The sequence below is a fragment of the Caloenas nicobarica genome, chromosome 5 (assembly GCF_036013445.1).
Source record: "Caloenas nicobarica isolate bCalNic1 chromosome 5, bCalNic1.hap1, whole genome shotgun sequence".
NCBI lineage: Eukaryota > Metazoa > Chordata > Aves > Columbiformes > Columbidae > Caloenas > Caloenas nicobarica.
Genome location: NC_088249.1, coordinates 3268781 through 3340167, shown reverse-complemented (window position 1 = coordinate 3340167; position 71387 = coordinate 3268781). Strand labels below are relative to the sequence as shown.

At 43.1% G+C, this 71387-nt stretch overlaps 3 protein-coding genes across 4 annotated transcripts in view; 1 reads left to right on the top strand and 2 right to left on the bottom strand.

Annotated features, from left to right (window-relative positions):
- Window positions 1-19847, bottom strand: part of GCH1 (GTP cyclohydrolase 1) — a 21448-nt gene extending 1601 nt beyond the window's left edge. Inside the window, exons 1-6 of the mRNA XM_065635975.1 lie at window positions 19544-19847; window positions 7377-7486; window positions 5120-5175; window positions 1926-1957; window positions 852-936; window positions 1-768 (exon numbers count right to left, since the gene is read on the bottom strand). The exon at window positions 1-768 is cut by the window's left edge and continues 1601 nt beyond it. Coding sequence (XP_065492047.1) covers window positions 642-768; window positions 852-936; window positions 1926-1957; window positions 5120-5175; window positions 7377-7486; window positions 19544-19847 — 714 coding nt within the window. The 3' untranslated portion in view covers window positions 1-641. The remainder of the gene's footprint in view (window positions 769-851; window positions 937-1925; window positions 1958-5119; window positions 5176-7376; window positions 7487-19543) is intronic.
- Window positions 19848-28968: 9121 nt separating this feature from the next.
- On the bottom strand, window positions 28969-59070 carry WDHD1 (WD repeat and HMG-box DNA binding protein 1). Its single transcript, XM_065635889.1, has 26 exons — window positions 59016-59070; window positions 58233-58321; window positions 56042-56153; window positions 53133-53284; window positions 50859-50970; window positions 50278-50328; window positions 48535-48630; window positions 46915-47007; window positions 45878-45984; window positions 44589-44724; window positions 44230-44425; window positions 43827-44017; window positions 43056-43240; window positions 41675-41916; window positions 41075-41212; window positions 40249-40405; window positions 38451-38565; window positions 36952-37083; window positions 36376-36593; window positions 34503-34624; window positions 33507-33563; window positions 32599-32642; window positions 32302-32460; window positions 31781-31914; window positions 30452-30587; window positions 28969-29868 (listed from the first exon to the last, which is right to left on the bottom strand). Exons 2-26 carry the CDS (start codon window positions 58307-58309, stop codon window positions 29668-29670), a joined length of 3363 nt encoding a protein of 1120 aa, XP_065491961.1. The 5' UTR covers window positions 58310-58321; window positions 59016-59070; the 3' UTR covers window positions 28969-29667.
- Window positions 59071-59152: 82 nt separating this feature from the next.
- Window positions 59153-67080, top strand: SOCS4 (suppressor of cytokine signaling 4). 2 transcript variants are annotated; one of them, XM_065636496.1, is made up of 3 exons: window positions 59153-59445; window positions 62953-63064; window positions 65318-67080. In XM_065636496.1, exon 3 carries the CDS (start codon window positions 65419-65421, stop codon window positions 66727-66729), a length of 1311 nt encoding a protein of 436 aa, XP_065492568.1. In that variant the 5' UTR covers window positions 59153-59445; window positions 62953-63064; window positions 65318-65418; the 3' UTR covers window positions 66730-67080. The 2 variants fall into 2 exon arrangements, with proteins under 2 accessions (XP_065492568.1, XP_065492569.1); XM_065636497.1 differs by lacking the exon at window positions 62953-63064.
- Window positions 67081-71387: the final 4307 nt, after the last annotated feature.

Below are 71387 nucleotides of genomic sequence, written 5' to 3'. Positions count from 1 at the left end.
AAATAATTTAGAAGTTAATTCCCTACATGTTAAGAAGTTAGGAAAAATGGGGTTTTTTTTAACTTCTCAAACAAACAAAAAACAAACACACCAAAGAAAGGAGGGTTAATACTAGCAAATATATAAAACACCACCAGAGGTAACATCTCAAAGAGGTATAACATACATATCCAGATAATGAAACAGCCACCGCAGGACTTGTAATAAAATATTTCAGGGCCATCATTTTCAGCAGAGGTACAGTGTTTGCAGCTTAAGCGGTCCTACAAGGACCCACAATCTTTTAACTGATTCCTGTGCTGCTCTGTATTTATTCTAATAAACATAATTATTTCATAAATATCCGTTTCACTCCCAAGCCCTGCTTTTCTCCTAACAGCAGTATATTCTGCATTGTAGATGGAAAAAACATTTCCAAAACCCCGTTTGTAGTCTGTAATTCTGTGATGTCAGCATCACTGGAAATCCAGGGGGAGCCCACCTCATCATCACATTTTTCATTTGCCATCAGAAGTCTTGAACTGCACAAAGACTATGACAACAACTCACAACGATTTAGTTTAAAAGTGTATGAAACAAGTAAGAACAGACAGTGACACTGGACAGAACAATCTCCAGAGTGCACTTAGAGAATAACAGTTTCAGCTCCTGATGAGCGTCAAGAATTCTTCACGAGTCTTTGGATCTTCCCGGAATACCCCCAGCATCGTGCTGGTTACTGTTTTACTGTTCATTTTCTGTACCCCACGCATTACCATGCACATGTGCCTAGAAGAAATGAGAGGGGAGTCAAACCAGCTGGAATCACACGCAGCCCGCGCGCCACGGCGGAACAACTTGAAATAACTTACGTCGCTTCGATAACCACTCCAACTCCGGCGGGCTGTAAGGCTTCTGTGATGGCTATTGCGATTTGTTTGGTAAGGCGCTCCTGGACTGAAAGAACAAGGAGGAGTTGGGAAAAAAAGGAAGGAGCAGCAGCAACGTTAACTCTGACCAGCACCCATGTATCGCTGCTACCTGCACGCCAGATACAACTGACAGAAACGTCGCATCCTCACCACCACACACACACTGCTCTTCCTAAATAAATTTTATTAGCACCCAATCTATGTTTTGTGTCCTGGAATGGATCTTTTATTTGCTTTTTTTATATTGAGAGTCATTTTGCGTTACATGTTTGCAGGAATTGCATAAGCTTTATTTGTTACAACAGCTCTTGCCTTTCCTATTATGCAGGTAGGTTTTTCTTGCTCCTCTATTTTCTTTCTGTATTTATGTATTTATTCATTGGCTTTACTGCTGCACTATTCATTCTCTATACACAATTTCTCTTTTTAAGGCAAGGAAGATAAAAAAAAATGAGCAAATTAAGAGTCTATTGCCCCACAAAGCTTTGTGCCCTGCAGCTCGAGCACCCTCTTGTTCACCACCCTGACACCCAATGGTCACTAAGACTTTTGCCACCAAGAATGTGTCAAATTTAACAGTGGGACAAGGAGAACACGCTGAGCCCAACCCAAGGCTTCGGATCCTGCAGATTCCTCCACTCTCAGACCAGCAGCCCATACCACAGCAGCTCTCGCTCCATCTCTTCAGACAAGAATTCTTGAAGGCACCTCTCAGATTATCTGCAGGAGGGTTTATCTCCAGCAGCACCCAACTAGTTTAGTTATTCCTGGCAGCTCTGTCTTGTACCACATTCATCCTCTGAATCAGTTGCTGCCTACATCTATTTTCACAGGCACATTTTACCCCTCACTGGAAACACAGGGGCTAAGATGACAGATGACAAACATCTGTTCCAGAACACAGTGTTTTTCTTCACACTAAAATTTGCACAGCTATAGTCCACTTACAACCACCAGTACCCTGAACTGGCCGGCAAAGGAGTGCACACAAAAATAAAAAATTCAGCTGTTTACCTTGTAATCTTCTACTGTATATTTCCACAATCCTGAAGGAGAAAGGAAAAAAATGTTAAACTTATTCCTACCCGGCTGTTATCTGATCATCACAATTAACTTGACACTGTAAAACAAGGCAGCTGCACCGATCTGTGTCCTTCCTGGATATCCATGCAACATCATGCTGGCGTTGCTCATGGACTTCCCTTGGCACATTGCTGTCTTTGGGGACAGGTTCCCCCTTATTTTGGGGCAAATCTGTCACTTCACCTTCAAGCTTCTCCTGTTGGCTGTTACTTTTGAATCACTTGTCCCACCACCCACCTGCATCACACAGTTGCAAGGGAACCCAAGTCCAAAGGCCGCCCAAAAGCTAATCCTCGAACTGAGGTCAGATCACCTCCTTTTGCTTCAATCTAACCCAAACGCTGGTTTGAGGACAATTCAGATATTGGGATTCCCAGAGGGCTACTGAAGTCAAACAAGACATGTTTTGGATTCTTGCATTTAGCCACAGATTTAACTAAGAACAATAAGACAGCCTTGTTTTTATTTAAAACAGATCCTCTCCACCCATATATCACACATTTCGGTGCAGGGATCAGTGCCTGTGTCAGACACGACTTCAAATTTAAGCCATTTGTGGGACAAAGAAAGTGCTACTACCATCATTTACAACTGTAGTACTATAACCCCCACATTTAAGAAATTCTTAACAACCTGGAAGTTGTAACTCTAACTCAATGGGTTATTCGTGCCAACCTCAAATGCTCAATTACACATCAAGTGGCCACCTAAAGAAGTTGCTATAGAAAGCTTCGATACTCATCTGGTGGGACTAGGACAAAAACCAGACACCAGCTGGCAGCCCGAGGCATCAGTTGCAAGAAACACTTCTGACAATGAGACTTGCCTGCTGTTTTGGAGAGAGAATTATATGCAGAATCTCCCCTCTAGAAATGAGGTGGTTGTGTTATAGCTACTCTAAACAAAGCAACATAATGTTTAGATTAAATCTATGGATAGGGAACAAGCTGACACTCAGATATTTTTACACTGGTGTTACACATAAGTCCTATAAGCACATTTATGTAAAAGCAGTTATTTTTTTTCAAGCCTGAACTTAAAATCCAAAGAAAGATATTTGTTTACTGCATACAGGTCATCCATAACTACAGAAACTCACCGCATTAGACTAATCCTATTACAAAAGATTAGGCCCACAGCACCAACAGCCTCATAAATCTTTGTTTGAACACTGGTTGCGTTATACAGGGCACGAAAGGGAAGCACGATTTGGCCCACCCATCTCTTCATGGCGAGAGCTCACAAACGAGGACTGAGAACATTTTGTTCTACAAGAACCTAATCTTTTCATTATTGCAGTACATGGGAGTTTAACTTGAAAAAGAGGCAAGATTTAACCTTTCGAGCACAGCGCAGGAATCACAGAATCACAGAATGCCAGGGATTGGAAGGGACCTCAAAAGCTCATCCAGTGCAATCCCCCTGCCAGGGCAGGAACACCCAGATGAGGTTACACAGGAAGGTGTCCAGGTGGGTTGGAATGTCTGCAGAGAAGGAGACTCCACAACCTCCCTGGGCAGCCTGGTCCAGTGTTCTGTTACCCTCACTGAGAAGAAGTTTTTTCTCAAATTTAAGTGGAACCTCTTGTGTTCCAGCTTGAACCCATTACCCCTTGTCCTATCTCTGAGAACAAATAGCAGGAAAATTGTACACTTCTAGCACCACGTTGCCACTTACATTAAAAAAAATCAAAGACTGTTTTGAGCTCCTTTTTACCTCTGCTATTCAGAGGTAACTACAGACCAGAACAAGCACAAATCAACCGATGCATATTTCAAATGTGCTCCTTCATCGTGCATCCAAGCCCTGCAGAAGTGAAACCAACTGCTGAAGACAGGTCTCTTCAGGAAGGATGTTTGCCTTTGGAAATCTAACTCAAAGAAAATAAAAAACAAAGCCTCACAATTTAAAAAAGATCCAGCCGCACAAGTGCCAGCCAACACACAAGCCCTGAAGTGCCACACAGACATCAGTTCAGAACCTCATCCTACAATCTCGGCACTGAGGAACAGCCACAGAAAACACGTACAAAAAAATTTAAATGTTGAACTGCCTTCTTTCAGCCTTTTAATCAGAGCAAAGTCCATTCCTACAAGCACTGTTAGAAAGACAGGGATACCTGTAATACACAGCTACATTAATAAAGACGTGACCTCCAAGGGCCCTTCCACTTCCAAAGCAAACTCACTGTTGTGTGAGCAGAGCACAGAACTGACTTTAAAGCATTTTAGTACCATATCCTACACATTTCTTACCCGCTAAGAAACTCCAGCAGGCACGCAGATTTACAAGGCTAATTCTCATCAGCATTACTGGAACAGCAAGATTAACAGATGTATCAGGGAACGCACAAGCAAAACCTACATGGTCTTTCTGAACTACGGTCAATTTTTCCAATCCGTTTCTCAAAAGAGACCTTTCCACTCCAGTCCCCAGTAATCACCTTATTGAAGGGATCGACCATCCTTCTCCTCACCAGAACTAGAAAGTGTCACTTTATAAGAAAAGTCAGTGCAACAACTGATCCAAGGGCACTTGCTGAGGAAAAAGCTATTTTACATAACGAATGTATTTCTCGAGTGTATCATAATTGCTTTGTTTCTTAAGCTGAATCTAATCCATGAAATCCAACCCACGGCTCTCTCAGCAGGTCTGGAGTGAAAGAAAGAAATGCCAGATTTATCTGAAGAGTCAGCTAACAGATGCAGGCTTTACATTCAGTTTCTATCCAGAGAATGTGTTCATTTACAGTTCGGGATTTTTGTTCTTATCAGTCAATATACACGAGTAGTAAATAGTTAGAGATCCCCGCTAGTTTGGGTGGCTGCCTCAGAATGTGACCAAATTCTCTGTTTTCTTCCTTCTGTGCTCCCTGCAGACACCAATGCTTTGGATGAACGTACAAAAGCATCACAGCTCTACTACTGATGTGAATTAACACAGAGCTCTAAGACTTATCTGCCCTCTCCACAGAAACGTAATGCTGAGGGTTGGTCTAAATCCAAATCCAGGACACAAAGTGGGCTGAGCTTTAGAGGGGGGCCAGATTAGAAAGATTAGCACAGTTAGCACAGCGTGGAATCCTTTTCACAAATTAGCATCACTTTCATTACATTAACACTTACCTAGCAAGCTTGCTGAGGCCAAGTACTTGCTTGTTAGGAAGGTAGCCAATATGTACCTAGGCAGAGGAGAACAAACCATTAATAGAATCAAAACCACGCTTCCAAATGCACGTGAAACTCATGCATCGAGGATGAGATGCGCGTTTGCCCCAGGACTAACTCTGGAACAGTCCAGAGGTCTTAGCATGTGGGAGGAACATGCCATGAGGCAAGCCTGAAAAAATGTGGAGCTAATGGAGACTGTAAGTGCCTGGTGAGCTCAGTGTCCTGGTGAAGAAGAGGTAAGTTTTCTGAAGGGGAGAAAACACACAATTCTTCAAGAGCCAAGGCTTATGTTCCAAGTCTCAGGAATGCTACACATTACCATTACATTTGTCTATTACTCAGCACAGCACTGTTCATCTAAAATAAATGCGCTTTTTGTTCAAGACCCAAAACGGATTTAGGGAGCAGGAGGGAAAGTGACTGTGATTTACTTCCAGGAAAAGGTCAGATGGCAAGAAGTACTTAGCCACCAAAATCAGGCTGCACTTACTGATTTTTTTTTTCCTGCTATTAGGAGTACCACAGATCACTGTATGATTAAGTAAAGTTCTATCCTTCTTGAACATGGAATTGCTGAACATTCATATTGAACACATGGTTGCACTAAATTGGAAAAAGTTCTCAAGAAGTGCTCAGATACAAAGGTAGGGGAAAAGCCATTTGGCAGCAGCCTAGGCTGCTGAATTCCAGTGGGTTTACAGTTACAACAGATAAACCAGCATTTGTGCCACTGTACCAGAGACTTGAAAAATCAGCCAAGATACAGCAGGGGAGTGTCAGGGCAGGATTCTGTCTTTGTGCTTTGCCTAGAGGCCCCATCATCTCAGAACCCTGTATTGCTGTACCTGCAGTTAGAGGCACCACAGTGCACCTAATTACCTGGCTAACTTGCTCATTCCTATCACTTCTGTTGGGTAATCAACCCACTGACACCTGAAAAGACACGAAATATTTCAGATAAAGAGACAACTTAGAAAACAGCATTGAATCCTGTACCACACAGAGTATTTTTGTGAATTTCTTAACTTCATTTAAGATAGAACTGCGAATACAAGACCTACTGGCCAGTATTTGCAGCCTGTTTGATGTACCCAACAGGAGAATGGTTGGTGTGAGAATATTTGGAGGCATACCAAGTTATTTAGCAGACCATTATACAAGCAGGATCGATTTGGTGTTTGCAAGGAGATTTCTCCAAACCACACAGCTAAACAGCTAGATGTAAAAAGAATACATATATTGCCACAGGAGTAACAAAGAACATACACAGTTTGTTTAACCAAAAACAGGTGAAATAGAAAGCTTGCACAGATAAAGAATTTACCTTGTTCTCCAGTATAAAATACTAACAGTAAGAAAAGAAAACAGATGAAATTGAGTTGACTCAACTAAGCAAACATCTGGTTTCTGTTTGGGTATTTTATTTTTGAGGGACAGTTTACTTGGAACATATGTGGTACTGACTGAATTTTAAGGAAAACAAAAGCACTTGCTACTCTATAGCTTCATGATAAAACTGACGCATCAGAATAAGCTCCATCCTTCTGTGCTGATATGGGAGCGAACGGGCTGAGATGTGCAGAAGGGACTACCCACTCTGAACTCCTTATCATGTTTACAGTGCTTAACTCGAATTATTTTCTTATTGAAGTTGCTGGCATCATAATTTCAACACCTTCTGAAACACCAGCCCCTTCCATGAGAGCCCCAACATAAGAAGCCTCCCGCTAGTCCATTTTGGCCACCCAGGCCCTGACTGGGCTTGCTTGTTTAAGACAGGGTTGCAAACCAGAAGTTGGCTCCATTCACAGCGGGGTCCCAAGACAGATGCGCACTCAGATAGCTCCGAGCCAGAAGCTCAATCCGTGACAGAGCCAGCGTGCAGGGTGAGTCGGTTTAATATCAAGATGTCTGCCCTCCAGGCTTGCTGCTGCTTCACGAAGAAGAGCTTTGATATGAAATGTCAGAGACCATTAGATTACTTTGACTAGAAAAGGTTGCGCATTATATTTTAGGAGCTTAAATCCAAATAAAACTCACATTAAGGAGGTCTTCCTTATTTGTATTCTGAACACTGACTTCTAGAATCATAGCCGTAAGCAATGAATACTTACAGCTTTAAAAGCTTTGTAGTTACAGCGACAAAGTCTTTTACATGTACTTTAGGTCTTTTATCATGTATTCCCACATTTGCTCCGTGAGGAAGAGTTACCTTTCCAACAAATGGAACGAGGTGATGCTCACACAATGAGAACATGTCTATGTCCTTCACAATTACCATTTCATCGTGATCTTCATCAAAGATGGCATCATTCAGAACATCTGAAATTAAACATTTGTATTAAAGAAATAAGACAAAGCAATAAATGCACATGCATGGAAGGTTCTCCCAGCCAGTATATGAGAAAGCTTGTAGCAAGAGCATAGCTCTCCCAGAATTACAGATTTTAGGGTCAAGATATGGGAGGCAAGTAAAGAGTAACACCAAAAGCACATTGGATTGCTTACAACTACACGACTGCCACAGTACTAGCTGGGTAAGTTTATAGTGTGTTATTTAAATAATAGCTTGAGCCCAGGTTAGAACAAGTCCAGTCTTCGCAGAATTACTGGCACCTTTGGAGCAATTAAGACTCCAGGCGATACCATCAGTGCTGAGGAGGCGAGCACATCTCAAAGTGCTCCCACACACTACAAAGCTGAGCCTGGGGTTTGAGAAAAGCTCAACTGTCACAGCAGTTTCTCCAAACGCTTCAACACCAGCATCACTACCTTCAAGGAGGCTTTGCCCCCAAACAAGCTGCTCTTTCTTTTCACCCTGAAGCACAGCAGCCAGCAGCTGTTAAACATACACAGAAGCCAAAGAGACAGCTCTGTATCTACAGACTGGGGAGAGATTTGCTGTCCTGAACCGAAAGCAGGGAGTGTATGTGTACTCCAGGTTAATTCTGCACCTCAGAGCTAACAGAGTTAAGGTGGAGAAACCCATAAAGACAGAAGGAAGAAGAGACGGCTCGGTACGAAAAGGAATGTACAGCATGACACGTTGCTAGTCTCAGAGCTCAGGAGATCCTCAGCTGAATTTCTGGCTACAGCAGTCCCCAGGCAACTCTGACACAGGCTGCAGCAGATCACTACAGTCCCCACAAAGATCGCAGGCAGCTGGACCGTGCTCTGAGAGGGGAAAAGTAGAACATCAAGTTAAGAGACTGAGCTTTTTGAAACACAAGAGATAAAAGCTATACAGCAGAGAGAACTAGCCGTACAGAAGGGCTGAAAATCAGAACAAGGAACACTACAAACAAGTTATCTTGAAGCTCCAGCGACTACTTGGAGTTACTTCCACCAGAGTCCCATAGCCCATGGCCAGAAGGAGCAGGTGGGTGCTCAGGGCCTGCCCTGCTTCACCCACAGCGGAGCTCAGCTCCTGCAGCAGCGATTACGCAGATCTAATGGTTGTGTCTGCTCTACTTGCCTTTCTGCCTCCCCCTGACACGCACATACGCCTGATGGCCACCATCTGTTGTCAATAACGTATCATCATCACGGAGCATTTTAATTTCCTGCTTGCTACACAGGTAACCCTGGAAACTGGGCGCGAGATGTTCTGCCTGCGACGCACGTTCTCTCCCGAGAAGGGCTGGCAACCTGCAAGACGGCGAGGCTGAAGCCCAGAAGGTTTCTGATCGGGTCAGGGAGCAGGAGTAGGGGCACAAAAGGGGCCAGGAAACATCTCTAAAGGCAAATGATTTGGCTTTTCAAATTTCAGAGTCTAGTTTACACCAAACACTGCTGGAGAGGATTTTGATTACCTGGGGAGCAACCATGCAGTTGTATAATTATGAATTCAGCCAGGAATAGCCAGAATCCACAACAGAGCAGGCTCAGAGGAGAGGGAAGGGGAGACAGAGCAGCCGTCTGGGTTATTTGCTCCTTCCCGCAGCAGATGTGCCATTTCTACAGCAGAAAGGCAAACAGTGGCTTCACAAAACCTGCTACTATGCCCAGCATTATTAAAACAAAACCCAAACAGATCCTCAAAGCATCTCCAGAGTGACTGCTATTGTTATTAGAGCACCAGCTTGGCTCGTACCAGCCCTGCCAGGAGCGCATCGGAGCCCGATGTTAGATATGGATTTACGTCAGCACACTTGCACAGCAGACTGTTCAGAACAATCGAAAACAGCCACTTTCTCATTAAAAGTCATTGTAATTTCAGGCCAGACATGAGGAAGAAATTGTTGCCCCTGAGAGTGGTGAGAGCCTGGCCCAGGTTGGCCAGAGAGGTGGTGGCTGAACCATCCCTGGAGACATCCCAGGCCAGGCTGGACGGGGCTCTGAGCAACCTGAGCTGGTGCAGATGTCCCTGCTCATGGCAGGGGGGGCACTGGGGGAGCTGGGAAGGTCCCTTCCAACCCAAACTATTCTGTGATAATGTGTAACACAGTGTAAGGCCAAAGCTACAATAGAAGCTACTTCAGCCATGAAGCCCCATATATATGTACATACACACTATGTGTAAAATATATATCTTAATAGATCCTTACAAACTGTATCTTAGGAACGTAACTATTACCAGAATTCTGAAGAGCCACACTGTATCATAGAGACAGATATTTTAAAGCTGGGGGTAAAAAGAGGTTAAGTGACTTGTGACATACCAGACAGGTAAATTCAGGAACAAAATGCATCCTTCCTGTGGCTAAAACAAGCAAACAGGAACACAAACATCATCCATCTGTCTGGCAAATCCCCTCTTAAGCTACAGCCCAGAGTTACACAGTTTGGGAAATGCCCCCTCACAGGCAAGGGAGTTTCAGAGGTGTGTAAGCAAACAGATCTGTGTATCAAGAATACAATCACAGAGCTGTGGGATACTTCTCATTGATACAGGTCTTGCCATTATTGCACCTTGGATTTCTTTAATATTAAACAGCAAGCTGCAGCCAGGTCACAGATGATACCTGCTCAGCTGCATAAAATCTGCAGCTGTGCCTGCAGCAAGGTGCACTGATTTAATTCAGCACCAGTTACTCCTTGAGAAGGGCCAGAGCCCATAAAGGGAGAAACCACCTTAGTGTCAGCCCCTCCAATAGCCCCTTCGCAACTGCCAGATGATACAGGGAGGCAAAGATAAAACAAAATGTGAGACCAAAGACCACTACCTGAGGAAGCGTCCGGTCTTGAGAGCCTCAGTCACCCCATCCTGCTCCAGTCCCTCCTGCTCACTCTTCGCAAGTCTGTTCTCCTGAAAATAAGCACGGTTTGAAGCCTGTCCATCCCTATGCCTCCCTCTGAAATCCCAGCTTTGTGGTGACAGCAGAGAGTTAGGGAAGATTAGCGGCAACAAGATGCTGTGCTGTGTCCCACCGCAGCACTTGCTTTCAGTAATTACACAGGAGAGACTTGTTTGGCAGAGACTCAAACGCTTTGTGCGGAGAAGCAATACCATTTTACCTCACTTTGTCTGCCCCCCCCCCCTTTTTTTATTTTTTCTTTCTCTCTCTAATCATTCAGTTTGCAACAGCATCAAAAGGGTCCCTGACAAGCTCAGCCTGCAGCACATGTTCTGGAGAACCTAACGGAGCTGAAAGGACAGAAAGGGAAACGGGGCCTCAGATTAACCAGGTCAGAACAAAGATGGGGACAAACTTGTGCCTCTTCTCCTGTTCTTTCATTCTACCTACTAGAGCACACTGCCTAACCTGATCTGGGTGAAAATGTCCCTGCTCATGGCAGGGGGTTGGACCAGATGAGCTTTGAAGGTCTCTTCCAACCCAAACTATCCTATGACTTCAGTTTCCTAATCTGGAGACCCCAAAACATTTACTCTTGCCACTCCTGGCAAGATCTAAAAGTCACATTGTCCCTCTCCAGGCCTGTCCCAGTTCACGCCGAGCAATGTGTGTGTTATACTGGCTGTACCTCTCAGCTCTAAATGATGATACTCACCTGTCCTTCTAACACAAGTGCATCTTTTCCATCCCTTTCTCCTGCGGCACTAGAATCTTCAAAGCAAAATTGCAGAAGTCAGCACAGCTTTTAGAGGGAAGAAGGGCTAGAAGTAAACATTTCTGGCTTGGCTTCCTGAGAAAGCAAGGCACCTACAGCTCAGGTGGGCTCCTCCTCAACTGGCTACTTCTCAATACAAGAAGGACATTTTTCCTCCCAAATGCATCAACACTTTTACTCCCTCCAAGTACTACCTACATAATCCTCCCCATCAGTAGGACAGGACTAGTGCCCCCTCTGCTCACAAGGAGACGGGCATGTTCACACATCATCCCTTGGTCTCAGTCCCACCTCCCCTCACTCTTCTATTCACCACAGCTGTGCTCAGGTGCTGCCACCAAGCTCTGTCTACAAGCTAAAAGAGACTGCAAATAACACCATTTTCATTCTCCATCACCCCAGAAAAAGCTAAGGGAATTTACTGGTTAAGTCCTTAAGCCTAGACACATCATGTTAGTGAAAAGCTAAGATCCGAATTAAAATACATGGTTGGGAAGATGGGAACAAGAACATTCTATGTACAGTTGGGGCACTCTTTAGATTATTCCAGCTGATTTTTCCTTCAGCCCAGAGTTCAAGTCCTGTTGTAGAAGCTTCAGTGGACTGTTAAAACTGAACAGCTGCCTCTGGCAGAAGTTAACTCCCGAAACAGAGCAGAATTTTCTGCTCTATGTTCAAAAAAGACTTGATAAAAGAAAAAAAAAATCAGAACTGGATGAAGACAGAATGAGAAAGACCTTTCAGGATCTTGCGTCAGAGCTAAGCAAAAGAGACCTGTTGCTATAGAAACTATTTGCATGGCTTTAATGTGACACAGGAAAGCAAAAGCACCTCTGGCAACCAAGGAAGCCAGAGCCCACCCAGCAGCTGGCTCAGTAGGTGCAGGGAATGAAGGGTGGCAGCGCTGCAGCAGTTTCACAGCCCATCAGATGTCCCATTTTTACTGTGCCTGGGAGACAGGCGACTGAAGTGATGTAGGTTGTTCTCACCAGGAGATAAAGCACTTACTCGTGATGTTAAGTTGCTCCACTTCAGAGGAGTCAGACTGAGGATCGTTCAGTGCCAAGAGGATGAAGGCAGCCTCAGAGACTCCCCGATAGTGTTCCTTGAGCTCATCCATCCCAGCAGAGACATAAGGCACACAGTTCTCCTGATACCCAGCACACAGCTCCAGACTGTCCTCACCAACAGCCCCCACACCCTCCATGGTGACCCATGAGTCACCAGCTGAGGCCATCAGAGGGTTGGGTTGAGTCCAGTGGATCAGAGGTCCTATGAGGACAGTGGGGCAAGTGACACCATGCCAATTGCCATCAAACTGAAGTGCATGCTGAGGTCAAGCACCTTCTGCTCTCCTGGGAACACAGACTGAGTTACACCAAAACCAGTGGCGGGGAACCTTGCACAAACTGGGAGCAGGTTGTGGTTTGGAGGATACTCCAGAACAGCAGTGCCATGAGCCAGAGACTAAGCATTCACTAAGGTAAAAATCAGCTGAGGTATATTGGCAGATACCTTTTGAGGGTCCTTCTCAGGAAGAAGTTCGTTTTCCAACCTTGTATTCTATGATTCATCCAACAACAGATGTAATAGTTCATGGCTCCTGCTCTGTCAAACAGCTGCCCATGTGGAAGGGAAACCGACTACAGGGTCAGAATAAAATCTGGAAGGAAATTGCTACAAAAAAAAAAGCGCCCCTTTCAGTTGCTGCTGGGTAAGCAGTAAAATGTAAAAATCAAAGCTTGACTTTATTCATGTGATGACACTACAGGATAACTGTAGTTACAGAATATATTCCAGGGAAGAAACAAGAAAATTATTGCAGCCTTTCAGTATTAAAAAGGTACCAGGAATTTATTATGCATGCAGATAAGAGTATCAGGCTACAAAAACGCTCATTCATATAAAGAGTTTGCACTGCTGCAGAAAGTTAATGACTCCAGGTTGCTATGAAAGGGAGTGGTCTGGGCTGCCAGTTGCTTCAAGACATCTTGAAGAGCTCTAGAAAGACAGTCCAAGGTGCCACATTATTATTTAAACAAGCCCCAGAGTTCAAAAGCTGCAGAGAAAATTAAATGGGCACTATGCAGTTTCCTTGCCATAACATATCTTCCTAACAGGAACCAAGAGAGGCCTCAGACACAAAAGAATTTACAAGCTTATGACTAATATTTCACAGATTTCATCACTGCTACACCAAGGGACTAGAAACAGATATTCAACTTCAGACGGGAAGCTTTGCTTCTGAAATTTAATTCCTCATTCACCAGAAGGGTGGTGAACCAGATGTGTAGTTTAAGGCACATTTCATAGAAGCAAAGATGGAGGAAAAGCATCATTGCCATTCAACTAATTCTGGCCATCATTTGTAGATATTTATTTTCCTATAATACACTTGCCATGTTGCAGTGAGAGACTGAAGTCTATTCATAAGGATCAGTTATTGCAGACTCTCATACAAAGCTAAGATTAGGTACTAGAAGTTGTCCTCTGCCAGGACGTTTATTAATATGAGGGAAAGCAGAGTTCCAGAGATGCTCATTGAACTGTATTGGGATTTCAATAACCTTTTCAATGTCTCATGTCACAGAAAGTGCTGAAAGTCCCCCCTCCATCCACACTTCTTTCTGAAAGTGAAACAAAGGTAATATCAGAGAAGACAAAACAACACTTTGGAAAAACGACACAGATCAGAAGCCTTTACTAGTTAAGATCCAAGAGGACTCAATAAATCCCAACAAAACCCCAGACAAGCTTTGTGTTCCTTAAGCATTAATGAGCAGGGGAGATCATCCTGGAAAGCCCTGCAGTCCTGGTTCCCAGCAGAAGTTACACTGTGTTGAGTACTTGTTTCAGCATCACAGGTTTTATTCATGTGCGGGTAGAGGTTAAGGATAAAACCCCAAGAACCTTACTGTGAACAATCCCATCTCTCCCACCCTCTGGTTTATTACACAAGAAACTAGTCACATCCACACCACAATAGTGCTCATGTTTAAGTTATTAATAGGTTAGACCATGGCATTCTCTACAACTACCTGAAAGGAGGTTGGAGCATGGAGGGGGTTGTTGGTCTCTTCTCACAAGTAAAAAGTGACAGGACAAGAGGAAACGGCCTCAAGTTGCACTGGGGAGGTTTAGATTGGATAAGAAAAAAATTCTGCCCAGAAAGGGCTGTCAGGCATTGGAACAGGCTGCCCAGGGCAGTGGTGGAGTCACCATCCCTGGAGGGGTTGAACAGATGGAGATGAGGTTCTCAGGGACATGGGGTAGTGCCAGGGTTGAGTTAATGGTTGGACTCGATCACCTTGAGGGTCTCTTCCAACCAAAATGATTCTATGAGAAGCAATAGAACTAGCAGTACCTCGTTTCCAGGAAAGAATGAAGCAACTCACCAGCTCTTAGCAAAGGGCAGCGCTGCTGATCAAACAGCCTTGTTTGTTTAAGGCACTGCCTGTCTATTTTTACGTAGCGATGCCTAACACCCCTCATCTGCAGCAAACCGAGCGGGCTTGGAAAAATTCGAGCTTACACCACTGTTGTCTTCTGTCAAAATAGCAAATCCACACAGACAAGAAGATGAAGGAAAGAGTATTAAGGTTGCTTTTTCTTTTTTTTTTTTTACCCTTCACCATAGGAAAAGCACACAAACTATTGAGAGGGCAAAAGCAACATATATATAGTTCAACAGGCACATAGAGCATGAAAGCAGCCTTTCAAACCACAGAGGTTCAGAACAAAGTTATCCTCTCCCAATATTTCTGATCTTTATTTCCCTGTTAAAACTCACTGAAAGGACAGCTGAACCTGCCAACATGCTTGAAAGCTAACACACCTACCAGAAGAGTCTTCCAGCTTTTATTTGTGTAACAATTATCACCATTACCAGCACCTATACTGTTTAATGAACATGCCATTTTGCTTAGAGTGCTTACAGATGATGAAAACAAGTTAAATTTTGTGCTGCAGACACAGGCAGCCTGTTCAGCCCTGTGCCTGATGTTTCCTACAGGATTACACAATTGGAACCAACCCCTTTATGATTTTGCTTTTGAAACTACCATCCACACTCACCTTTCCTGTAACTTACCAGTTAACTCTGCTTAGCAAGATTGATTCTGAAGTCCTCAGCTTTAATTACAAGTTCATACCATCTGCAATCTTTTATTTCCATGTATTCACTTGTTTGCACACACCTGTGCTTTGTAGCATTTATATAGTCTCACAGCCAGCATCAGTGTGACATTAAACCTTTACTAAAGGAGGGAGAGATCTCTCAAGGTTTAACCTTTGGTTGGCAGGCAATCACCTGAACCAACCATAAGAAAGTTAGAGGCAACCAGCTATTAACAGCCCAGTTTGCCTTTGTTAACCAAGAGAACAGGTTACTATTTTGCAATACGATTTGCACCCAGAAATATGAAGGTGATAGACCTGACTCTGGAAAAGAAACCATGTTCTTGGATGCTTGTGCAGAAGCGCTGCATTAAATTGAAAATTAAAACTGCTGGAATCCCACCTGCTCTGTCATCCTTCCCAACACATGAAGTGGTTTCTGGTGTAGTGGCTGTTAGTCTACACAATGCTCTAGTGTAAACTGCTACAGATCTTATTTGAAATAGCTGGAGGTATTCTTGCTCCTTCAGTGAAATCTTGTTGACTGGTACTACAGAAGTGAGATCAATGCATTTGAATACATTGTCTTTTCTCTTATTAATCCTGGCTTTACTAAAGGCCTCAACCTCTTTCTTTGACAATCTAGAAAGAATAGAAGGAGCCAGATTTGGACATTTAGCAAGTAAACTCTACTAATGACTCAAATACAATACTGAGCAGCTGCAGAACACAGATAGCAAAGATGAATACGGGGTAAAGCAGGAACACTCTGCACTATCAAAACCAAGCTAGGAAATACACACATAGTGGAAGCTGGAAAGCAGAATCAGCTTTGCTGCTACCCACCGAAACCTAAATGGAGACAAGAGCCAGCATTTAGATAAAATCTTCCATACAACACTACAAATTTAAGCTGTGAGGAGTGTGAAAATACAAACACAATCAGGCATCATGGAAGCAAAGTGACAACACCAAGGAAGGGAGATCAGATGTCCAGCATGTTCAAACATGCCCTGATGTATTAGTGTTCTCAGACACAGTAACCAAGATTAAAAAAAAAGTTTGTTCTTAAAGCGTGAATTATCAAGACTCAAAACCAATACCCATTTGCTGATTCTGTTGAAACCACACGTCAGCTCAGCAGCTTCCAAAAGTGTTCCTTAAAACCAAAGCCACCAGGGTTCCTGAAGCCAAACTCCCCACTCATACCACCTGGTCTTCTCCTCCAAGGCCACCAGAGGAGCAGCTGCTGCAGGGCAGGCAGGGCCAACATCCCTCTCCATACCCAAAAGCTTTCAGCAACCTGACTGCACTCAAAAAGTGTTCAGTGACAAAAGTCACTAACCTCAGAGCACAGGGCAGCAGTCAGGTAGCTCAGTTTTGTGAGCAACCACGTAAGCCCCCTGTTCGCACAACAAGCGAGGCTTGAATCAAGCACAAACACCGAGGACCTCCTGCAGTGTACTTGCAACTTCATACTCTCCAGCCTTCGCTATATTTCATCATTTGTGAGTATATCTATTACATCACTTTTGTGTTCCTCTATGGAAAATTAAAATGCCATCAGAAATGAGTTTTCTCCTGCCCACCCAAGGCAGCTGCTCAAGCAAAGCTCGGAAAGTCGATTTTAAAGCCTGTAGCTGTACTAACATTCACCATCTTGGTTTGTCTTCGTCCCTCTTTCCTCACTGCACGGTCCAGCAACGTTTCCACATGCTGGCAAGGGCTGCAAGCTCAGCTGGGGCCAGCTGAAGGCAGGTGCCTATTGCAATGCACCTTGCTTCTAGCTCTGTTTGTACAGTCACCACCTACTATGAAAAGATGGTACTTACGGCTGTTGTAACTGACTGTTTTCTTCTGCCTGCTGGGGGGTAAACCTGAACACACTCCTCACCACACATCCCACAAATCACCGCTTTAACCTCCGCCTATCCAGACAGTTCCACACAAGGAGCTGAACAAGCTGCAAAATAAACCTGAGAAAACAAGAGGTCAGGGCTGCTTTTCGTTGGGGTTTGGTGGGGTTTTTTTGTTTTGTTTTTTAACTCTTCCAAGCCAGTTCCTGGTCCAGTTCACAGCCTGGCTAGGCAGGCAGTTGTACCAGTATAACCAAGTGACCAGCACATGAGGATGCTGCAGCAGAGACAAACCACAGGAGCTGCAGACCCACAGCAAGCCCTGCTCCCAAAGGCTTCGTAGTTGTTGGCTCCAAGGTTTCACAACACATTTAAAACCCTCCCAAGGGGAAGTTACTCCCAAATAAACTCTCCCAGCCAACTCATCCACCGGTCACTTTTCTAGCTGCTGTGGACTTGTCCTTCAGCTACAGCTCTTCCTTCTGTTCGGCGAGTAGGAGTGTGAAGACTGGGAGTTGGGCATTGTGCAAGAAGAGGCAAGTAGCTGGGAAGTAAAAGAACTCCCTACCTGACACAGGAAGGAATGTTAAGATCGCAGCTTCATTTTATTTCCTGGAAAGAAAAAAAAAAAGCAGTCCAAGAGTACAGCACTTAGCAGTGACGCTTTCTACTCTTGGATGTAATACAGCTCTCTCCCAAGTATGGATGTTCAGGGGAGGAGACTATCCAGAACTACTCTGCTTAATGAAATGTACATGAGAGATTAGGACAGAGTATTTGGGTCCCAGAGAATCCACATTGGAGCAGAAAAAAACACACTATTTAAAAAAAGACTTAAGAAAACATGTAGCTCTGCACACAAAAGTGGCAGCAAGAGGATTTAAGATGAGTAGCAACCTCATCCAGGTTCAGTACAGAAATTCATGCTCAGAAACTATCACAAAAAAAAAAAATCCTTCTGCTGGAGACTGGCAGGATGACAGAGAGACCTCCCGTGTTTTATAGCAGTAGGGAGACATGCAGTACTCAGATGAGGAAAGTTACTCCTAGTAGATGAAGGATTATTCTGTGAGACCCTAAGAAATCTCATTTCACACTGTGCAGCAGGACTAAAGGAAGAGATGAACGAGGATGGCCACTGCAGCCCAGAGCCTATTTCCAGATGTGAACATGAAAACCTGGTTTGGGCAGAAAGGCAAAACAAAGATCAAAGCAGAAACACTGTTTCTGGGGAAAGCCAGGGCACAACTACTGCACATAAGCCAGCCATGAGTAAATTAGTGCTGGAAGGAAGTTACATGCCCTGTGATCTCACAAGAGACGGCAGCTGAGAAGTGAAAAAGAAACTAAGGATGAAAGCCAAGCTTTATGCTGAAGCACAGTGCACTTACAAAAAGGGCTTGGAGGCGTCCGCAGGAAGCTCCCTGTCACCAGACGTCCGCTCGGTCCAGCCTTTTCATTCAGCTGCGACACCCCAGCGCTGTGCTCCAGAGAGCGGAACACGCTCAGCTCCTTTCCGATTCGCATTCAAAGGTCCTTGCTGACAGCGTCTGCATCCCCTACGCACAACAGGAACTTGCCTTTTACTGTAAGAGGAATCAGGGGAAATCCCCAGCTTCCCAAGCCCTTTTGTACTGCATACAGCCCTTATTAAACAGGCTAAGAAGATGCAAAGTGATGTAAAAAAACCCTAAATTTTCACACAGGATTTACCCTGCGCTGGAACCATGAGACAACTTTGGAGTTGCTGTTGATGAGGTCCACAAATCCCACCCGAGTTCCTCTCCTCCTGCCCTCAGGGAGGACCCACAGCCAGCAAGAGGACAAGACCCAAGAGGCAGGGATGTGGGGCTGGGGTACATCTCCACACCTGCATTCACGGCCGGGACCCTGAGATGGGGCTGGGATCTCCCCCATCTCATGTTTCATCCTCACCTGACGACAGAACCAGCAGAAAGGGACCTTTTCTAAGAAAATTCAAGCCCGTCCACCTGCTAACAGAAGCGGGTGTTCCTGCCCCTTCCAAACACAGCCCAGCTGGGACGGATGGTGCAATCAACAAGTTCCTATGCCAGAGCTTGAGAAAGTTTATACCAGGAAAGCAAAGCACTTGTTCTGTTCACCCGAACCAGGAGCGCGGAAGTTTACGACAGAATGTGAACTTTACCAGAGTAGAGTTTAAAACAAATAAATCGAGGAAAGGGAGGGGACAGAGAGGACTTCCCGTACTAACACGTGCTGCCGGCGGCTTACTCGGCAGGGGCACCAGACGGACGGCACAGTGGCAAAGCCCATTTTAAGGCACAAAACAGGAAAGCCAGCCCCACGGCTGGTGTCAGAGCCCCAGGCCCCAGCCCGGAGCCCTCCCCGGGGTGACACCCGCCCCGGTCCCTACCCGAGATGGTCTCCTGGTAGCCCTTGGTGAAGAACTGCATGGCGGTGGCCGCTCTCCAGGGCGTCTTCAGCAGCCCCTGCCGCTCGGGGTCCTCGCCCAGCGAGCGCAGGATGGTGGTGTAGGCGGCCGCCAGGCTGGGCAGGCTCAGCTCGTTGTCCTCCTCGCTGCGGGGCCGCTCTCCCCGCCACCCGTCCCCGCTGCCCCCGCCATGGGGGACGCGCGGCTTCTCGGCGGCTCCCGCCGGCGCGGAGGGCGGCGGCTTCTCCTGCCGCGCGTAGCCGTTGCAGCTCCGCGCCGCCTCCATGGGCCCCGGCAGGGGCGGCCGCCCCGCGGGCAGCGCGCTGTGGAGGAGCCCGCGGCCCGTCGCGGTACCACCCGCCTTCGCCTCGCCCGCCGCTGCTGCCGCCTCAGCCGCTCCGCCGCCCGCTTTATGCCGCCCGCGCCGCCGCCATTGGCCAACGCCGCCGTGACGTCACCGCCCGTGTCGTGAGCCGGCCGGTGTCAGCCCGGCGGGGAGCGGGGGATCCGGGGTGGCGGGTTCGGGACCCGGTCGCGGTAGGGGAACCCCTTCCATCGCTCCCTGGGGAGCGCAGGGCGAGCGGTGAGGCTGCGCCGGCAGAGCATGGATGGGGAGGGTCCCTCCTGGGATGTGGGCCCGTGCTCCGCGCAGCAGGTCCCAACATGGTTCCGTGTTTTCATCCTCTAAACTTCAGGAGCTGGTCCTTCTCCCACCAGGGTGATGCTCGCACATCCCGCTCGGTGGGTCCCCAGTGCTGCGAGAGTTCTGTCACAGAATCATAGAATCATTTTGGTTGGAAGAGACCCTCAAGATCATCAAGTCAAACCATTAACCCACCCCTGGCACTGCCCCATGTCCCTGAAAAGCTCATCTCTGTGTCTTTTAAACCCCTCCAGGGATGGTGACTCCAGCACTGCCCTGGGCAGCCTGTTCCAATGCCCCACAGCCCTTTGGGGAAGAAATTGTTCCCCAGATCCAACCTCAACCTCCTCTGGCGCAACTTGAGGCCGTTTCCTCTGGTCCTGGCGCTTGTTCCTGGGGAGCAGAGCCCGACCCCCCCTGGCTCCAAGCTCCTTTCAGGCAGGTCAGAGATCAGAAGGTCTCCCCTCAGCTCCTGTTCTCCAGCTGAACCCCCAGCTCCCTCAGCCGCTCCCATCACCCTTGTGCTCCAGCCCCTCACCAGCTCCGTTCCCTTCTCTCAACTCTCACTTTCTGGGGAGCTTTGAGTCACCAGCAGCAAGATGCATCCACCAGAAAGATCCCAGTGTGGATTTATCCTCCTTCATGACCATCCCTACAACTTCATCAAGGCTGGCTTTCTGCCCCTGCAAACCCGAGAGCTCTGCAGACGCCTCCCTGCTGCTCAGGTGTCCCGATGTTTTCATATTCCCACTTGTGGCTCTGGAAATGTGCCACTTCCGATGACTGAGACCAAATATTTCAGGATCTCCCTGGAGATCTGGCTGGGATGTCACTCTGCCAGTGGTTTGAGCATCCTGCATCCCCCAAGCCCTTTTGGCATAAATGTGGGAGACAGAGCGCAGCTTGTCTTTGCCAACAGCAGCGGTGAGAGCTTTCTGCCCTGGCCTCACACAGGGTTCAAATGTTATTGAACAGATAAATGCTGGGGTGTGTTGTTTAGAAGGGAGGTCTCCTCAGGCCAAAGCTATTCTGGGATTTTATGAGATAGAAACCGAGTCTCAAGGTTCAGCTGAGCACAGGGATGTGCGTTCCATCGCCCATCACTGCAAGCAGTGTAACTAATATTTTCTGGATTGCCAGCAAAATAAATGGCCCAGGTGCTAAGGGACACAGCAAAGCCCTCTCTTTCCACACATGACCTGTCCCAAAGGCAGCAGGGACAAATTCTCCCCGCCTTGTGCCTGGGAAATGGTAAATTGCCAGGGAGATAAGGAGGGGAATGAGCTGGCGGAGGGATGGGGCGCGGAACATGACTCACTGGCTTTCCTCCATCTCCTCCTGGCACAAGAACTACATTGAACCAAGAAAGGCGGAAAAAAAAAAAAGGAAGACAAAAACCCCACAGCCCGGCAGCAGTAACACGCTCCACATTATCATTCGGTTTCCCATCACAGGTTTTATCAGAAGAGAGCCAGGATGACTCAGGTGAAATCAAGGGGCCAGCGCTGGCTTCCAACCAGGCTTTATTGCGGTTTATTGCCCCGGGCTCCGATCAGGATCAGAAACGGCTGTACCGGAGGATTTGAAGCCCTGAACGCCATCCCCGCTCCTCCCCAGACATGCACTGAGGTGCAGCTGGATACCCAGCATCATTTCACAGCCCTCCGAGAATGTCCAAATCCTCCGTATAAACTAAATGGGTTCCCTCACCAGGAAAGTGTAAAAAATGTTCACAGGACTCGGCAGAACAACTATCACTTTCCTTTGGATCCAGACCAAGGGCTGGGGACCATTCTTCAGAGCTACAAACCACTGTGACCTTTAATCATATGTATGAAAAAGGGGTTAGTAAAGTGATCCAAGTATCTTGGCTCTCCCTAAACTTTGCTGCCTTAATTTTCTTAGAAAAGAAGAAGATAAGCGTCCCCTGGAATCACCCCGGACTTTATAGCAGTCTGAACTCAGCAGCTGTGCAAGTTGGTTGTAATTTTTCTCTTATTTATGGGAGGAGAAGGGCAGTTGCCAACTTATTCACTAGTGTGCGCACTGTGTGGATGCACAGAAAACCACTTTTTCTGGGTGTGTTTGAGCCGAGGTTGTGCGTGCAGGAGCCAGTGCCGGCAGTTCTGCTAACAGCATTTGTAAACGCAGAATTATTAGATGCATGTAGTTCAGATATGCATCAGGATGTGTTAAAACACAGCCCAATTTCCAGCCATGGTCCGAAACACAAATCCACATTGGCTGAGTAAGCAGAAGCACTAACGCTCGGCTTTTTTTTTTAACGTATCTTATGATTGTTCCTTATTAATTACATCCCATGTTCTCATGTAGCTTTCCCAAGAATTTTTCTTTGCTATTTCTGATTATATCCAAACAAAATGAAACGCAGGCTATAAACCAGAAGAGCAGCAGACGGTGCCATGCGACGGTGCTAAAAGATACTCTGAATATCCTAGAAGGAATCTGCCCTGTTTCTCTTTCCTGTGCTTGCTCAGAGCATGGGGGTTATTTTTGCTGTTCAAAGATTGAAGAGAGATTCTTTAAAAAGCAACAAAATAGGGAGCGCAAAAAGCCCCGAGGCTGTAACTTGAATTATTTGCAAATCTCAAACAAGGTCTAGAGCGGGTAAAAGCTCCTCTGGAGGGTACCTGGGGGTCCTTGCGAGAGCCAGGGGATGCTGCTGGGTGCCAAGGTTGGTGCACACGGGTGCTCAATCCATGGTAACACCTATCAGAGTCCTCTCTTGTCTTTGAAAGTAGGAAAAATATAAAATACAGGCAGGATGGAGTAGGTTTATATTCAGAGTCCTTGAGCTGTTTTAGTCAGTCAAGCTTCCTTGTGGTTTCAGTGGCATTAAGTGGGACCTGGCGGGGAAGGGCTGGAGCATCCTTCCCTGTGCGCCCAAGATGCTCCCCAGAGTTTGAAGAACTTGGTCCTGAAAGAAACCTCGCTATGCCAAGCTGGCCAAGGATGAAGAAACCCCGGGCAGTCCTTGCCAGGTCAAATGAAGCCATCTAAAAGGGATTTCAGGGGTAATTTCTGCACTGACAGCTGCTCAAAGGCTGAGATAAATCACACACAAAAGACACCTATTTTTCCTCTGTGGGCTATAAAGTGAGAGCATTTAGGACTGGGCTCAGAGCTTAAAGTTCGAGATGATGAATTCCACCTTCTCAAACTATCTGCGTCGGCCCAGCGTATCATTAACAGCTCGAACAGGAAAAGAGCGGCGTGGATCGATCCTGCTATTAACATCAAGCCAGAACGTGACCCAAACGTGATCCTTAAATAATAGCTGTGCCTGCAGTGGCGATGGGTGGCAAATCCTTCCCATGCCCTGGAAATACAGAATGGGATTTATCAGCCCCTGAAATCACAGTGCGTCACTTTAAAGAGTGAATCACGAGCAATTTAATTCTGTTACCCAGAATAACAAGCAAAATCGATTACAAGCTCCTAAAATACTAACCTATTATGGGGGGATTTGTTGCTGGGTAAGGACGGAAGACCCCCAAGGTCTGAGGGGGTTTTCTGCGGGCGCGATCTGCATTTTAACTTCCCTGGTGAGGTCTCACGTTTTAGAGCTGAAACTGGAAGCGAAGGCAGCGGGTTTGCCCTGCCCCAGCTTTCCCTTCGTGCCTTCACAGAGCGAGGACACAGGATCTCACACCAATACACTCCTCCTGAGATTTGGAAAACTTCAGAGGGATGGCCTGGGCAGGCCGTAGGAGGTAAATTCATATTTATGCTTTTTGGAATATGAAAAGAGCTGTATAACGCAAGTCTCCAAGGGCTTTTGATCCACACGCCGGGCGCAGACGTGTCCCCGCATTGTTCCCCTCGTTTGCTTCTCACCGTCATTACCCCGAGATCGATAACGCGATTTGTAGACCGGGCTGTTCCCTGGCAACACGTGGCTTGAAACAATTCCTGCAAATTTGCTCTGCCATTCGCCTCCAATTGAGCCCAGCATCAAGTGGCTCTTTTCTCAGCCTGGGTAGGTGTTCGTGTTTTGCCTGCCTTTGAGTTAATTAATTACTTTTGCGTTTATACGGCAGCGCATCGGCCTGGGGGAGAGGGAAGCAGCCAGGACTGCTGCTCTCCAGCAAAGAGCTCCGCTGTACGAGGCATCCAGCCTTCCCAAAGGCAGTTCTCACCGCTGTTGTCTTCTCCTGGGACCAGCCAGCCAGGACCACCAAGCTGAGTCGCCCCATGACCAACACAGGTCTGTTCTGTGGAAAGAAATTGAGGCGTGTTTCATAGCCAGAAGATGTTTGAGAGGGGAAAGCTTGTCCAAACACAGCGTCTCCTTCACGCAGCTCCACTCCAAGCATCCAAGCTGGCTGAGTTTTCTTGACTTTCCCACCCCAAAACCTTTGGTATCGACTTTATTTTACTACCTACAAGGTAAGAAATCCTCCCAGCTGGAGCAACCAAACTATCCTGGCCGTGTGAGGCTGGTGACAACCACAGAGCTCCATGAAAGTGACCTATAGAGGGTTTTAAAGCAAATTTTTCTTTGAGTCTGATGGCGTTGCTCGCTCCTGCAGCAACGAAGGGAGGAGGAGTAGTTATAACCATTATTAATTTTCTAACTGGGGAATGCAATGCCAAACAAGCCACCTTAGGTGGTTGCAAATCCTCAGTGAGGGACAGAGCAGAACCCCAACCAACACCAGCGGAGCTAACCTGAGGATGGATCGAGTTTGCCACAGAAACTGGAGACACAGGACATCCCCAGAAGCCCAGAGGAGACATCTTTCTTTGCTGATAGAGACGAGTATCTTAATTAGAGTTGCACGGCCACAAAATATTTGCTATTGCACCCTAGTACCAAATACTTGCAAAAAAGCTATCAGAAGTTGTGCTGCAAGCAGACTTTCTAATCTCACCCCTACCTACACTGAAAACAAAACCAAAAAAAGTTAAAACTCCTGCTGTGAAAGTCAGCAATCAGCTTTATATTTTCATGAAAACAAGGACCCGTCTGTGCTGGGTACCACCCGAACTCGGCACCCTCGCCAGAGGCTGCTTGTTGCTGGGATTTAAAGCACAGCTAAAGAAAACTCCCCAAATCCTAAATAACACAAGTTGGCATGGATTCATGACATGTGAAGGGCAGAGAGAATTCTTTGTTAGCATTCGATGTTACAGGCCATCAAAAAAAAAAAAAAAAAAAAAATCAAATAGGGTGTGCAGGTCTTGTTGGAGCCAGACTGCAGCATCACCTGCCAGGCTATGGGGGAGTAGGATCAGAGAGTTTGGGTTGGAGGGCCCTTCCCAGCTCCCCCAGTGCCCCCCCTGCCATGAGCAGGGACATCTGCACCAGCTCAGGTTGCTCAGAGCCCCGTCCAGCCTGGCCTGGGATGTCTCCAGGGATGGTTCAGCCACCGCCTCTCTGGCCAACCTGGGCCAGGCTCTCACCACCCTCAGGGCCAACAATTCCTTCCTCATGTCCAGCCTGAATCTCCCTCCTTTAGTTTAAAACCATCACCCCTTGTCCTATGGCAACAGGCCCTGCTAGAAAGTCTGTCCCCATCGTTCTTATCGGCCCCTTTTAAGTCTGGAAAGGCCGCACTAAGGTCTCCCCGGAGCTTCTCTTCTCCAGCTGAACAGCCCAACTCTCTCAGCCTGTCAAGTAGCTCAGGTAGGAAAATAAATCCTGTGGGAAGGCACTTTGCTCCCCCGATGTCCCTGTTTACCCTCCTCCTGCGCTCCTGCCTGATACAGCAACACGATGCTCCCAAGGCAAATGAGGCTTTTACGCTGGTTTTATTGGCTGGGTTGTGCTGCGGCGTTGTTTTCTTTCAGAGTAAAATTATATTATGGATCAAGTGCTGGAAAAGCCATAGAAAGCGTTCTTTAGGAGGTGGGCGGGTATTTTATCTATTTATAGTACAAATGTTCTTTCTCTGAATAAACTCTAAGCTTCCTGCGGGTTCGGCTCTCCCTCTGAAGTCCAACAGATTACCAACGCTCCAGCACACCTAGGAGGTAATTTATAGGCCTTTTTATAAAATAAAGGGATTGAAACACTCTGTCATCTGCAAAAAATTTACTACTTTGTATTATATCCCACCTGAAATCTGACAGACGTCACTCATCATTTTGGGTCTATTTTGTTGCTGCATCTTTCCAGCAAGTAGCATCTCTGTGTTAAGTGTGGAGTAACGGCAGCAACAGAGGTAACTGAACAAACGTTGCACGCAGAAATATTCAGCAATATTCTCTTTTAGAGACTCCATCACCTGCTATCCATTTTCATATGCTACTTTGTTTATGTGATTTTTTTCTACAAGAAAGCACATGAGAAAGTGAATTTTTTTTCAAGTCAAATAACACAATGAAAGAGAAGAGGATGATACAGAGAGATATGAAGAGAAGGTGCTTTGCTTTCCCAGGGTTTGAAGAGGAATGGCAATAATCAGCTTTTTGGCACAGCAACACGAGGAGCACGGTCGCAGCAGAGCCCTGGCGGTGGATGGAGCCTTTCTGCTGGGGAAGGGAACGGGTTATAAAATATTAGACGTTTCATTCAGCCGTGCGATCTTCCCTCTCCGGTTTTCTGAGCACTGTAGGAACAAACACCACCAGGCAGGCCCCTTGACACAGTTTCCAGGTTGGCTTTTCTAAAATACCCGGGTTTCCAGCAGAAAGACGACAAGCTCGGGACAAACCAGCGTTTCTGAAGAATTCAGTGAAATTCTATCAAATTATTCAGGGATCATTTTTAAAGAAAAACAGCCAGTTGAGACTTAAACTGTTTTCACTTGAAAATCCGTTCCCCGCTTTCTGTTCATTTTTGCTTCAGCTTTTCACTTCCACCTCAATTGAAAGCTACATCGGGCGCTGTCTCGCCGGCGCTTTTGCTGGTTGGCGCGTCCCATTCCCGGTGGCCGCGGGTGATGGAGGGGAATTTGCAGCTCTGCCCCAAGCCGTGTAACAGAGCAAACCCCGTGTTCGACGGAAGAAACGTAGCAGCATCACGCAACACGATTCTCCCAGCAAAAAAACAACCAGGTACTTGTTTCCATGATCGCAATAGCTTCTATTTTATTGCTGCGGATGGAGCAACTGTCGTCGTTAAAAATCGCCGCTGCAGTCACCATCACGGTCACGCAGCTCCGATGCAAAGCTTTAAATCTGATATTAGAAAAGGTTTTGGCACTTCTAATCAGGCGTGGGGGGAGCAGTGAGATCAACTGTCACCCCAAGGCTGCGGACATGTGGGTTTCATGAGTCCCACAAGCATTATCCAGCAAGAATTAAATCAGGAGAAAAGTGAACGGGACCTGGGGATGTGCAGGATGGTGCCTGACGTCCCCAGGGAAAACATTCCAGGAAACCATCCACTAAATTCAGGAGCCTCCCCTTTAAACAGACCTTTGGTGTGTTTGTTCAGAAGAGCTACAGACTGCAACGTCCAGCTCTTGGGAAACTCTCATGGAAGTTTATTTTGGATGTTTCCTCCCTCCTCCAGGAGCCAAAAGGACTTTGGATGCCTCGTGGAAGCAGCTGTAGAACAGGACCTGGAGCAGATTTGTGCCTGTGGTTGGAAGCAAAGTGGGGACAGGGGACAGACACAGTCCCAACATCAGGAAGCACAACTGGCTCCGACGTCCCGAGCCCAAGGTATAAATATCTTGCTTGAGTAATTTTACATGGCCTTTACACAGATGCTCTGAGCAGTCACTGCCAGAGCTTGCTTCCTGCAGAGGGTGACTTAATGTCTTACATTTGCCCTGCAGAAAGGGAACCTGACAGAAAATGGATTATATGTAGGCAGATGAAAACAAAAAGCATCTGTTCACACCCAGCCCATCGCCCTGAACCTCGGTCAAGATGCTCAACTCATTATCCAAACAACCCAGTCTAGCCGGAAAAAAAAACAAACTGCAAATAAACAAACCATTACACAGTTCACCAAGCTCATAGTGATTTTTCTATCCGGATGTTTTTCTTACCAATGCAATTCCATTCTCCTCCAATACACCCAAGTGTGGAAATATTCTTTACTGCCTAAAAATAAATTCCAGTCTCTGATACTATTTCTTTCCAAAGAATGTAGAAAAATCACTGCTCTCCTGAATTTCCTCCACTGCGTCAATACAGAAAATGAATTCTTATTTACATTAATCATTACTTGCTGTCTGCTATCAGTATTAAACCAGTAAAATGTGTAACAATATATAAGAACTATGGGTGGCAAAAAGCATTTAAATTGACAGGTCTTCAGGTTTTTCTCTATTTGTATTTATCATCCCTGGTTGACAATCATGACCCCCTTCTCTACATCCAGTGGAAAAAGGAGCTGTTCTCCAAAATGACATATAACTATTGCTAAAGAAGTCTAGCAAAACGCCTCCCACACCAAGATCTAGTGGCTTTTACAGAAATCCCACCAAATCTTCCATCTGTAGACTTCAATGTTAAAAACGTGTTCTAAACAGTCATTTGCCTTTTCAGTAATAACGTGAAGAGAAATGAAGAATGAAAAAAGGAAACAGTGAAAGGATGTGCAAACCCAGGGAAAAAAAGCCATGAATTATAGTAGAACTCTTCAGTCTTGGTTGTTACGCTAAAAGAGTTAAATTATTTTACCTTATCTAAAAAAAAAAGAGTTTAAAAATTTGATTTTGCTTCAAATACATTTATTAGACATACCATCTTTTCTCCAGAGAAGGTAAATACAACTGCCTTACGACTTGTAGGAAGAAGTTTGTTTCCTTTCATTACAAAAATTACAAAGGAGACCACCACCTTAAACAAAGAAACATTAGCATTTTATTTAAAAAAACCCCAGACATTACATAAAACAGAGACATTTCCAAGTTGCGAGCACTTTCTGCTGAGGAGCAGACGGGGGAAGCCCATTCACGCAGGCTGGAACGGCTCGTTTTTGCACATTTGACCTTCCGAATTCAGCCGTTGTCCCTGGTTTTCCCGATCAGGCTGCGCTCTGCCGCTGTCACAGCCGCCGATGTTGAAAATGCAGCTGAAATTCTTCAATGCAGCACCATGTTAAACTACCTTCCCTTTTCTTGAGTGTCTTTCTCTCACCCGTGTTTGCAGCAGGCAGAAGCAATGGCACAGAAGCCGTAACTTTGCTTCTCTAAACCACAGGAGAGTTTCTGTACCCACCTTATCCTCCTCAGAGGGACTAATCCAGATTTAGCATCAAATCTTCACAGCATGGAGCCCACAGCTCCGCACGGTGTGGGACTGGGCTCCCAGGTAACAGGTCCGTCAGTATCAGTTTCACGATCAAGCTTTGTGCTCATAACTTGCAAAAGATCGGGGAAGCGGATTCAACACTTCCCTCCAGAACTGAGAATAAAATACTTTCTAAAAGACTATTTGGAGCGAGGCACCCTTTTTGCTAGTGCTCCTTGAGCAAGTTTTTCAATCTAGGACTATTTAATGTTTTCAGAAAACAGACGCTGAGAAGGTACCACGCGGCTTAGCTTTGCTTGAACGCAAACGCTGACAATCGGACATTTGTGGATTGATCTAAAGGCTTTGGTTTTTTGGATAAATTTGAGTCCTCTGAGTTTTGCTCCTGGTTGTTTTTCACTTCGTCTTCATCAGCTGTGGGACGCTTGCGCTTTTTATCATCTGTTAAATCATTAACTGCTCCTCCTTTGGCTTTCTCAGTCCACGCCTTTGAAGAGAGTACATCATTAAGCAGAAAATTACAAATTAGGCCACAAAACTCACCACTTTATTTCATACACTTTCCTTCTCTGATTATAAGGAAACACTGAAATGAGTCCTGTTTAAGAATTAATAAGGATCAAGTTGGGAGCATTTTCCTCACTTTCCTTTTTTCTAACAACATTCTCCTTCAAAACTACATTTCATTTGAGCCTGTATATGAAATTGAAGCTCTTAATTATCTTTCTGGACAAACAAGAAACACAAAAGGCTTTAGAATAAATTTAAGCCCCAATGAATTAAGCCTGGCATTGTCACTTTCAGCTCCTTCCCTTCTCTGTTATTTCTTCTTTGACTACATTTCTCTCACATGCCCCATTTTGGAAAGCTGTTTTCTGCTATTACTTATTATTCAGACAGTTTATATTTTCATAAAGTATATATCGTATATTGTGGCACAATTCAAAACTGAACTCCATGAAGATGGAGAACCGTGGAATTTAAAGAAAAAAATCCTAACTGAAAATAACCAAGGGATTCAGTGGGGAGAAAAATTCTCAAAAAAACAGCATTGGAGAATGTTTTCTTACCATCCTTTCTTCTGACGACAGCATTCTGAACCGACTCATACCTTCTTTTATTACTTCTGCTTCATTCAGATCAGGATTATCTGTCAAAATGTTTGCTCTGTTCTCTTCTAGCCACATCTGGAATCCTGTCTTCGGTCTAAAACAAGCAGACAAAAAAAAATGTCCATTTAAGAAGGTTATAGGAAAACCATATCCCTCAAAACAACATTTCTAAATCACGCCTAACCGGAACTTTTTTTGTTCTTGAAATAAAAGACATATATATAGCCAGCAGTTTGCTTTCTCCTGTTGCAGTGTGCTTAAAGAACATGCTGACGAGGCAAGACTAAGTCACGCATTTTTATTAAAACTGTGATATATATGGAGATTAACGTTTCAGTCTGGGAATGACAAAGCATAATGGTTCTTTTCCTTTCTGACAGGATCCCATCAACCTAAAAATAGAGCACGTATATTAGCACGTTTCAGCTAATCCTTTTCACAATACTCCTTGCCGCTTGTTTTAGAACATTATCTGTAAAGGTTAATGAAAAGAATGCTAGTCCAAATGAATAATAATTACCTTCATCTTCCTCAGTTAAATGAAGTCTAAATGAAACGTGATTATAATAATGCAAGTTTCATGAGGACTGGGATTGTTAGAAAATACAGCTGCTCCAGGGGAACAGGCAGATTAGTCTCAGCTAGGAAGAGACGTGTGCTCCTTAGGTGATATAAGTTTTTTGTTTGTTTTCTTTAAAAAAACAAGCTAAAACAAAGCTTTTACACTTTTACATAAATCTTTAGCTTTTAGGCTTCCTTTGAGATATGCTAGAGATGTTCAAACTTCAAGTATTTCCTAGACTTTCAACTGGCACAGCAGCACGGTTTCATTTATTATATCATCCAAAGGTCATTATCAGATGCACAAGTAGCATCAAGGCAAAATTGTTGCTTAAAGCCCCAAAATTACATTTTCCATTGTTCATTTATTATTTACTCACACATGTATTTGCGAAACTTCTACACTGAATACCACTGCCATGCACACTGAGAAAGATTTAACAAACAGAATGTTTTTCCCTGTTCTTTCACTGCGATTGTAACGTGGCAATTTGGAAATCCAACCAATGTGTTTTACTCGTGTTTGTTTGATAATATGCGCAGCGCAAGCAGCAGTTTTACTAAATTTCTGAAGTGAATTCATAAACGTGACAACTGTGAGCTACAACTTTAGTCTTGAAGTTATGCTACTTCGCACAGTTCCACGTCTTCAGAAACTAAGTAGTTTTTGGACTTGCTATTCTATCAAAATTGGAACACGGCATTGAGATGCAATTGTCCACCCACCTTCTGTTTTCGGTGTTCTCCTGTGCAGCAACTGTGACTTCATGGGGCTCGTTTCCTGCTTTTTCTTCTCTTTCTTCTGTTGATTTTTCACTAGAGTTCGGTGTACGAATCTGGAAGAAGGAGGCTGCTGAAGCCTAAAGAAATTGAGGTTAAAAAAGAAGAAAAGAAAAAAATAAGGTGAGAACACCCCACTCTCAGACAACCGTGTAGGCCAAGAAAAAACAAGCCTTTCCTAAAACCATAATAAATACTTGCATTAATATAGCCTCTAATCCATCCCATTTCAGCACGGCAGATGTTTAGTTAACATTTTAAAATAAAAGCACAAGATTCAGTGCAGAATGTGATTTCCACAACCGTTTTTTTTTCCTGTTTCATGTGCTTTTATAGTTTCTGCAGGATGCTTTGCCATCTAAGACGCCTTACTCAATCAACAGGGCTTCATACTTGATCAAAGCTGGTAAAATTCAATTTACTGTTCTTTGCCCACGGAAAAAATATACAAAGACTAGAAACGTTACCTGCTTGGATTTGGGTTTGGGAGTCAGAGGCTTTATAACAAGAGGGTTCTGCTTGTTTACAGCTCGACTGCCAGACAGAGAAGTTTTCTTTGAGTATCTGCTCATAGTGTCCAGAACATTTGCCGCGGGGACCACTGGGTCCTTTTTGTTTGATGTCACCTAGCAAAACAAATACATATTTGATTTATTTTCTGTCATGTTCGCCCCCTCCATCCCTCCCAGCTACTTATACTGTAAATATAATAATTTGTTGTGATTTTCAGAACACCACAATCCAGAGATCTGCAAAATTCTTACCTTAAAGGGATTCACTCGTCCTTGGCTGCTTGATGCAATTACAACTATTGGATAGCAAAGAAAAAAGAATGTTAAAATGTGTGTGTGTGTACACGCACCTATATATATATAAATCTATAAAAACAATGTGCACATTTTAGATGAGCAGATGAACCAACATTAGCTTCATTTCCAAAGAACGAGGATAACACTCTGTGTGTTTCAGCCTCTGTTCAATGAAAATCAAAGAGGAGAACTAAATCCAAGGCATCAACTACTCCACACCAAAGAAGTTTCCACCAGGCTTGAAAGTGGTCGGATAAAGAGAATTACCTTTCAATAACCCCAGGAAGGTTATACTACATGTGCTCAGCTACTATCAGCCATCAGAAATGCCACACTGAACCAACGGCTTACAATACAAATCCACAGGAAGACCCAGGATTTCCTCCACTCCCAAATCCGTTTCCACTCCTATTATTCCTGCGAGCGGGCGGGCAGGAGAGAAGAAGCAGCAGGAGGTCGCGTTCTGCCCCTGCCTGCTCAGCTTCAGTTCTATGGCAGAGTTACCAACTCTGCAACCAATAAATGCGCCCCATTAGTAAAATAAATCACTTGATCAATGTTCTCATTTTTCCCCTGTCCCAAAGAATGTCTTCATGACACAGCCAGGCAGACAATGGATCCTGCAATTGGCACAGCTGAGGCGATCAGAAGAGTGTTGTGGAACATCATCAGGTGACGAAGACATCGACAGGAACAGGGAACCTCTTACAAACGGGACTGCAACAATCAGCGCGAGTTACCACTTGACAACACTGTTATACACTGAATTTTAGTAGTAATGGGAGAACGGAGGATAAAAATAGGAGCAGATATAGTGAAGCATGTCAAAATTCTCATCCTGGAATAAGCAGAGATTTACCCACCAGACTTCGGAGTTGTCACCTCTGCTGAAGTGACACCTTTGGAGAAAGGATTTGGCCCTTCAGAAAAAAGAAAGAGATACATATTGAAGTGCAATAAAATGTAATAGCATGATTTATTAAAAACGAAACCCAAACAGACAAATAAGTTACAGTAAAGCAATCTATATTTTAAAGCATGACTCCTCATTTTCAAAATGTACATTCTCTTTTACGAAAACATGTTACCTCTACCCAGATTTAACTTATTCCTGAACTTAAAACATATTCCTTAAAAGTGTACCCAGAAAACTGCTTATCTGTCAACTCAACTCCTGCAAGACCTGAGCTGAGACTAACGTGATCGTTTCAAGAGGTGACCCAGCCCTTTAGAAACAGCATCAGACAACAGAAAAATTCCCCAAAGGTCCCTCAAATGGTTCGGAAGCACAACATATAAGAAAATTGCAACAGAGCAGACGACAAACTGAACTTGTTCCTCTGCAGCAACTGCAGGTACAGTCTGGAACACGCACCCACTGTCCCTCATCTCCCACTGGGAATTCCAGGTCATGGGACACCCACGGGCAGGAGTTACTGCACGTCACCCCGTTATTCCTGTGCATTTTTTTCACATGTCAACGCCCAGCTAAGACAGATCAGAAACTACCAGACCAGTTCTAACTAGGTGGCAGAAAATCTAGTCCCTGCTGCACCTGCAGTTTCAAAACCCAGCGAAACAAATGGGATTATTTTCTATTTGTGTAAATGGCCTCTACATCCAACCTCCTGTACCTCACTTGTGGTGCTCCGTGACAGGTGCTGTGTCTGTCTTTCCTAAATTTTATGTCAAAAGAACAAAACAAAACAACAGACAGAAAATCAAGTTGTTTGCATAGTCCTACAGACGGAGTTATCCAAACTACAAATTATCTGGGAATTTTCCAGAATTCCTTATTAAGCCTGTGAAAGACACATCTAGGTAACTTCCACCCTAGTCAGAGAATATGTCTTTCTTACTCTGTTTAGGTACTTCGGGTGTTTCTTCTGCTTCCTCACAGGCAGTTTCCTCAGCATCTTCCATTTCTTGGTCCTGCTGAACATTTCTGACCAGTGGCCGACTCCACTCCCTGCCAGAGCTGCTGTAACCGAATGGAAGGAATTCATCAGAAAGGATGTGGTCACCACATTCAGAAGGAAAACTGGAACAATGGAAGGATAACTAACTTACCTCATTTAGGAAATAAGAACAATAACATTTGGCACTTACTTGCATTATACCTCTGATAAAATCGTGACGATTACTAAAAATAAAATACAGATTCCTTAACCACATGAGTTCACCCTGAAACAGCGAGTGCAGACACCTGAAGTGGTACCCATGTAGTTTTAAAAAAGACCATGCACGGCTATCAACCTGCCCCAAATTCACACTCAATTAAAACAAAAGTACATGTGCTGGCATTCAAACAGCTCCACAAGTAAGAGGAAGCACCCGAACAGAAATGGCAACTCTTTGCCACCTTCTTCAGAGCGCCTGACAACATCATGACTGTTGCCAGAACACTTTGCCACAAATATAAATGCAAACGTAAAACACCTTCCATAATCTCCATTTAAACACATATACCTCCGATATCATAGATAACACCAGGTTACTTTTCTACATACATGAACAAATACACAGGTGGTAATGCGGATGCACATTTTCAGTCTGAAGTTTAGGAGGTGAGTTTACATGTTTAATCTGATTATTCTCTAAATTCCCTATAGTAGTACGTACTTTTCTTGCATTTGCCTCCTAATCTTTGCTGATTATTAAAATCCATGTACACATAAACCAAAGAGTCATTTATTTCAACCAGAATGCCAGTGATTAATCTGGCACTAAGAATAATATAGTGTTTGTGATGAATTTTAACCCTCAGAGTGGCTGAAGTCGCAGACATGGGACTACAGCTTCCATTCACGACCCAGAAGAACAAGGCAGAGCATTAGGAACCAGTTCTAAATGTGCAGTTTCACACAGAAGAATAAGGGAAAGGCCACAGATAAGTTCAGGGACTCACCACTTCCTCTTGCTTAAATAAGTCCCCAGCCTCATACATAAAATTGCTTCTGACTAAATGCCATGTCATTTGTTCCGCACTATCAGATGGGTGGTTCGCAACAACTTTCCTTATTGCTGCACCATCCAGAGGCCAAGCAAGAACACAGCTCTTCTGCACGGTCTGTATTTCTTAGAAAAAACACATGCATCTTTTTGCCTCATCAGGCTTTACGAAGCAGATGCAGGTAGGAGAGGAAAGGTTGATGGCACAGATACAGGGAGAAAAAAATGCAAAGCAAAGCTGTAGTATTTCCATAGCTTAGGACTGATTAGGGTGGAAAAAAGACTAAGCAGGATGCACTGAGGTGGGATACTGCAAGAGGGCAGGGCTGGAGAAAGGTGGAAGGATTTTAAGATAGGTGTGGAATAAAGTGAGCTAGAGAGACTGAGACAAAGAGAAAAAAAACAGGTTGGAGTCAAATAACCAAACCAGCACAAGCTACAAGTAGGGAAAAAAAATAAAAATAAAAATAAAAAATTCTAATCAGAGCAACTTGGTATTGAGTGTGCTTTGGCCCTGAAGTTGTTGTACATGGACATACAGTAAACAAGGAGCGGAGATACATCAATTTGTGTTTGTGTCCCGCTACTAATGGGCCCTCACAAGATATCAACAAGAACATACCGTTTTATATGTACAATTTAAGAGAAGAGCAGCACAAGCTTCCTAACAAATACACTGCAAACTACGGTCCAGAAGAGCAAAAGCGCATCAGCTGGACCAAAATGTTAATAGATCAGTAGAAAAGTTCCCAGGATTTTAATCACAGAAATGTGTGTTACCCAGCATTCAAGTGCTTTCGGAAATCCTCTTCCTCCTCTTCATCTTCCGGTGCCGTTGCCAATTCACTTGCTTTCTCCACAGCCATCTCACTGAGCTGCTGAGCTAAATTCAGTTTTCGAGAGCGAGACGCGTACTTGATCGCTAAATTCACAACGTTCTGCGTCATGAGGTCAGCAAGTTCCACACAACGGAATTCCCGCTCCAGTTTACAAGAAAGCTGAAAGAAAATATGCCTTGAGAGTTACAAACTTCACAGTTCCACAGCGCTCTCAAGACTCTCGGACCAGAATATTAGGGTCTTGGTGGAGCGAATGAATAAAGACGAACCACCAATCATGAACCACATGGCAAAGAAAAAGCTTTTTTTTTTTTTTTCCCTTATTCCTCCCACTCTTCATGCTGTTAAGCAACAAAAATGTTCTGCAGTCCACCTCTTATCGTAGTCTGTGAAATATCTGGATGGCCCATCACTAGCCAGACTCGTTACTAATAAGAGCAATCACATCGAAATTCACATTAAATGCCATCGACTCAAAATAAAGTCTCAGGGGTTCTTTTTATTTATTTGTACTTACGGCAAATAGTTTCATTAAAAGTTCTTGCTGTTCTTTCACTGCCTGATTTTTAGTATTTTCATCAAACTCGTAGCCATTTTTTGATAAGTAATCCACGTGGTTGTGAAATACAACAGAACGCCAGTATTGTTCCTGAAAAAGGGACAAAGATGATTCTGAAGGTCAGAGGGGGGGAAAAAAAGCCCATGATTCAATGTCTAACAATTTAAATAGTATTTTACCAATTTATTCTTAAACTTTCCTTTCATCTTATGAGTGTGAGAGGTAGACAATTCTCTTTAAAAGCTAATGCCTACTGGGGAAAAAACAGCCTGCACTAACAACCATCTGTACACAAACTGATCGAAACAGTAGCCATATATGTTAAATTCCATTTATATTACAGGCTTTCAGTGGGATGAGATCTACACGTTCACCAGGACGCTACCAGGACAGAGGAGTCTAGAAGAAGTTGATTATTTTATCTTCTATCTTCTGTCCCACAGCACACTGGAAATATTCCAGAATAACTCAGTAATGTAAATAGAAAATATAACTCTTGTCGTTCAGGGAAATATTAGTATGGATTTTAGACCAGGCTAGCTCTCTTACAAAATAATTATAAACTTATTCAAAACCGGTATGTTTTGGAATAACCTGCTTCTTTACCTACACACAAGTACATGTTCCCTCAAGCTAAATTAACAGGTCCTGGTGTTTCCCTTCTATTATTTTAGGGCGGTCTGTGGAAGACATACCCCATCAAATAAAGAACAAAGACTTGAACCAGATGAAGGAGAATCCATTAAAAATGACAAAGTGTTTATTATTGAAACTTTTTTTACCTACACTTCTAACAAAGAGAATAAATTTCAAATAGCATTAAACTGTGTCTAAGGCTGAGGTTAGAATTTTATGATGTTTGTTTCTATTTTGCACACTACAGCTGAACCCCACAACGTTGAAATATTTAAGCCTATAAAAACCTGAAAAATAAAACCAGATATTTTTCTGCTTTATCAGCCTCTACCTTAAGACAACAAGTCAAGCCAGAAGGCCTATGTTTTCAGTGTGATCGTGTGAATTTGAGACCTTAGTACATCTTTCAAAAAAACATCTTCCAGAAATTTTGTTAGGCCTACAATATTAAAAACCAGGCACTTTCTAGAGGGTCTTGATTTGGAGACCAAAATGTGGTGCTTCCTAGAACACTAAACACTATCAACTCAAAAAATTTTAAAAAAGAGAGGGGGATACAAAGACTTCTCTGGTCAGAAATAGATTATGCGTAAATACAACCTTGCATCAGCTCTAGCAGCTTTATCTTGTATTCTTCTAGACACAGTTGTGAACCAAACGAGCTACACAAGACGCTGAACCCAAATAACCTCCTCAGCCACTCGTCCTACTCAGTTCGTACCACCCTCTTTCATAGGAGAGATGATTAATAGAAATCTTGTATAATCCCTCCCATGGGGACAGCCAAGCCTGTCGGCCAGGGACTCGCCACCATTCCATACCTCCATCTGTCCCTTTTCTGTCGTCACTTGACAGTAAGGAAGTTTAAAAGATAATATTGCTACAGCGGGTCGTGGGAGCGTAGGAGGGAACCGGGCTCCTTTGCAAGGAATACACCTGTGCGAGGGAAACAAAACACAGTCCCCATCACCGACAGTCACAATGTGCTACATCTAAGTCACATCTCCTAAGAAGCAAGATACTTTAAGAGGATTTGTTCTTTAAAAAGTAGTAATTAAATTACTGACGTAAATGTAGCAATTATAATATTGCATTATAAAGGGTTATTTTGACATTGCAACCAATAAAAGCAAAGCACGTGCTGCTCTTGTTCGCAGCAAATGTGGCACGTAACAGGCACAGATCCCCGTCTCACACAACATGCGATTTAACGGCTACTGTGAAATGTAAATGCAATTTATCATCACCAGAAACTACTGAACAACTGAAGGCGACTGGAACAAGAGCAGGAACATCTACTGTCCATTTTGATGAGGGGTTTTGGATTTGATGAGGAAAAGTGCTGTGTTCAGACATACACAGGGGAAATTAAAAAAAAAAACAGAGGGAGGTGAAACAGATAAGCATGTACTAAAAGCGTAGGTTTATTGTTTCATTATATTCAAACTAGTCCTTTCTGGTAACAATCACTTAAACAAAATATTGATTGGGGAAGAGCTGTATTTCCAGCAGCACCGATGCAGCATTGACAAAAATGTCGGGTTTTATAAGCTAGAGTTTCAGACACTAGGAAAAAAAATAAAGAACAGGAAGCATTAGTGCTCTGGTTATCTGTGTTAATTAAGGCATCTGGTGTTTCTACAACAACCCTCCCCCCCTCTTATCTTTAATATGCTGGTGGCTTTGAATAAAATGTTCTTTGTAACTCAGAGAGTAGCACTTTTCTTCGAGCAGAATGAAAAAACTCATGACGACAGACTGACCATTGACTGGCCCATCAACGTGATGTGTCCTGCACATTTTTGGTGAATTTTCTGGAGGACAAAATTACTTAATGATTTGGACAAGGAAACAGACAACAAATTCACATTTACTAGCGAGAACAAGCTCTTTGCCTTCACAAAAAACCAAATGATTCCAAAGAATGTCACATAAACTGAAATAAAATGCAGCCTCCCACCAAACTCTATAATTGTGCTTGACTAGCAAAGTAAAAGGGCCTAAATTTCGGTAAACTATATGAGCTGATGGATTCTGTCCTGGTAGGAAAAGGACACAGATCACTGAATAAAGAGGACTAGAAACAAGGCTAAGCAGCTAAATGTCCAGAATACATGTTACAATAAAGAGAAATAGAATTATTTAGGCATCACATGTAGGTATCACCTTTTATAAAGTAATGGCTAGCTCTCAGCTGAATATTTGAGCAATTTTACATACAAAATTGTTCTTCAAGGCCACAGTTTAAATGTTAATATAATAACAGTTGGTTCTGATTTATCTATGCCTAATGACGTAGATTAGCAGGTTTCTCTAGCAAAACAGTCTTATGAATGTGCCTGCATCAGAGGTGTGTGATTTCTTCATAAAGTGCACACAGCTGTCAGACAAAGCAAAACGCCACAGTCAGTTACAAGTTATAAAACACTAATGAGTTTATTCAAAACCCATTTAGTAATGAAACATCCACACGGAATTCAATTTATGAACTAGATAATTTACTGTGCATATTTACCGGCCACCTGTTTTAGTAAAAGTTGTTTCCAGTTTCTCTTCCCAAGAATTGCTCTGTAAATTAAAAGCAAGACGAACAAAGCATTTCCTCGTGCAATATCTGACCTGAGCTGCTGAGGGTTTTCATGGATGCCAACTACCCAATAATGATCCGATTTTCCTTTGCAATGCTCTCTCGTGTTACACACCGGAATCCAAGTGTTCCCAAACCCTCGGTTCAACATCCGCACGGTTCCCTCAGAATCTACGTAACAAGGGGTACCTGTTTGGCACAAATGAAAACAATTATTCTGACAGGCAACTAATTACTAATTAAGTTAGAACTGGTGGATACTGCTGGGAAATGATGGTTTGCTGATCTCAAGTACCGCGTCCTCTCACCCAAACAGTCCAACCCAGCTGGAAAAAAATTGTTTCCTTAGAAAGATGCGCCACCTTCTGACAGTCAACACTACTACTCGTTAACCGAGCAGCTCAAATTTAAAACATTTTAAGAGGAAACATAACTCAACCTACTTGGGTAGATTCCCAAAGAAAATTAGTTGGTTTACAATTGCTTTTTCTGGTTATCATAAAAACTCCTCCCAAGCTACCAACTTTTTTGGGGGGACTTTTGCCCAGATAGTTGAACATGCCTGTAACAGTGTATTAAAGCAGTTTATTTCTTTTTGCTGAACAGGGCAACCAATCAGTAAAACAAGTTCTGATAACATTTAAGTGTATTCGATTCATAGTGGAAATGTATTAAAGATTTCTAATAAATATATTGAAACAATAGAAAAATAGAATTTTGTTTAGCATTGAGGAGATTGGGAAAAAAAAAAAAAGTCCAAGTCCCAAGACTACCATTACTAAAAGGGCCAAACTCTCCTCCAAAATCCCCCTAATATTGTCAAGATTTCTCAACATCACTCACGCAGGTATTTCGTACCTTCTGCAGAGAATCCGACCCACACCAAATAGGATTTCTTTGTAAGAGAAAGAGGGTCTCCATGCAAAATTTGCTTTTTCTTTTTCCCTAGCTCCATCAGCTGTACTCCGAGACATTGGTCTCCATCAAAGCCAGTACCTAGGAAGAAGTTGTTCAATGATTATGTTAGAAAACAAAAAAAATTGTCTTGTCTCTTGGCTAAATTTAAGTTTTGAATCAAGAACTAATTCTAATGCAGGGCTATCCATGAATACCACTGTCAGACAAGCAACTATTTGTCATTTTGGACATACAAAGCATGCGTAACAACTGCTTCCTTCATTTCCTATAGTCATTCATTTTGGCATATCTGAAACCCAAGTTTAATCTATTAATGTCACTGGTATAAAATTCTCCCTTTCCCCATCTAGGCATTTCAATATATAACGTAGGCTTTGCTGTCGGATGTCAAAGATCCATGGGTTGTGACAGTAAACGCATCATCAAGAAGAGAAGAAAAATTACGTGATTATGTACAAATTAACCAGTGTTTGAAGCCTGTAACAGACAGAGCCTGAAAATATAACCCCAGTTTGAAAAAAGCAGCAGGGAGAAAACTACCTCTGTGATAAATAATGATCAACTGCTCTCCGTGTCCTGCCATAGACACCACCGGACCCGGGAGACTGAAGATCTCTTTCTGAACTCCTCCAACCGTGAAGACACGAACCAGCAAGGCACTGGTGGCACAAGCAGCCCAGCCTTGGCCCAGACAAATGGTCTCAATGTCCTCGTCCTTCGGCATATCTACTGTCCACTCCTTGTTTGCATCCCAGGAGCTAAAGTGAATGCAGTGGAGCTTGCTAACGCAGAGACAAAGAACAAGAGTCAAATATCTGGACATGAAGAAAAAGGCAAAATCTGAAAATAGACTAATATATTACATTTTTGTCAGAGACCTGGAATCTGTGATGGTCAGAGAAAGGAACTACAAATTACAAGTGGTCATTTGCAAAGGTGTTACTCTATTTTTCAAAACCTGAGAAGCCAGCTCTATCTCCAGCACTGTAGATTTGGACCCTCTGAAGTGTGAAAAAGAGACAGTTTTGAGTTCTGAGGGGACGTTTTTTTTAGATGGAAACGGGTTAAGTGTCCGCTTAGTTATCATTAATAAGAACGGAAGGTGCTCGGTACCCCTGAATATCAGCCCTCGTTCCAAGTCTGTCATGCTACGCCATCTTTCAAAGGGAAAAAAAAAAAATAGGAACTTCAGTTCTGCCACCTTAATAATTGAAAACTGCTCATGACCAATTCACAGACACCACAGCTTTTGTCAGATTACCCACTTCCATTGAGGAAAAAAAAAAAAAGGAAATTTTCAGAGTCAGACAACCGATACATACTAATAATATTTTTAAAGGTAAAGAGTGATTTTCAGCTTATCAAAATGCTCTGTGTGTGAAAAGAAGAAGAAAGTTATTTCTTCAAGATATTTCCACAGAAAGCGGCAATAAAATATTGTTGCTGTTGTTTAAGAACAGAGTCTAGCTGGCCCAGCTGCTTAATCTTTCCATGGTTTTCATAAACTTGTTTTCTTCACACCTATTATTCTTTTGGTATCTCCAAGAAAGTCTCCTTAGCAACAGCGTAAAAGGAAACAGCATAGCCCTTATGATTTATCTTTGATCTGAGCAGACTGAAAAACTATTGTCCATGTTTACAATTTCCTCTGAGCCAGCAATGCATGATGTTTCCAGGATATATATATTTGAAAAAGGGACTAAAAAAATCCTCAGGAAACAAAATCCATCTTTCAGTATTCTTGAAGTCTTCAAGTGGGTGGGTGTGAAAATCCTCCTCGAAAACGGTCCCATAAATAAAAAGCACAATCAAAAGCCAAAAATCTCAAAAAAAAAAAAGTGATAGAAGCTGAATTTAAAATTTGAAACAAGTTAAGTGTAATTCCATCCTACGGGCTTTGCACGGCAAGGCCGTGACGTACCTGACGAGTTCCTCTGTGCTCTCGCAGGCCAGTAAAACAGCTTCTGTGGAGAGATCAGCCATCGTGTGGTTCAGAGAGTTTGGCAGGTGCGTTGCGTGATGTATGGAGGTGTCGTGAAATTCTATATCTATAGCGTTGTCTTGCTCATCGTTGTAACAGCGAATGATGCCGACCGAATTCCAGACCTGTTGAAAAGAACACGTGTCCCTCAAAAAAACCAACAAGTCTAGGATACTGCCCTAAAGCAGCCTGCTAGATATTTGTCATCTAAAACAACAGTAGGAGGGAGGCCAGAGGAAGATCAAAGACTTGTGTAGCCAGGACCAAGTTTCTGAAACAGCTGAATTAGGCAGAAACTGGCATCATCCTCATTGCTCAGCCAGCTTTTCCTTACAAAATTGTGAAGAACTTGCATTTCGAATGAAATAGTGGGTGATTAACATACAAGTCTTAATAGCACGAAAATACCCACAAGTTCTGGCTAAAAAAGGATTTTTAAAGATTCACTGGAATTCAAGGACACAGGTACAAACTGTATCGCTTTGACTTCAAGTCAAGTAGTTATTTCTACATCAAAAGCAACTGAAATGCAAAGCACAATTGCATTAACACAAAGCTGCTTCCCACTATTTAGCTTTACACTGTGAAGTATTTAAAAAAAAAAAAATCAAAAATCTTGGAAAATATTAGATTAAGACACAGCAAGAACTGGGCAATATTCAATATTAACAGAGCAAGTAGATCTACGTAACCACACAGAGTGAGATTTACCATGAACCGATGCATGAGATGCGCAGGAGTGGAGCCCGACTGGAACGGCTTTTGCTTGGGGGTTGGCATTGGCCCATCATAGAATGGCTGTTGTGTAGATGACAGTGGCAAAGCTGGAAAGCCACCGGTCTGGTCATCATCACCATCTTCTTTTTCCGTAAGATTCAGATTAGCTTTTATCATTCCAATATCTGGAAGTTTAAAAAAAAAAAAAAAAAAAAAAAAAAAAAAAAAATAATCAATCACATCTTACAATATTATTATGACAGAATATATGTAATAAAATTTAAAACAGTCAAGATTTCTCTGGGAAACTAAAGCAGAATATAACTGAGTAGAGGATGCCAAGAGATTATCCCAATAACAGCACAAAAGAGCTCTGGGAAATTAGTTCATTCTGTACCTACTGAGTTGTCATCATCATCAATTACTGCCCGTCTCAGATGGCCCAAAGTTGGCCTAAGGTCATCATCATCACCATCATCTTCATCAGCTCCAGCCTTTGGGGAAGACTGTGGTTCCACCATATCTCCATTTAAATAGTCATCGTCATCTCCATCAAAGAGATCATTGTAATCTTTTGTCACTGTACTGGCCACCTAAAACCAGGTTAACAGTTAACATAAAACTTCTTTTGAACATGGAATTCAAGGGATGAATCAACACGCAAGAGGGAACTTTCTACATGCGATACGGAACGTTCAGTATAATTTGGTAACCTAAATAAATACCTTAATTTAAGAAATAATTGCTACTCATCACCTTGTCATTTGGTTTCTTTCCGTCACTGACGTTTTCCAATAAGCCCAGATTTCCTTCAGTGTCCGTATAAGCAATTTGCCTGTGTTTGGGGTGCCATGCCAGGCCACAAATGGTGTAATTTTTCTCATGCTTCATTCTAAAAAGAATATAAAAATAATGGATTTTTAGTAAGTTTCTCAGTGCAGAAATATCCACAAAAGTTATTGTAAAAAGTAGTAACATTTACTACCATTAGAAAGTGATGTTACACATAATAATTAATAGGTTACCTTTAGCATAAACAGCTACCATAAAAAATACAGCAGGTCTTCCTTTTCTATGGAGGAAATCATTTAAGCTTAAAAAAAAATCAAATACAATCATATTCTTAAAACAGCTTTCTGATACACGTAGAAAAGACAAAGTAATTCCCCAGCAGTCATTCATTCCAGAACCAATCAGTTATTAAAAAACCATTCAGCTGTGTCTCTTGTACCAAACTCATGAGTTAATCCTCTACATTTCCCACCCTTTATTCTTACAAAAAAATCCTCCCATTAATTATTTAAATAATCTGTCTTTAATTCTTCATACAGGCACTACAGTAACAATCATGTTTCTTACCCCAAATATTCAGACACATAAACCACCTCTTCTTTTCTACCTCACTTAATCATACCTTTTTTCCTTTTTTTTTTTTTTAAAGAAAGATGCTTTATCTAACCAAGATAAGGTGCAATTTGTCAGTTTGTCCTTTCTTGCCTACAAGTGAGGATGGCTGACTCATTTACCTGTATTTCCCTCTCCCTTTAGAAAATACATCTTACTGCCAATGATCCTGCAGCTTTGGATGCGAGGAAATTTGTTTCCATCAAAACTATCCTTTAATCAACTATTAAAAATTAATATAAGATAGAATCATAGAATCATTTTGGTTGGAAAAGACCCTCAAGGTCACAGAGTCCAACTGATACTTGCACACAGAAAACTAGACTATGGAATTTGAACAAAATCCACATTCATGTCCCTTCCCTATTCTAATTTTAGGAATCTAATGTTTCCAGACCCTTCTAGCTGTGTGGAAATGTGAACAGTATATCACAAGAATCAGGACATATTTCTGTACACACTGGATGTGGTGGTGGAAGGCAAAATAACGTCACATTTCTTATACCTCCTATGGAAGCTGCTTCCTTGTAGAACATGGAAATGACATCCAAACAAATAAGTTTTACAGAAAAGATAACAAAATTCTATTTCAGGAAAAAAACCCCCACATACATAGGAATTTATGGAACAACACTGAATACCTCTGTATGCACTCCTGGGTTTCCACATTCCACACCACAATACTCCCATCCACGCTTCCAGCTGCCAGGTACTGCCCACAAGGAGACCAGGCCACAATGTTCAAGGGCTAAGGAAAAGAGAAAAAAACCATAAAAAATAAAAATATTACCAATCCACAATTCTGGAGCTTAAAACAGATATTCTGGAATAAAAAAAAAATAATAATGATCTTTAGCGAATCATATCCAGTCTCCTGTACTAGAGCTGGCTTTAGGTAGCTCCCTGCAAGAACTAATTCTTGACACACAGCAGACTATTTTCATTTTTCTTTTTAAGAATATCCATCTTCTGTCATTAAATGTTGCCATGAGGTCAAACAAGACCTGATTCTAGACATGGAGACAGAAGCATAGTCTACTTTGCAAATTCAGCGCTAACCAGACCTTTATTTATTTTGAACTTCATACTGTTCCATAAATTAAAATACAAGACGGTGTGTTCTGCATCTTAATAACACCAGGAAAATGATCCTCTTTGACCCCAAGGCTTCCAAGTATATAATTGAGGTCAAAAGAAAGAAGATGGCACAGTTAGGGCCACTGTGTAGCTAAATTTCAGCTTAATAAAATATAAAATGAATAACTGATATCTCTGTTCTGTACAGAAATAATGTGCTCAACATTTTCCCTAAAAAGCTCTGTATTTAGAGCAATTTGTGGAAACAGATGTTGTTCAGCTGCATTTTGTGACTCACTGGGAGACCTTACAGATCTAGTGGGTCACTAGAAATGAAAGAGGGAAACCAGAGCCACAAAAAGACATTTGATGCTCATCTAGTACTTTTTGCCTTGTTTTCCAACATAAAGGAACAGGATCAGAAATAAAATAGAAAATGTGAGCAATCGTTACGAAGAAGGGAAGGGGGGAAAAAAAAAAAAAAGGCGAGAACAGAAAGAGAAAAAAGAGGAAAAAAAAAAAGACCATCCAGAAGATAATTTCTAGCAGAATAACATTTAAATTATGGAAGATTTAGCAAGCCCCTGGCTTAGGTACCTACCTGTGTGATGAACGTGTCTGATAGATCCAGTTTGCTGTCCCAGGTTTCTCTTCTGTACAGTTTAACAACTTTGTCTACAGGAATTGCCAGCAACTGTTCAAAGGCAACAAGAATCAGACCATTTAGATCGAGTTACCTCTCAAACAGAACATTCAAATAGCACATCTCTGTCGTTCCCAAGTATTACGGTTGTGACTGCCCAGTATTTAACAGTTCTCTAGCACCCCAGAAATGCCAGCAAAGTAAAGCAAGCTGAAATAACCAGAATTACAGGGTTCTTTAATGCTTTCCACGTGCAACGCATCAAAGCATGCCTGATTTTATTTTAATCTTCATTTCTTTCTGGCAGGAAACTGAAGATGATGACAGCTGCACCATAAGGTTAAAAGTTCTTATTTATAAAACAGCTAACACATATAAATAGTTCTCAATGCTCTGAGCACAAGGCTTACGTTCTCCTTTTCCCTCCCTCCCTGAATGTTTTTGGATCAGATTACAATTTCTCAATAAATCTTATTTGAATAGCTGATTCCTGAAATATCTCATTTCATCTTTCACAAAGCTACGTGAATGTTACTGCCTCTGGTTTTTTTTAGGATTTGGCTTTTTTAAAGACTTCTTATAATTTGCTCTGTAAGAGAGGCCAGACAACTTACACTTCAAATATGTGTGTGAATAATTAGTCTAAAAATTAGAAGTATTTGTTTTTATGCAATATGGATACTGAAATTATTTGTACTCCAGGTGACATTCGCACTTCCGTAGAAAAGTTACACATAATGCTATTGTAGCAGCACGTGTTTTGAAGAGTGGACATGGGCAGACAGACACGTCAGAACTGTGAGAAAATACTAGAAAATCCTCTTTAGATCCAGTACACTGGAATGTCAATAAAGGATGAATAGGTTCTGCCACGCTATTATCACAGGCAAGAACAGAAGCCATAAAACAATTTTTCCAGCTTTCACTCAGCTCCCCATGGCAGGGGCACCTCATTTCCCACAGATTTGTGTTTATCTGCTCCTTCCTCCTCTCCTCTTGGCATTAGTAGCTGCTGCAGAGGTGTTGTAGGTTACGTGCTCCAGAGACCTCCACACAGCTGTAGTAACTCCACAACCCATTCAGATCAATAATCCGTACGTACTATGCAGTGCGTACACAACGCCCTACACCTGTAGTATGTGGCAGCACCACCTCGAGTCACAACGGAAGCAACTTCATGCTTCAGGTGAAAAGAAACACCAAAAAGGAAACATTTACAGAAGAAGGAGGAAACATTTACAGAATACTGAATACTGACAGAGCAAAATTTATTTGGAGAAAGACTGAACTCGTTTGGTGCTTTGTTGTGAGCAATTTGATTATTTCCCTCCTGTACCATGTGCCTTCCTATTCAGGACCGTTCACCATTGGTTTGGGCTGACAGCTGCGCTACTGCCAGGCACAGGCTGGAGCTTCAAGAAGTCACCATTGCCAGGTCTTTATTCTTCCTAAAAGTGAACTTCACCCCCAATATTTTCCTTAGTCCCAGGAGCTGCCATTTGGGCTTGCCCAGATTGAATTCTACTGTTGGAATCCCAAAGAGAAAAGAACAACTAAGATGTTGCTAAAATAACTTACCTTCCCGCTGCCAGGTTGCCAGCCAAGCCTGCAGATTGATTTTGCGTTTATCACGTCGTTACATTTCTGCAGCAGCGGCCAGCTTGTCGTGCATGTCTGAAAACAAAATATTAAAAAATGAGTTTCCTAGCTCTGTGAAAAATCTACTGCGTAGTACAAATTCTTAAAGGAAAAGTGGGGGAAAAAAAAGATACGCCATTTTTGGAACTGAAATAATCTCTTTCATTCAAATACAATGGTACAACCTACCTTAAAAGAAAAATTTAAAAAAAACCTTGCCAATATAGACTTGAAAATGTTTGAAAGACAATATAACTACTGGTAACAGAAATAAGATCACAGAAGTGTTTTTAATCAAGTACAGAACAAACGAGCTCACATACTTTTAGATTACAGAGAAATGTAGCCAAATGCATTTGTCAAACTCAGCTCAGCTGCAGCAAGGTGACAAACAGCAGCCTGAATCTCGCCACAGCAGTTTAAAGAATGAATGGCTATATTTCAAATTACAGCACAGATACATAAATTATACTGCCACAGTCCCAGGACACTCTTACTCTAATTGCCCCAAAAGGCACCCACTGTCAGTCTGGAACACGAGATTTCACATTAGAAATACACCTTTGTTTTAAAACATAGCAATCCACAAGTGTGGGGGTACATTTTCAACCGTGCTTACAGGAATAATTCCACATGGGTTCTTATTCTAGTCAATGGCATTTAATAAAAATAATCCCACATCCATATGCAGAATTGCCTTGTGAAAAGGTTCACCTGAACCCCCTTGTCAAGGTCCTCAGAGTGTAAGGCCAGAGACAACTGGCTCATTAACCCCAATTTCTTTGATGCCCTGATCTGTTGCAGCCAAATATTGCCAAGCTGAGCCTAATCATTGTATTTCTAATAAATGGTGTTCTTCGAACTGTGATTTACATCCTCCTTCTGAGAAATTGTTGTGAAGTTTGTTTAAAAAAAAAAAAGGTGGAATAGCAAGCCCTTTGTCAATAGCTTTAAACTCCCTATAATGTGGACTCATCTCTACAAATAAAAAGGTTGGAATGTACTGAACTGGGCACAGACCACTTACAAAAGAAGATACTGTGTAGAATCTCAAAGCATCATTCCACCTTCACCAGCCAGCCTACAATCCTGAAAAATATTCATTATTTCATAGGAAGCTTGGTAAAAATAAATAGAAACAAAATACACCTAGATAGTAGTTTATTAGAATAAAAATTCTTCCTTAACCCTGAAAGCAATGAGCTGAAATCCTGAAATAAGGAACCTGATGCCAATTGCTATTTTCCTCAGAAGCGTTATTTCTGAATGTGCTGAGGATAACACACACAATGCTGGCCAGTGAGGAAAGATGAATGGAAGAACTCCAGCATTCCAACCAGGAAGAACAATTCACAGCTACCCAGGCAACAATTCATAATCAGGCTTTGGAATTTCTCCCAGAAGCAGATAAAAGTACTGTGTAAAGCGCAGTTCAATTTCCTCCCAAAAAAAAAGAATTCAGCGTCTCTTCTTTCAGGTGCTCCAGTGCATAGCTACCCGATCACTTGCATAAGAATTTCAGATAGAAACAATTTTTGTAAAGACTACCAATAGCTACTGGTGACATATCATAAGACAAGCAGCATTTATAGCAGTGGGGTTATTTCAGTCCAGCTCTTGTGGCTGGCTGTGAGATCCTGGATTTCTTAGGAAACACTTCACTTGGAAAGGCAGGTCTTTTACCTGATCTGCGATTTTCCATACTCTGACAGAACCATCACAGCTCGCCGATGCCTACAGAAGAGATTTTTGTAAACAGATTAATAATTAAAGACAGAGAGAAATTAATGCTACAAAATGGAAAAAAAATCCCTATAACTGATGCTACAGCCATATAACATATACACAGTTTTAAAAAGAAAGCCTCCTCGCTTAAACCATTTTAATACTTCGAACTTTCTGTCATCTTGATAATTGTACTCGACTCCAAGCTACTGTAATTACAAACCCTCATACTTCAAGTGAACCGCTTACTCGCAAAAGAGGCTCAAAATTAATATTAAGTTTCTTTAGTGAGTCATCTTTTCCCCTCAAAAATCAGATCACCATTAGATTCCAGAAAAACATTGAGTAGTCAAGCAAAGAATGAGTTCTCCTGGGAGGCAACAAGTTGTCACGCATTCCATTGTCAGTAAGGTCAGCTGAAATGAAATACTTTCACATGCCCAGTCACTGTGGTTTTGTTTGTAAAAAGTATATATTTTTTTTTCTTTCACAGGAAAAAGGAGATTCAAAGTAGACAGTAAAGAAGACAGTGTTTTTACCAGGTAAACATCCCTGGGGTCAAAAGACAGGCTTAAAACAGGAGCATCGTGTCCTCGGAATGTTTTCTGCTTGCTGCTATCAGCCACCTCCACGACTTTGACCATAAAGTCACTGTAGACCACAAGAGCACAGACAGAAGAATATTAACACTGGTATTAACAATGACAAATTATGTGTTTATGGCAATAAAAATTGGGCACTAACTATCTTTTGGGTAAGTATGGCTCTCAACACCATATGATCTAAGGGAAAATTAGAATCTTGAGGCTTACTACAATGGGATCAAGGCCAGACTATCTTTATCAAAAAATAACTTCTGTTCCTGTCAAAATTTGTAAAATATGGTTGCTCTTTGAAGAGGACATTATGCACACACAGACCATATAGCTGTTCAATATAATATTCTATACGACCTAATGAAAACATCTGCTTAGATACCAGAGAGCTGACTTAACAAGAACTATCTGTTGAATGGGACCAATATTCACTACTGTAATTATTTGGTCATATGGTTTTAAAAAAAATATAGAGCATGTAGTTCATTTTTTGACATTTTTAACAGGATTTTTAAGACCATTTAATGTACCATATACACAAACAGATTTTTTTACAACTTTATTCCCTCCTCCAAAATTACAGATATTACTGCAGCTTAAACAAAAATATTAACACTAACTTCTAAGCTAAAATGCTCCTGCGATAATCTTTCAGTCCCCCTCCCTCTCATATTTTGTTGCAGCAATCTCAACGAGAAATTTAATTTTAGGACCCAATTCTATAGAGTTGACCATTACTTCAACTATATTCGAAAACCACCACCTCAGTTTCACCAACCATCTAATACCAAGCAAACACCCATAAAAGGAAGTCTATAAGCTATATTGAGGCAACTAAAATGATGTTAGCCCTCTTAAGCAATGCAAAACAACTTTAAAGAAAAAAAAAAACAAGCAATAGGGTATTTTTTGCTTATTTGAGAAGCCACACAACTGCTTTTCTAATAGTTCATGTGAACTTTGGCAGCCAGATGAGTGTTAAACTTCTATAAAATTGAAATTTACAGATACCATGTAAAAAATGGAGAAATCTGAGACAACTAAAAGCAATTCTTCTTAACTGCATTCCTTCATTTCAGGGCTGTCACATTCTCCTTCAGTATGTTCCAGAAGACTCCACTGAGGGGTGGCCTCACAGTCTCATGAGCTCTTTTTCCTAATGCAGAGGCCCTGGTCAGGCTGCAGAAATACTGGGGTTTTGTAAAAGTTTTGAAAACAGAAAAGCCTTTGCTGTCTGCCTAATCTCTCTAACCAAAGTCAGATCCCGGGGCAGAGCTGTTCCCTCACAAACAAGCACTGGCCAAGGGCCCAAACTCCCAATCCCTGTCAGATTTAGCGATTAGAGCGGTTGCTGCCCCCAGCTGTCCAGCCTTTCAGTTTTGGTGGAACTGGTGCGCCTGCTCCGCAGCTGCCAGAGTTCACAGTCCAGCGTATCCATCCCAATTGTTTTCTAGTTCAGAGGAGCCGGGGAGCAGATGCAACGCTCTGCCATGGCTGCTGCAGGGATGGGGGACAAGTTCCAGTAGAGAGGGAAGCCCACAGCCTGGGTTAGCTACAGCTGCCCAGTTAAAATCCAATTAAAAATCACCTGAGCCTTAAATAAATGAAAAAAAAAAAGAAATCACCTGCTGGCTATTTTGCCATCTCTGTTAATGGAATGAAGTATATTATGCAAAAGCAAACAAGATGCTCTGCAAAATTAACTGAACTACGTATTTAATTCCCCTCAGGTGAGTCTTGTCACTGTCATCTGTTACCATTTGGCAGAATGGTGATGATACTTATGCCAGAGAATGACTCAGCTCTCATGCAAAACCAGAACCCGTCTCACTTTTGCACATGTATTTACACCCGCAGCACCAGGAACAGTCAGGACATTATCTTTAGCACACAGGAACAAAATCCTTGATGCCGCAATGCGATCCATATAGGCAAACACACTTATACATTATAAGACTGAATGCTGAAAACACTCAGGTCTCCTAAATAAAAGGAATTATTTCACAACACCAGATTTCCATTCAAAATTGTTTGGTGGATCAAGTATCTCTCAGAGCATTGTCTACTAAAGTCCTTTTCATTCCTTTCTTCCCCTCCACCCCCCAAAGGCATTTTGCAAAACTTTAAACCCTCAGACGTGTGTGGATTCAGGATCTTGTTGGTAAAAATCAGCATGAGACAAAGATTCTGAACGACGGCGACGCTTTTCCTGGTTACCTAGACCCGGCAGCAATTTTGGTACCGTCGCTGTTGAAGGTGACGTGGTTTGCATTCATGGTGAAACGGGTCAGGATGCCATCTGGAGCTCCTTCAGGGAACGTGTGTATCTGAACAGTGTTGTTCGATACTGCTGTGATCAGCCTTCCATTCTAAAAACAAAATCCATCATAAAATTTGTTAGTTAAAACACATTGATGCCCATGGAACCAAAAAAAATTGCTTTGATGTGCCTAATTTCTGGGCAGATTAACTTTAGTAGTTCCAAAAGAGGTCTGACAGTAGGAGCAGTAGGGGAAATATTCCTTAAATTTTATTCCTTGAAAAAAATACAGAAAAGTACAGTAATTTTAATGCTTTATCATTTTAACCAAACTATTAAAAACCAGAAAAATTATTCTCTTACTTCCAGTCCTGTAAAAACACACTGCTGGATTTAATACCAAAACTCCAGTTGCTTCAGCTGACTTAAAATTCATTGCGCTAACTATATGGCAATTTACTGCGCCAAGACCTTCCCGACTGGTGTCTTTACTAAAATAATGAATACCCAAAGTTCTACTGAAGTTCAAAGAAAACTATCCAACCTTCTTCTACACAAGTGAGAAAGCTCTTAGAGCAGGAAGAATCTTGCATCCTATTTCGATTAATCCGCTGCAGGATCAGGAGAGGGCACCCTCAGCCCAAACTTCTCCCTTAAATGCCACGATGGAAAGATGAGAAGTTCATGAACTGCAGCTTAGTTTTCAGAAAACAAGAGGCAGATGTTTAATAACAATGAATCCAGATTAAAAGAAGTGCAAAACAAAAGAAATAATTACTCTATGCTTGCAAAAGGAATATCTTTTCTTCAAGTGACAACACTATTCCTCAGTTGTACACAGCAGTAAGTTTTTTAAATATATAAATAAATGCTTTATTTCCTTAAGGGCTTTTTCTTTGTGTTTGGAGGGGTGCTGCTTTTTCTTTTAAATTGCCTAAAGTTATACTAAAAATCCTGAAGATAAACCAAGCAGCAGCCAGTACTAAATAACTCAACTAAATAAGAGAGGAGATTTATTACCTAGATTAAATCAAGGTCTCAGAGCAGTTCCTCATGGCTTTTCATTAATAAAGAATAATTTTTGAAATAAGATTTCCTGAAGTACTGTCTCATCAAGGGTTCTTAATCTCACTGTTTAAAAATAAAAAATCCCTCAAAACCAAAAGCACTTTACAATACACTTCAGAGCGGAGGATTTTTCCTACTGGTGTCAAAAATTAAACCCAGGATTCTCCCTTCTCTGTTCATTAATAGTTTTAACGATTTCTGGCTCTGCCACTGATTTGGTAAGAGAACTCATTCAAGTCACCTCGCTTGGTTTGTGAAAAGGTAAGTAACATGATGAAAATCAACAGCAAAACACTAAAAATCAATGATGAAAATAGGTTATACAGGTATTCAGGAACAGGTACATGAGGTATGTTAAAAGGGATATAAGAAGGAGGTTTCACGTAACGCAGTAGTTCTGAATGAGGTTTCAAATTATTATTTTTAAATATAATACATATATGTTAATTCTTGTTTCCTCTTTCATACTCCTCTCCAAAGTCACAAGCAGTTGAAAATTCAATTTTAAAATTTTCCTTTATCACTGCAAAGTTAACTACACAATATCTGAAGAACTGATGTAGACTTGTGGAATTCCTCTCTTCTACAGTTGCCACAAAATTAACATTTTAGACCTTTATTACTAATGTAATATAGCAATAATTGCACATACAGGAAGTAGGTCGAGAATTCCCAAATACACGAATGTGCACAGCAAAAATAATTCTTTTCAATTATAGAAATTCATTGAGGTAATTTATTTGCCTTGTTATTTACAAATAACAATTCCTGCACAATACAGAAAAAGGAGCTGCCTTAATATTAAAACAGAGCAGGTTGCGCTTCAAATGCCAGACAGAGCACAGAACTGCCCGTAACCAGCGTTCTCACAAATTTCCACAACATATGACAGTAAGAATTCTGTTCTCTTCTGACTTTGGGGACAGTGGGTCAGAGGCACGTTTAGGCTGAACGTCACTTTTGAGAGCAAAATACCAAACCGGTTATAAAAAAGTATTACCAGAGCACTACCAGACGCTGACTTTGTGAAAGCAGTTTTTGATTAATGCAGATTATAACTCCTTGAACCTTAAAACGAGCCCACATAAAACAACCTCTTGGCTCTTTTTCCTAATACTTGATGATCACATCTTAGGCTGGGAAACATTGCAACTCATATTGTGAGAAAACACTGAAACAGCCTAAAAGGTTCACTGCATAATTAGCTTAATCTCTGAGTTTGTTTCTCAGAAAGGAGATCAAAGTCAGAAACGAGTATTAGTAAATGTGAAGGAAGAGGAGGAAAAAAAATACAGAAGGTATAAGGATACATAAGGAAATATATATACAAATACATAAGGAATAATTGCTCTACAATCCTGTATGGGGTAAAATGACTTGTCAGAAGAATTCTTGGTTTATATAAAATACTGAATTTAGTTAAAATATTCAAAAAACTGTCAGAACATCTAATCAATTAAACGTCTGTGTATTTCAGAAAATTATGTTTTCCATACTGCTTTAATATTTTCACTCAGATACAAAGGTAGGATACGGCCATATGCTCAAATTGAAATACCTGCTGCTCATTAAACAATATTCAATTTATTTCTTCCATACATTGATCTGAAGACAAATATCTGCATATTTAACATATGGCAGACTGAAATGCGCTACATACAGTATTATTCTTGCCTTTTTCTGTATATTGCCCCAGTATATGTTTAATGTCACCTACACGAGCAGCATCCCCGAGCCTGAAAATCCAGCATCAACAGCAGCACGACACAACCTGGAGGAGCCCTGTTAACCACGATACCTTTAGCGCGCAGGAATAGGCCTTTTCTCCCACGTTAATGGACTTTGGATCATCGTCATCCAGGTTTTCCCAAATCCTGACATCTCCATCACTGCCACAAGTTACGATGCAGCTGCAGAACGACACCGGACTTGTTAATGTTCAGAAATGGGAAGGACTCTCACAGTGGCTTTCAATCCCAAAATGAAAATGTTACTGAAGTGTTAGGTTTTTTTTTTTTTTTTAAATTGAAACACAATGCATACTATGTGATACCTACATTTATTATGTTTAGGTAACTTATTCAACATGGGGAAGCGGGGGGAAAATCACATCTGGTAGCACAGACACAGTGTTTTGAGTCTCCGATAACTACCCAGGCCTGGCACTCATCTGAACTGACCCTTAGAAATTACCAGTCAACCAATTTTTTCCAGGACCTAGAGCGAATTTTTCAAAGGATTTAATTAGCACTGATTTCTCTAAGAACTGTGCATTTAATTGCTTCTTAAGCCTTTGAAAACTTACCTTACAGCTGATTACAAAGTTAAGGGCAAAACTCGGAGTGTTAGTGCACACTTGACTGAAGTTTAACAAGCTTAAAGTGTTCCAGGCCTACAGAACCCTTAACAATAGTTAAGATGGAATTCAAATTTACTGGAGTTAACTTTCACAATTTTAATGCAGTAAGCAATAGCCTGAAGTCATAGAGCAAATATACAGAAGTTTGCAGGACATTTTTAATTAAAGATATCATGACTCTATAAGCAAGCCTTGCATTCTTTTTTTCTAAAGTTGTTTGCAGTTCCAAACAAAAAATCTAATTAAACAGCAAAATGTTATAATGCCAGTGGTGAAGCTGTGATGTTGCTCTTAGTTCTGTGAGGTCTGTAGTTTGACAACAACACAACACTGTATTGATATTGAATATATTGATGCTGGGAGTCCAGCAGTAGTGGACCAGTGGTATTTGGCAGAGACGTCTGCATCCCTTTTTAAATATTTGCATTGTAATGGCAAAGAAGGCTTTTTGTGGTTTTGAGGGATTGTTATTAGACTAACTTAAGAGTAGCCTTTGCATCAAGGCTAATGGACTACAGAAAGGAATAAGAGAATATGGACTTAAACCATACTCAATATATAAGACTTACCCCTTCAGTTCATTTTGAGAGGGCTTGTTTTCTGGTTTACCATTTATTTTTACTCAAAAAAGGTAACAGCAAATATTTAATTTATATTGATACATTTCAAGAACTAGTGCAATAATAACAAGATAGCAAGTCCAATATTGGATTTCTCCAACTATATTTTTAATTTCTTAGCGCATACGTGAACATATTTTCTCCCACACTACATCAATTTCTGCTAGATTCTGTGAAGTCACTCTTATAAACAGTGCATAGAGAATTTATTATTAGTCATCGAAAGGAATGTCCTGAGCTGGAAGGGACCCACAAGGATCACAGAATGTTAGGGATTGGAAGGGACCTCAAAAGATCATCTAGTCCAATCCCCCCGCCAGAGCAGGAACACCTAGGTGAGGTTACACAGGAAGGTGTCCAGGTGGGTTGGAATGTCTGCAGAGAAGGAGACTCCACAACCCCCCTGGGCAGCCTGGTCCAGTGTTCTGTCATCCTCACTAAGAAGTTTCTTCTCAAATTTAAGTGGAACCTCTTGTGTTCCAGCTTGATCATTGAGTCCAACTCCTGTCCCTGCACAGGACAACCCCACAGTTCACACCATGTGTCTGAAGATGTTGTCCAGTCTCTTCTTGCACACTGTCAGGCTTGGGGCTGTGACACCTCCCTGGGGAGCCTGTTCCAGTGTCCAGCACCTCTGGGTGAAGAACCTTTTCCTCATGTCCAACCTAAACCTCCCTGGCACATCTTCCTGCCATTCCCTCGGGTTCTGTCACTGATCACCAGAGAGAAGAGATAAGCACCTACTCTTCCTCCGAGGAAGAATACACACACGTATACTATATATAGGCTTACACTTCAGTTGGATATCAACCACTTCAAAATTCAGAGCATCAAAATATTTATCTCCCAGCCAGTTCTCAATACAGGCAAAACCCAAAGGATTTCCCAGAGCAAGCCAGGCCACAAATCCATCCCGGTACCTCCCGGAGCGGTGGCTGGTACAGAAGGGAGGCACAACCCCATCCTGCCCCCGCCACCCCTCAGCCGGGCTCTGGGAATTAGGCTGTTACCTCCCGGTGCCATCGAAGCAGACGTCGGTGTGTCCCTCGGTGTGGCCGTACCGCATCGGCTTCTGTGCAGAGGGCATCTTCGCTCTCGCCTAATAAAGGATAAAAGGGGAGAAATCGTAGATTTCAGTTGGAAGAGACCCTCAGGATTGAGTCCAACCATAACCTAGCTCTGGCACTAACCCATGTCCCTAAGAACCTCATCTAAACACCTTTTCAACCCCTCCAGGGACGGTGACTCCACCAGTGCCCTGGGCAGCCTGTTCCAATGCCCGACAGCCCTTTCCAGGAAGAATTTTTTCCTAATATCCAAACTAAACCTCCCCTGGAACAACCTGAGGCCGTTTCCTCCCATTCTATCACTTGTTACTTGGGAGAAGAGACCAACACCCTCCATGCTACAACCTCCTTGCACGTAGTCGTAAAATTAAATTTAAAGGAAAAGCTTCGGAAGGAGCCTCAGATAGCAGGGGAAGGCCTGAGCTGCGGGGACACCCACCCCGGGGGCCGGGGACACGGGGCCAAGCGGGCCACGGCCCGGCTGATGTCGGACACGGTGCCCGCACCTCGGAAGGGCCTGGCGGGGGAATTAAAACCGGGTTGCCGGGGGTGGGAGGGCCCGTTCCTCAGGGACCTCGGCGCCCAGAGCAGGCCGAGCCGGGCCCCGCCGCCCGCCCGCCGGCCCCTGGAAGGGCCCCCAGTCCCCCAGAGCGGGGAACGGGCCCCGCTCCAGCCCGCCAGGACGAGGGGGATCCCGGGGACCGCGCCGCCTTCCCGCCCGCTCACCGCGCCGGCCCCGCCGCCCGCTTCGAGCCTTCCCGCGCTCGCCCCGCCGCGCCCGGCCCCGCCGCCCAGCTCCGCCCCGGGGGCCGGGCCGCCCCGTCAGAGCCCGGGGCGGGGCGGTGGCGCAGGGCAGGCGGGGTTGGGGCCGGGCCCGGCCGGCCGGGAGGGAGAGAGAGGGAGGATGGCGGCGGCAGGAGCGGCCGGGGAGGCTTCACAGCGGTTCCGCTCCGGAGGGTGAGGAGAGCCCGGGCTCCGCGCCGCCTCCCCCCGCTGCCTGTGGGAGCCCGCGGAGGTGCCGGTGGCCTTTCCCTTTCCCTTTCGCTTTCCCCTCCTTTTGCCGTCCCCGCCGCGGGTCAGGCCGCCCTGCCCGGCTGAGGGAGCGACTTGGGCGGCGAGCGGCTTCCCCCGGGGAGGGCAGCGCCGTCGGACGATCGTAAGTTGGGGTCGGGAGGAGCCGGGTCGGGGGTGGCGGCTGAGGCGGTGACAGCCGGGGGCTGCGCGGACCTCGGCGGGTGTTCGCTCTTCCTGTGAAAAACTGCGTGTGGACGCGTGCCTGACATGCATGCCTTAATGTATAGAGTGCACAGATATTTCCTGGATGTGTATCTGTGTAATGGCAGGCACAGGAGCGGCAGGGAAAGCCCAAATGAGGGGCAGTGCCCTTCACCCCCCGCGTATCCACGATCCCCATCGCAGCAAAGTCCTGCAAGAGGGGCTGGGGGATGCTCATCAAACCCATCCGGAGATCGTTGTGGTAATTATGGAATTACTCTGTAATTACAGCCGTCCCGACGAGCACGCTGGGTGTAGGTGACAGCGGTTGTAGCGATTGCCCTGCAAAAAAAAAAAAAAAAAATTAAAGCTTTCGTGTGCTGAAAAATAGGAGGAAAGCGGCATGGTTTGTGTCCTGAAGGACAAAAAATGTTAGAGCTCGACATGCCTGAAATAAGGAGAAAAAAAATCAGAGTTGTCTGTTTTCCCAGTATGTAGCTGTAATGATCTGGCCCAGTTTATTCCTGCTTGTAAGAAAAATTGCTTCCAGGCAAACCCCTTTTATCCTCAGTTTTGCTCTGCAGCGGAGTTATCGGTGGTTGGGGTGAGCAGAGTGATTTATTTATATTGGAAATGTGGTCGGGCTCTCTGTAACAGTCACGTTGTTGGTACTTTCATGAATGAGTAAGTGACAGGATTACAAAGCAGGCACGCTTCTTTAAAAAAAAAAAAAAAAAATATATATATATATGCCCAGATTTCATTCTTAAACCTCATGGATGCTGTGTAGAGACATGTTTTCCATGAGTGTATCCTGACATATTCAATAAATCGTGATTTCTGGTGAGCATAATGTGTTCCAGGAAAATGATTGAGCTGAACCGCTTATCAGATGAGTGGGAAGACCAGGCTATTCTTACAGCAGCCTCACTGCAAGCTGCTGCCTGGCATGGAGACAAACACGTGTCAGCTGCTTTTATTTTTTTCTTTATTATTTTAATTTGCAGAAACTCTCGTACAAACCACACCTAAAACATTTTGCAATAAAAAAAGCGTTTTTCAGTTCGGTTCTATGTAACAATTGAACTCATCGTCCGGAGGGATAACTCTTTGAACGGCATGAGAAAACTCGGGGCGGGAGGTTTTTCGTTGGGTGGGGGAATCCCGTGGTCACTTGGCCAAGGGACTGTAAGGCTTTGTCACACCCGAAGCGGCGCGGCATCGAACGCAAAGTCATTCTTTCGATCCTGTCGGGAGCTCAACCTGCTGCTGGCTTGAATTAATAGGTGTTGAGCGGCCGCCGGGCGTGAGCTGGGAACCGCGCTGCTCTCCCCATCGGTTTCTGGGTGGAGCACCAAGCATCGGTCATGGACCATAAAGCTTCGGCTGGTTTAGCGCTGCCGCGGTTCTGCCAAGCGCTGCGAACGTCTCTGCCCCGGCACACGAGCAGAGTTGCGTTAAAGCGGTAGATATGAGCAGCTCTCACCTCTGGCACCCGTGTGCAGGTCACTTCTACCACCTGGGCGTGAGTAAAATAGCTCTGGTGTTGGTAAGAAGCACAGTACTTTACTATTGATATCTTTAGACGGTCACTTTTTTTTTTTTGTGGGTGTGATTATTGCTTTAATTCGCTGGAAAGGCCTCTGGAGTCAAGCGTAGGTATTTTTGGACAGTATCATAAATCAAAATAAACATAGTCAAAACTGAAGGAAAACAAGTTAAGACAGAGGAACTGAGTCTTAATGTTATACTTAATAGGTTGGGCTTTTTTCCAAAATAAGTCAGTAACAGCTCAACTTCAGTGGAAGGTCAGGTTTTAAAATGCAGTCTTGTGGCCAAAATCTAATTGGGCCAAATTAATGAAAACAGCATGTGACCGGTGGGATTTTTTTAACATAACTTTTATGTAAGTTGAAAGAAAAAAGAAAAAGTACTCCAATTTGTTACAGGTTACTCTTCTTTTATCAGCTCTAGAAGAATATCAGCTTCTTTAACAATTCCTAAACTGATTTGTTATTCTTCACGTGAGTCACCTTTTCTTGTTTAATTAGAGGCGTAATCCAAGCGGCGCTTTGGCTTTTGTGTACTCGGACAGAAAAGTTGCGAAGTACTTCATTCCCTAGAAGGGTCACACAGCGTGGGAGCACCAAAGAAGTGGTGGCACCTCCATCCTCGTAGGTTTTCAGGACGTGGCCAGACCACAGTGACAGCAGGGGGGTGGCCTGAAGACCCCCCCCACCTTCTTCTTCGTTATACTGAAAGGGATGAAGATGACTTGGGCTAGAAGCAAGGATCCAGCAGCTCAGGAGATAAATATCTCGTTAAAACAATTCAGTATTTATTGAATACATTTTTAAAAAGGTCTGTCTATACTTATGGTTTAGATTCACGTATTGGAGTTATTGGGTATTTAATTTAATTAGACATATGGCGAGGCTGTAACTGCCTTATCAGAGTTGTTGCTTGCAGCCTACCTCTGCCTAGGAGGTAATATTGTTATTGCCTCCAAATAGCTACTAGATATTGCTTTTAGTTTGGGCTTGAGGGTTTAATGCTGAGGCATCAGCGCTTGAAAGAAAAAGCATCTCGTGCAGCCTAGTGAGGGACGTGCCTCTGGAGGAGGGAGCTGCGCATGGTGTAAAAACACCAACAAAACCCTCCCAGCCCTCTGCTTGTCCTCAGGGACTGGAAGCGGTGACGGGTAACCTTGAACCACGAGCACGATCCCGTGGCCCGAAGTGAACTGTGCTCTTCCCCGCGCGTTGTTTTATCTTTGCCATGTGCTGAGAAGAGTTTCAAGCGTAAGGGTTTTGTCAGATCTGCTTCTCAGATGCCTCGGGTATCCCCATGTAGAAGGCAGCTTTTGTAGGCAGGACACTAATTATATCCGCCGAAAGGATCTCGGAACTGATGTGTGTGAGCCGCGCAGCGCTGGCCTACTCCATTTAACCTTGCCCTGTAGGTAAAAGTACTTTCCGCGTTCCCTCTCTTTTATCCTTGCCCTGCTCTCTGGCTCTTTCCGCCGTTAATGGATGTACAGTCCGCGGCGTTTCCCTCAGACGTTTGCAGTGAAAGGAGTCGCCGCGTTCGGCGGGTAGCCCCAAATGGTCATACAGCACCGAGTGCCTTAATGCCTTTTTCTTTCTGACACCGGTATTATTTTTGCTCCCCAGTTTATTGATGGGGCTGTGATTCACGGAGTGGGAAGGGTATGAAGGCGCAACCCCTTATTGTAATGCCAAACGACGGTGTTTGGGCACCTAAATGTGCTGTGGCTGAGCAGCGTGAGCACGTGGATGTTTGTAATGCCTTTGGAAAAGGCGATTTTTGTCTCCTGAGTCACAAGCTGACCACGGAACCATCCTTTTCTTTCGCGAGATCCAGTTCAAACCTGGCTTTAGGAGGATGACATCCCTTTTTCTTCATTTATTCCATGCTCTTTTCACAGGTCTAGTGTGACGTCTGATTAGCAATTACTGCTCTGACATGGCAGGATTGGCGCCCGGGTTCCAGCCGCCGTCAGACCCCAGGGAACCCGCTCTCCGTGTTGCTGGCTAATGGTGCGTGTCTCCCGGCATCACGTGCTGCCTCTCCCATTAAAGTTTCAGGGTTCAGGTACTGCAGATGATTCACGACAGAAGAAAAGTACAAAGGAGAAGGTGGCTTTACAGTTAAATACAATGACAACAACCTAGAAATGACATAAAACGCTGAAATTATTTCAGTTGCGAGGCTCAAGTTAGGAGATAACAGGCCTTTTTTCAGCGCTTCTGGGCTTGGTATGTTTTGCAGTTTTTAATTAAAAGTCCGTATTCTGCGTATTCTTGTTCCTTATATGGGCTAGATGTGCAGAATGAGATAATTTAAGGTTTCAAAAGCAATTACAAACCGTCATATCCTAATTTTTAAGTACTTGACTTTGCAACCTCAATGATATCACTCTGTCCAATTAAAAATCCCATATATAGAGCGTTACCGCAGGATTAATCTAGAATAACATTTTGTCTTCTGTAGTTACTCCACGTTGTCATCAGGATAAACAAGATTGCTTTTTTTCCCCTCTTTTTTAATTCAGTGCTCAGCTCTGGTTTGTTTCTGGATGAAAAATACAAATGTTACAGAAGCAATCAATGAGTCTTGGTCTAAATGAAGGTGTTTGAGGTCTCGTTGCATTTCTCCGATTTGTATTGCATCCTGCAACGTTTTCACCGAAAAGTGGTTTGCAAAATCCTGAGAGACAAAAAAATAAATATTTGTTTCAATCTTTGATTTGTAATTGCTGGAAAATGGATCCCGTTCTCTGGTTCTACATGGGGTACTGTTCATCTAGATTGCTCTAACATCATTTTTTTTTTCCTGTGTCTTTGTAATATTTAACCAATCTTACCCTCATCCTACATTTCTGCATATTTCCCTTCCCCTCTCTTTTCCTTTCCCCCACAGCTCTCAGGTCTGTGGGTTGTAAATAAGGGATGCGATGGCAAAAATTCCCGGGTGGACGTTCCATCTGGGATGCGTTTGGCCCATGGGGAGGTTTGGGCACGGCCGCCTGGTTCTGTGACTGAGAGCAGAGGCGAGAGCTCCGGCTGCGCAGCCCCGGGGGACGCAGAGAGGTCGTGTCACGCTGCCTGATCCCCATGATGAGAATGGATTGAATGGAGAGAGGAAGAGGATGCCCTTTGCTTTTCCTGCTTAGTATTTACCATGTCAATTAGTTAAAAAAAAAAAAGAAAAAAGCCAAAAAAACCCCCGTGGAACAGAGGAGCTGTACGTCATTTTGGTGCAAAAGCATCACGATTATGTGATGGGAAGTATTTCTACACTCTGCCACAGCATACTGCTATCTATGTACCTTGAAAAAATGCGGTTCTATTTTCAACTGAGGAATCAAAAGGATATTTTTTTCTTTTTCAAAGCGCAACATTCAAAAGGAAACCTCTTATCTATTTGAGAATTCAGTATGCTTTTGGAAACAAAAGGGAATGAAATCAGCAGCCGTAGATTTCAGAGCAACGCTGATTTTAATAATGTAAACTTTCTTCTCTAATGAGTAATAAGCAGTTCCATCTTTCATGGCCTTTTAAAATTGCTTTTAGTAAGGGACTGGATTTGTTTTAATCCTTTTCAGTATGTAAAGCCCCAGATATTTCAATCCCTTAGGGGCTCGGTATTTTCTAGCTCCGTTTGAAAAGGCAGAGGAAAACAGCTTTCAGAAATTGACGGAATCTGTGACTGATATAGTTTAATTTTTTTTTTTTTTTAATCGAGAAAGTGACCCAAAAGTGTCAGTTAAGAATAAGATCTCTGGCATCCCACCCTGTGGATTAGTAGCAAACAGGCGTATCACGTAGGTACAGTAGCTCTTTGTACTCTGACCTAGTTGTTTCTGCTCTGGCTTGTTCCTTCTCGAAAGGTTCTTTGGACGAGATGCAGAATTTGCTCAATAAACAGCTAGAGCGGTATCACCTTCCACGTGAAAGTGCATCCATTTACAGCGGACCCATCCACAACAGGATTGCCAGCACCTAAAATCCTCCCCGCTGCTGCGTAGGCACTATGGATATTCTAAAAGCACGTAAGATAGTTTATTCTGGAGGACAGTTTTCCTGAGGAAGGGTTAAGAGAGACTCGTCTGGGATGAGGCTGGTATTTGTGTGGTATTCTAGTGAATTCAGCTTGATCATATTATTTTTATATGGTTAGCAATTAATTCTCGTTGTCGTCCTGTATACACCTGCATTGTTCTTGTGTTGCGTGCATCCATAACTGCTCACTTAGCTGTGGTTTTTTGTTTTTTTGTTTTTTTTCCTTAGATACTTCCAGAAAGCGCCTCAAAGCTTCCTTATGTAGAAAAACCCTACCAGAAAAACACAGCGCGCTTCTTCCTGGCAACTTGTGAAGCAAAGCCGTCAAAATGGCAGAAAATAAGGACAGTAATATTAAAAACGCCGACGTGAGACCGAAAAGCAGCCGGAGCAGAAGCGCGGACAGAAAGGACGGTTACGTCTGGAGTGGAAAGAAGCTCTCCTGGTCTAAAAAGAGCGAGCATTGTTCTGACACTGAGACAGCAAGTGCTGCGGGAAGATCAGGGACTAATTTAAGGAGCCAAGAGAGGAAGTACAGCTGCTCCTCCGTCGAGCTGGATCTAGACCGTTCGTGCGGCCACAGGTTTTTGGGCCGGTCTCTCAAACAGAAGCTGCAAGACGCCGTGGGTCAGTGCTTTCCTATAAAGAACTGTAGCAGTCGGCACGCCTCGGGACTGCCACCGAAAAGAAAAATTCATATCAGTGAGTTAATGCTAGACAAGTGTCCTTTCCCTCCGCGCTCGGAGCTGGCTTTTCGGTGGCACTTGATCAAAAGACACACAGCCCCTATAAGTCCAAAAGCGGAAGACTGGATAATTGCTGATTTATCCCAGCACGAGGAAAGGGAGGATCAGCTGCGAGATGAGGAGATTGCCAGTGGGGGAACGGGCTCTCCCTCCCAGTCCTGTGACTTTACCGACAGCGGTTCCTCCAGGAGCGATTCGAGGTCTGAGTTGGTTACCGGCAAGGTGGGAAGGAGCAATAAAGAGGAGAGCGATATGGACTCTGACGATGAAGTTATAACAATGTGCACAAGTTCTAGAAAAAGAAACAAGCCCAAATGGGAAACGGATGACGAGCTGCTGCGGATGGAAACGCCTCCGAAGTACCATACGCAGATCGATTATGTCCACTGCCTGGTCCCAGACCTCCTCCAGATCAATAACAACCCCTGCTACTGGGGCGTCATGGATAAATACGCAGCTGAGGCGCTGCTAGAAGGAAAGCCAGAGGGAACGTTTTTGTTACGAGATTCTGCCCAAGAAGACTATTTGTTTTCCGTGAGCTTCAGGCGCTACAGTCGTTCCCTCCACGCGCGGATAGAGCAGTGGAATCACAACTTCAGCTTTGATGCCCACGATCCTTGCGTCTTCCATTCTCCCGACATCACGGGGCTCCTAGAGCACTACAAAGATCCGAGCTCCTGTATGTTCTTTGAGCCGCTTTTATCCACTCCGCTAAACAGGACTTTTCCGTTTTCTCTTCAACATATATGTAGAACGGTTATTTGCAACTGTACGACTTACGATGGTATCGATGCGCTTCCTATTCCTCCATCGGTGAAGCTGTATCTGAAGGAATATCATTATAAGTCAAAAGTTAGAGTACTCAGGATTGATGTACCAGAGCAGCAAAGCTAGAAGATATTTTTATGAAAGAATGAAATTGTCTCTAAACAAATAGAATGTTCAGTCTTTCTTCCTTCTAGGTTTTTTTTTTAATAGCAATTTGATTTTTTTTTTTGTCTGCAGATTATTTGCCTCCCAAACTAGGCTCAGTCTAAGGTTTTTTATCCAAATGTATTTGAGTCTTCCCAGCTCCTTTTTTAGAAATTATTTTCATTGTGGGCTTTTGGTACTGTTCCCCAACTAGAGTTTTATGGAATTTCGGGTAGGCTTTCTGGTATTTCTATAGATGGATAGTCTTTAGATCTAAAAACCCTAAAAATCAGTTTTGAACTTGATCTGTCTTTTATATTGTAATTTACATATGTGGCTGACATGTTTGAAAAAATGCACTGTTAACTAAAGATTGACTCATCTGTATTTTCTGCATTTCTTTAAAAATGAGTTCTCTACCTCTTGTGTGCGTGTATGTATGTCCATCCGTATATAATACAGTAAACTCATCAGTCTATTTCTAACATGACTATACCCAGCTAAATGAAGTTTGAAAGAGGATATGATCTTTCTATAAATACATCAGGGGACTAAACGCCAGGGAGGGGAAAAACAATTCAAGTTAAGGACAACACTCAGGACGGGAACAAACGTATATAAACTGGTCATGAAAGGATTTTGGTTGGAAAAGAGGAGGCCTTGTAATCGTCAGAGCAGCAGGGTTCTGGAACAGCTTTTCATTTAGTGTAATAGCAGTAAAAAGCAAATTACTCATAAACTGGGATTTGATCAGTGTCTGGAAGGGATAATGATATAGTTCCTTGTGATAGATGGAGCTTGGACTGGGTAACTCTATTTCTATGTTACTATTTCATTATACGAAATACCCAGTTTTCACTAGAGGAGCTGCTGCTTAGGAAATGATAAGGCAATGGAGTGGGAGGGTGAGAAGGAAGATATTTCCTTAAAAATCCGCTTATTAAACTATCCAATCTTGCATGGTTGATCCTGAGCTGATAATGAATAAATTTCTCACTTTGTTAGTAGGAGGGTTATATATTTTTTTTAATGAGTATAGATTAAAAAAAATGTTTTGAAGTCTGCAGATTTTTCTTGCAATCTGGAGCATTTGGTCGCATGGCCTCCTGCCAGATTCCGTGTCCGGGAAAACTATGCGTGGATAATGCTCCTAAAAGCATTGCTTACATTACAGGGATAGGCGGCTCTGCGGCTGAATTGTTGGTGGAATCCCAGTGAGACTCCGCGGATCTGGGTTCAGGCAAGAAACTCGGTTGTTTTCCAGAGCGGTGGGTGCAGGAGTGACCTGCGGTTCTGGTGTCCGCGCCTGGGGGGACTTTATCTCCCCTCCAAAAACCGGGCCCAGAACTACCCTGCCAAAAGTACCTGAGAAGATATAATTCTATTTACAACCACCACGCAGTTTCCTCTCCTTTGGTCACAGGGAGCGTTTTGTATCCTCTCAAAACGCTTTTGAAACTGAGACCCCAAGCCCGAAGAATTAAAAATGTGTTTAATTTCATGCATGCAAAAGATCTTATGAAAAATCAGCCGTTACCGGGGTGGGTGACGTGTGCAGGCCGGGAGCCGCAGGGCACAGTGCCGTAGCATCTCACTCCCAGATTGTAGACTAAGACTAAGCAATATTTCTATCTGAATCTTTTAATTTCGCCTTGTACGGAATCTTACAGATTTGGGGACATCAAATCCATCCTGTACGCTGCGTACTCAGGAGTTACCAAGGAAGTTTTTTCCATGCAACTCCACTTGGGACCTGCCACCCCATCCTTGTGCCCCGCAGCAGAAAATACCCTTTCCGTGAAACTGCTGTCACTGGGATGATGCAAACAGATTTCCAGGGACATCTGCCTGTTTGTTTTCGCTGCATCTTAAATAGGTTTCGACCCAAAGTCTCCAGGGAGGAAACGCTAACGCATCGATCTGTCGCATCGCTCGTGGGTGAATACGCCACGGGACAAACTCTCAGCTGCTATAAGGCAGCGTGGCTTTATTGATACGCTTATAACGGCTTATACCAGCTGAGATTCTCCCTCCTCCAGATGCAAATGATAATTGTATGACTAATGCCAGAAAAATTACCCTTTTTTCCTGTCATCTTTTCCCTGTGCTGCTTCCATTCAGCTGACACTGCCTTTTACAAAAGCCGTATTTTATCAAGGACAGCTTCATACAGTAAATCTGTTTCTCCTTCTATCTGTCACTGCCGTTTTCCAAATGCAAAGTGAACGAGCGGCAGGAATCACCTCTGCTCTGCTCTTTGACGCTGTGCCTGTTGTGGTGGAATGACGGCCTGTACAGTGCAAAGTAATAATATCTGTTTCAAAATCTGACTTTACAGAGGGTCGTCAGAGATATTTGCAGTCTGCTTGAAGAAAATCATCTTTTAGAAGCTCTTAATGAGGGCAAAAAGCTCATAATTGTAGATAGTGATTGGCATAATTATTATAATTTTTATTGCAAGAGCACAAAAAATAGATTTAGACCAAAAGTCGCCCTTGGTTTGGAAGCTGGTGAAGGCCACAATCTCTTTCAAAATCAGCAAAGGTTTTGTCCCTTCAAAATGAAAGGCCATGAAAGAATTTTTTGGGGGGTACAGTTCCCCAACGCGCCATGTTTTCGGTGTCATTCTGCATGCAGCCTACGTTGTTTTGACTTTATTTGATGCATCGCTTACCCCCAAAATGTCTTGAGCACTCCAATTTTAGGAGATAATATAGCAGCTGGGGGAAGAAGGTGCGGCACATAAAAATAGTGCCTTTGTGCTGTGGGCCAGATAATTGCATTTATTTAGAGAAATCCTGTGTAGAAAGTATGGATGAATGGGGTTTTGTGTAGGTTCACCCCATTTTTTTCTTGTTTAGTTTGTCCCGGTCATACCTGTGTGACATTTGTACCTGTTGACATGAAGTTGTGTATATTAATACACGTGCAGTCTGTGAAAGATCCATTTCATGATTTTTTTTTAATGAAACATGAGAACACAGGAGGTCTATTTTGCTTAAATCCATGTACCCATTTTTCTCTTTTTTCCTTTTTTTTTCCTTTTAATAAGCCTTGTAGAAATTAATTTTACAACGTGCCAAGAACTGTCATCCCAAAGTTTTCCTCCCGCTCCTGTCACTAAGTCTTCCCAGTGCTGCCCACTCCAGTAACACTTAATAACACCTCACATCCAAAGTGTGATCCCAAGATAACCAAGTCTTGAAGTTCAATGTTGAGCCCTCTAAAAAAAATTCACCTCAGAAACAGGGTAAGAACTTCCATTTTCGAAGCCCAAGCTCTTGCGAGACAAAGATCCCACGTTCCTGGGGGTGAAGATGAAACGTGGAACAAGGGAGGGGACGGAGATGCGTGGAAAATACACGCGTTCAAGGCTACGTGGCCAAATGAGGATGTAATCCCAAGGTGACCGTGGCCACAACCCCCTTTTTTGGGGCACCCAGGAGGTTTTGCATCAGGAATCATCTCTCCATGACGTGGTTTGCATTGTTTTGAAGGTGGTTCCGTAGGAGGACAGTAGAAACATGGCGTATTGAATCAGTGTAAACAGCTTCTGATAAGAAAAGAAGTTTTTTTGATAAATTATTTTGATATAAAGGGGAGGAAAATGGTCAGGCTCTTGATGCGTGCTGGGCAAACCACGTATACAAGCTCTTTTTACAGGGTGGTTTAAAGAAAAAATTAAACACTCTTTCAATTAATTGTTCTTTGGAGTTTGCTTTTGCCCGAAGTGACTTTTTGCAGCTCTGAGCAATGTCAGTTATCGGCCCAGTGCCGTCAATACGGAGCAACCTCAACTCCATCAGAACCATTGACGGGTGTGGGGTAGTTTGTGTGTCCGATAATTGGGAGTACACATTTCTTCTTGATTTTCCTGTTGTCAGCACTTGCCTTGATGAAATCGAGGGTGCGTTTGGAGCAGGATCTGTGTATCTATAGTGGCATATCCAACTTCAAAAAAACCAACTAGTGATAATAATTTAAATACTTTCCTTTTAAAGGTGATGGTGTGCTTCCAATATAAAGAAATCCTCATATGATGCAGCCATACGTGGCCTTACTGTAAAATTGACATGCTCTTAAATAATTAAAAGGGGGGATACTTTAATTTGGAAAAAGGCTGCTGGAGGAAGGAGGTTAAAGGAAGCTTTTAGTCATCTCTAAGGTTAGATTTATTGATCCAGTGATCAATCCCTTTCTCTTTCCTGAATTTAAAGCTAATGGGAGACTGTGGTCAGAGATGAGTGGCTTTTAGTTAAGGTTTTTGACTCTTATAAATAATACAACAAATGTCCTGGTAAGTAATAAGAAATAAGATACTCGCTCATTCTTTTTAAATAGAACAAATGTGGCAAACAAGACTCAGCTGTAATTTTTGAAGTCATTTATTAGACAAATGGCTCTTCTCTACTTCTTTTACAAGAGAGACATAAACCATTATATTATTTATTCATGAATCATAGCCATTAAGACGATAAATCAAATTATCAGCTTCCTGTCTCTCTCTAGTTTTAATCATTTTTTATAGTTCATGCAATATAAAGACAGCTTCCTTCCTATGAAACAAGAGACCTTCAGAGACCTTTTTATTGTAAACGTACATTTCCTTCCCATTTTTAAGTATATCCTAGTGATTTTCA

Excerpts from the sequence above, each read along its gene's own strand:
- SOCS4 (XM_065636497.1), top strand. The coding sequence starts at position 65,419 with ATGGCAGAAAATAAGGACAGTAATATTAAAAACGCCGACGTGAGACCG.
- WDHD1 (XM_065635889.1), bottom strand. The coding sequence starts at position 58,309 with ATGCCCTCTGCACAGAAGCCGATGCGGTACGGCCACACCGAGGGACAC. Across the intron at positions 44,725-45,877 it reads ACCCAGGAGTGCATACAGAG|AATGAAGCATGAGAAAAATT; the intron begins GTATTCAGTGTT and ends TATTCTTTTTAG. Across the intron at positions 37,084-38,450 it reads CAGAAAAGGGACAGATGGAG|GAACAATACTGGCGTTCTGT; the intron begins GTATGGAATGGT and ends TCCCTTTTTCAG.